The 72,089-nt window shown below is 39.1% G+C and overlaps 1 protein-coding gene across 1 annotated transcript; it reads left to right on the forward strand.

Moving 5' to 3' along the window:
* Positions 1-9,242: 9,242 nt before the first annotated feature.
* Positions 9,243-35,442, forward strand: Slc30a8 (solute carrier family 30 member 8). The gene is made up of 8 exons (XM_051202479.1): positions 9,243-9,289; positions 9,950-10,146; positions 18,560-18,706; positions 24,970-25,123; positions 28,951-29,101; positions 31,620-31,725; positions 33,431-33,565; positions 34,989-35,442. The coding sequence occupies exons 1-8, from the start codon at positions 9,243-9,245 to the stop codon at positions 35,132-35,134; spliced, it is 1,083 nt and encodes a 360-aa protein (XP_051058436.1). The 3' UTR covers positions 35,135-35,442.
* Positions 35,443-72,089: the final 36,647 nt, after the last annotated feature.

Raw genomic sequence — 72,089 nt, forward strand, 5'->3', positions numbered from 1 at the left:
TTCATGTCTCATGGAAACTTATTATTTTCTGTAAATGAAATATGAAACTACATGTAAGTAGGATGCTGGGTTGAGCTAATGAGATGGCTTAGCAGGTAAAGGTACATGTCCCCGAGGCTGCAATCTGAATTTGATCCCTGGGGTCCAGATGACAAAGGCTAACTTCCACTGTTGTTTTTTGACTTCTATACGTGTGTTATAGCTTAGATGTCACCCTACTCAACAAATAAAATATTATGAAACTTTGTATTTATGGTTTTGCACAAGGATTAGCTATCATTTGTAAAATCCTAATAAGAAATTGGAGCCAAAAACATCCAGAACCAGGAAGCCAATGCTGTTATGTCTGTGATGTTTTGTGGCTGACAGAATATTTATTCTCAGAGGTAACTGTTGTAAATTGCATCTTGCCCTTTCAGTTACAGTGAGCTTATGATAGAGAGTGGGTGGAGAGGACAACCTGTAATTCAGGATAGTTGGGAAGCTGGTTGCCAGGGAAACTGTGACGGGCAGCAGAATGCCCACCAAAACCAACTGTCAACAAGAGGGGATTTTCTGCTCTGATCTGAGTTGCTTTTCTAATTTATTCCCTGTGTCTCCTGTGGTATCCAATTAGGACTATTTATCCTCAATGGGCAGTTCATGCCCAAGTCACCCACAGTAGCTAGGAGAGGGTACAAAACTTTTCAAAAGCCATTGTGCTGACTAAATATTTGGAGGGAAGATGATGGTGCAATTAAAACGGGTTTATAAAGTTGTAATAAATATGAGAACATTTTAAATATTTTAAAACGAGGCATTTAAAATTTTTAAATACTATTTCTGTGTGTACACAGTGTATATGCATGGATACATGTGCAGACTTGTATACCCATGGTCACACATGCAAAGGCTGGAGAAAGATGTAAGGTGTTTTCTTCTAGAGCCAATGATTATATTGACCCTTATACTCACTATTGAAGGTGGGCTGGCTGAACCTAGAGCTCCCAAGATCCACCTGTCTCTGTCCACCAGTGCTAAATTACAGGGGCTCAACCCACTGGCTTTGACTCAAGTCCTCTGGCTTGCACAGCAAGCACTCTTGACCACCGAGCTGTCTCTTCAGCCACACATAAAGGCAACCCTTGATCATAACTTAGCTGCACCTAAATTGATGGTCACAAAACTTACTTTTGTTTCTAACATGGATGATTTATTTCCTATAATCCACTGTTCTCTGTTCTTACGCTATTTACATGAGACACTTTTGTGTTCAGTAATTATCATTAAGAATAACACTTAGAAATCCATAAATATTTGATGAAAATGATATATAATTTCTCAATACTTTAAAAATATGGACATTTAATTTTTAATTTTAAATATATTATCTATGTTCATACATATTTTATAGCTATGCATATTTAATAAGATCCCAACATTTGAAATTTCAGTACAGAGCCTATGACCAGGGTAATTTCTTTTAGTTCAATTTATAATTGAATCAATCCGCATTTTCCTTTCTTATTTTGTTTGATTCCCTGTTCTCTCATTTCTCCTCTCTGCTTCACCTTATCCTAAACCAACATTACCTACTGCCCCTCTCCCTAGTCCTGAACACTTACAAATATATTCATGTATTTATGTCTAAACTAAACTAATAACAAAGCTTATGGTACAGTCTCAGACTCGTGGGTTGCTCTTCTCTGTTGATTTCTACAGCCCAACATTCCCCTGTCTGTACTTTTATGTTGTCTGTCCTTTCTTTCCTCTTGTCCTTAGTGAGTTCCAGCCTAATTTGTGTTTGCTTCCCTGTCTTTTCAACATTCATCCTTCTAGATTTGATTTCTCTCCTCTGTGCCAGAAACTGTTCACAAATGATCCATGCAACAGAATGTCACCCAGATGGATTAGTAGTTGTTTTCTGGTTTTGTCTAATTTGTCTCTACAGAATAACTTGATATTTTTCTCAGGTAACGTAGGATTTGTGAGAAGGAAATACTTTAGTTTTTATTCTGCTGACATTAGCTTCCAAGACCTATGCCTTCTCTAACAAGGACAGATTGCCTCTCTAGAGCTATTCCTTTGACTCTTCACTGTCAGAGCAAAGTTAAGAGTCAGATAATAGTGTTCTATGAAGAACCCTTAGAATTTATATTTCAAATGAGAATATTTGAAGCCTTGTTGTTTGCTGGATGTGTGGCTCTACACTGATGTGATAGACCTCGGACAAAGGTGGCTTCCTTCTCCTGGTTGACTCGCAGTGCCACTGACATACTATTCTCCTTGTAAAAGATAAATTGATCCTCTTAGGGCATTGAGAATTATCTCTGCTTGAGAAGATGGCATACTCCCATGACACTAGGCTGAGAGGTTATTCTAGAGCTAAACCTCTCTGAGTTTTCAGCAGACAGAATAAAAAAGGAGATGGCAACAAAGGCTCAGTGGTTTGGGGCTCTTCCTTCTCTACTCTGCCCCACAGACAGACAAAGCTCTTGTTCTTTCTCCTCTGTGGAAAGGAAGGTAGTTTAGTAATGGGTCAATCATTGGAATTTGATGACTGGAAGTTCTTTTGGGAATAACTCAGAAGGACCCATTCCTGATCAATTGTGATTGATGTGTCCCATGCTGCTTGGGCTGGGTCTTCCACACTCAGCTGAGGAAGCTTCAGCTAAGGAAGATGCAGTTTACTGTGAGGGGTGTTATTTACCCAGCAGGGGACTTGTTAAGGGCTCTCAAGGATGCCATATCCAGGGTCAGTTTAGATCATAGATTTCCTCCCCACTTCAGGACTGAAATCCCAAAATGGTCCTAGGAGAGTTAAAATCCCTACAGCGGTTTTGAGGTGGTGTCTGAACTAAATCCCAGGAGAAATGTTTGTGGGGGAGAAACCAAACAAAGAGAAGAGAAAATGACAGAAGGGCAGTTGTTTGCAGCTCACTCAGGTGTGTTGTGAAGGTCATAGCCCCATATCAGCATTACCACCCCTGAGCAAACACACACACACACACACACACACACACACACACACACACACACTTTTTATGCTTCCACCTTCAAGTTTCCCAGCAAAGCAGTTTCTGTAGGTGATAGAATGTAGCCAGGTGGTCTCGCAAGAAGACTTGTTTTCACAGACCCACCAACAACACTGATGGAGGAGGCCTGTTAATGCAATGTTGGACGCCATTTTATTATTATTATTATTATTTTCTTGAGAAATTGTGTGATTATAGGCTTCCTATTGCTTTTTTCCTTCCAAAACTGAGCAACAGGCCAAACATCAGCAACAGCAGTAACTGCTTTTATCTTAGCTGCCATGGAATTTCTTGAGAAAACTTACCTTGTGAATGACCAAGCCACCAAGATGTACACCTTCACTCTAGACAGGTAATAAGAAACTTACGTATGTATTGCCATTTTTCTGTGGCTCGAGTACACAGCAAGGTAACATATATTTTTGCTTTAGAATAGTAAACTTTTGCTTTGCAAAATGGGATCATTTTGAAGCATCTTTGAAGAGGTTGGTTAATTTGTGTGATTCAGATTCTGAATAGTCTATATAGTTGGTATGATTCCTTGAACATGATAAGTTCATAAAAGAAACATCCATTAAGACATTTTTCTTCTGCAGTTTTTATTACAGAAATCTTGCAAGGGTAATCTAATTTACTGTTGCTTTCTTCAAATTTTCTTACTTTTAAATTAGAGAATAAACTGTCAAAATTATATTTAGGAAAAAATAATACTTTTCAAAGATGGCTCAAAACCAGGGTTATATTCATCTCAAGATTAACTAATGAATGGATTATTTTATATCAGTAGGTATACCTGTAATAAATGTAGCTGAATTTAATGTTTTCTATAGTTCCAGTTTCTTTCAATGTCTTTGATGGTGTCATCTGTAATATGTTCTTTGATTTTCATTTTAAACAATTATTGATTGAACACATTTATCTTTTGTGCTGTTTATATTATTGAAAAGAAAATATTTCTAGTCCTAGATGTGTGCTTATTTAGAACTAAAAGGCTAATATGAATTGTGTATAAGAATGATTATAGGAGAGAGAGAAAGGGAGAGAGAGAGAGAGAGAGAGAGAGAGAGAGAGAGAGAGAGAGAACATAAAAGAGGGAGCCATTATTGGTTTGAAGAGAAAACTGAACCTAAAGAAAGGTCTAGAGACCGACAAAACTGCTGCTAACTAACAGTTTGAGCAAAGGCTATCATAAATGCCCTTCCTTGATAGTGAGATCAACAACTAACTTATCCACCATCATGGAGCCCTCATTTAGTACCTGTTGGAAACAGAAGCAAACACCCATACCTAAACACTGAGTCGAACTAGAATCCAGATGCAGAGGGAGAGGACAAGACCAGGCTGCAGAAACACATAGAGACAGCTTACCTGAACAAAGAGGAGCTAATGGACCTCCAGACTGATAGCTGGGAATCCAGCATGGGACTGACTCAGGCCCCCCTGAATATGGGTCTCAGCCAGAAGGACTGAGCAGTCTAAGAGACCTCAGACAGTGGAACCAGGATGTATCCCTGGTGCACAAAAGGACCTTGTAGACACATCCCCCATGGAGGGATTACTGCCTTAACCTAGAGACTAGGAGACTAGTCCCTACTTCACATGACCTGTCAGATTTACATGACCTCACCTGGATGGCATTGCCTTACATGTGGAATTGGGGTGGGGGGATGGGAGGCGAGGGTGGTCAGGGTGCATGTGAAGGGGCAGAGAGAGTAAGAGAGAAAGAGGGAGGGAGGGAGGAAGAGGGAACTGGGATCGACATGTAAAATAAAAAAATGAAAAAAAAAAAAGAATGATTACAGGATAAGTATAGAACAATGTTGTGGGTGTTTAATGAGATTTTAAAAGAAAACATTAGGAGGAGCTATGGTTTACCTGGGTTTGAGGATGAGAACAAATAATTCCAGAAATGATAGGATAAGGACTCAACAAAACAAACATAGAATCACAATTGATTTAAAGGAAATCTGTGTAGAAATTAAGGAAATGGGAGGTGTGGATGTAGCTTACTGATAGAGCGTGTGTCTAGCAAAAGGCCCTGGGTTAAATTCCAACTGCCTCCCCTCCCCCCCAAAAAAAAGAGTGAGGGGAAATTTGATCATAATGAGGTAATTGCAAAGTAAAGAAACATGTATGTAAGAAAGAGAGCTTGGCATATATGGGGAGATCACACCAATGAGGAGTTAATTAGATAAGGGAAAACTTGTAATAGACTCAGGTAGAGCAGATTTTAAGAGAAAATGTGCTTATTAATAATTTAATGTAACATTTTCTTTTATTTTGTAGAACCAAATTAATTTAAAAACAAAGTTACGTTTGATCACATCAAACATATTAAAACTGCAAAGAGTAGTTTCTCTAAAGATTATTTATAACTTGGCTTTACAAGAAAGACAGCCATTGTCACATAGTAAAATAATTATTTTTTCTTAGAAAATTTGAGATGTCAAGTATTGATCTCATAGTTATTAAAAACAAAGCCCCATATGAGGTCAGGTAAAAACGTTGGACAACATGTTGTCAGCACTAGGAATATGTCTATAGTTTTGAAATAGCAATAATTCCTATATAAAATAGTTATTAGAATTCTGTAATACCAATAGCCAATAGGGCATGCCTTTGTAAGGCAGATGGCTGAATGGAAAGTTGAGAGGGTCCGTGCCCTTAGTTGGTCAGTTTCATGTCTTTCCTTCTCCTGAACCCACACTCTGTGTAGCCTCAGAACCTAATTTAATTGCTCCAGAGATAATCTGTATCGTGCAGATTTCTTAGTCCTTCCCCACCTCTTCCAACCCCCATAGTCATGCATTTTCTTTCATTCTCGAGCTTTGCCCCTTAACCGTCTTTCTCGTCGCCCTCTCTGAGGGTTCCTTTTTACCCTCCACAAGCTTCCTATTTGCTATTTGCTGTTGAGACACTGAATCTTGGAGGACACCTCATTGGTTTGCAATGAGCTATTCCCACAGTTGGTGGCCTCTTGCACAATATTCTATGAGTGAAAACACAGGTATGACTTTGTTTTGGTTTGCTCAGGAGCCCGTTCCCTTCCGGTGTCTAGATTAGGAGCTCCAAAGTTGAATTGGATAAGCCAAATCACCAAATAAGAAGTAAATAAAAAGAAAGAAAAGAAAAAAATTAAGAAAGAAAGAAAAGAAAAACCTACAAAAAAAAAAAAATCCACGTAGGATCAGTATCTAGCATCATGACAGTGAATATTCTAAATATTTTGGTTGTCAACAAAATCACAAGACACAAAGAAACAAGAAAACATTTGTAAATAGTAAAAAAAAAAAATCCGTTAAAAGGGTCTAAGTGTTGGCCTTAAAATTCAAGCATTTTAATAGCAGCTACTATAATATATCAAAAGAACAAGATGTAATTATGTTTAAAGAATTGAGAAACTGAGTGGCAATCCACAAATAGTGGATACTAATAAAGAAATAGAAATGGTAACATCAAAATGTAACTTCTAGGGTGGAAAGGCATAATAAATAAAATAAAAAATAACAGACCCAGACCCTTGATGTTGACCTTATCTGAAAGTTGTCTCTAAGCCTGGATGCCTGATTTACCTGTAGGGTGACCCTTGGCACGGTTTCCTGTTAGAAGCCTTCCCCATGCTATGCATATGGTAACGAAGACTTACACTAAGAACTTTGCTATAAGACTCTGGTGCTACATACAAAGACTTAATGATAGGAGCCTGCCACTGAATGCAAATTAGTGTCTGTCCCCAGGCTCCCCAGTCCTATATATCCCTATACTCTGGAATAAAGTTGAGCTTATTCACGGAAGTCACATACATCTGCAGCCATCTGAACCCTGTTCTCAGCTTCTTCTCCCTCCACTCTCATGAGCCAGTGGCAAATGATCCCAAGGAAAGAAAGACAACTAGACTCAGTGAAGTATACAGAGGAGCAAGCAGCAGGGTCAGGTGGTGGATGCCTTTAATGCCAGCACTGTATGTCTTGTATTCCCTTCTTGTTCAGCTTTCTCCTTTTCATTACCGATCTGCATAAGTATGGTCACTAATGAGCAACACAGCCAATATTAGGCTGTCTGGAAATCTTCTGTACCAAAGACATCAATCCATAACTCTTCAGTTTAGCTTCAGGCAGATTTTTTGGACAAGGGCAAAAAGCAGCCCAGTCCATTGTTTGTCACAAGAATTTGACTAGGTCACATACTAATGCTTTTCTCTACTGAAACCTCTTAGGGTGGGCCCCTACAGTGCAAATCGCCCTCAGTACTACTCTCCTCCATGCATCCCCTAGTATAGCCCATTAAGCCTCCTTTAAAGCATTCAACTGCTTTCCTAATCCAAAGTCACAATGTCTACCTTTTGCAAAAAAGAAGTAAGGTCAGGCCTATCTCAGCAATATCCCAGTTCCTGGTACTTAATTCATAAGGTGTCACATACTCTGCTTTAAAAAGTTAACACAAAGTCAATAAGAAAACACGTGGTTATCCCCATAATATCTATGCCACTATTACACTAGAGAGCATATTTGTCTATTTATCTAGATAACACACACACACACACACACACACACACACACACACACACACACTACAGACAGAAAGAAGACAAAAGTAGAAGGATGAAGAAGGGCTTTAGGAGAGAGAGGTAAAAAAGGATAATGTAGGGTAAAACAATTGAAGTTCATTACATGCATGTGTAAGACATCTTATGAATAAAAACATGGACAAAGGTAAATACATAGTTAAATTCACAGCATGTGATGCCACTATAAATACACAGATGGATCAACTGGATGGGTCAATTGCCTTTCAACAAGGTTTATTTCAATAAGTGTTTTGGGGACAACTAAATATTCACATGCAGAACAATTAATTTGTATATATATTTCTGACACTATACTAAAAAATCTTCACAAAAATGGATTATAGGCATTAAAGTAGGTGCTAAAATTATGCAATTATAAATATTCTAAAAAGAAAACAAGCATAAACCTATGACTTCTTGATAAAATACATAAAGTATAAATATTAAAACTGTATAAATTAAAAAAAAACAAAAGAAAATATTTTTTGTTCTTTAAGCAATAGTATAGAAACAATGCCCACACTGCACTGAGTTGTTGCTCAGTGTGTGTGTGAGTATGTGTGTGTAGAATTTGTTTGATTTTTAACCCTAGCAGGCAGCAGCATGGTTGGGTTTCGATAGCTAAATGTAATGAGGTCTAAGATAATAGTCTTCGGGTTACAGTAGATGGGTCTCATTTGACAAAACTGGCTTACCCCCCAGATGCTTGGGTCAGTTTTGAGATGGGATATGACATTAGTTTTCTCATTTCTGGGACAAACAACTGCCAAAAGCAACTTAAGGGAGGAAAGATTTGGCTGTGGTCATGGTTTCAAGAGATCTCAGTCTATCGTGACATGGCAAAGTAGCTCCTTTGTGATGGGAGTATACACCTAGACCGCTCATATCTTAGCTTAGCAGGAAGTACAGAGAAAGATGAAAATCAAGGAGGAGTTATACAATTCATGGGCTGGTCCTGGAGCCCACGTCTGCAGCCACATCCCATACTTTAAACTCCAAAACAGTTATAGAGGCTGGAGATCAAGAATTGAAACACACGAGTTCATGGGGGTCTTTCAGACTTAAACCATGGCAGGTAACTTTTCTACTTGAGTATTAAAACCCATGAACATGGCCTGATAACCTCTGACAACCTTTCCAAGCCAGGAAGAAACTGTCCAAATAGGTTCCTCTAGGCGTTTTCAGTAGCAGAACAATTCTCATGTATTACCTTTCCAATATAATTAATATTTTCTGTATATACAACTCAAAACATTATAATAAATATGACTTTTATTGTATAAAAATATATATTTACATGTTGCAACACTATTCAATAAGATATCAATAATTGGTTTGGGGATACGTGTACCAGTGATTCTTCTCTGCTCTGTGCCTTTTTTGTAACGCTTGCTTTTCAATAGTGATGCGCATGCATTATTTTTTCAGAAAAATTCAAATATGACAATAATTAGAGTGATCCTAATACTTATTAGCCAAACCAAAATCATCAGAGTTTTAATTCCAGATGGTGATAATCCAAATGAAATAAGTCCCCAAATAGAAACTAGCTTAAATTTTTAACTTTCAGAACTAGAAATGAAAAGTTGTTAATTCTGAGAACCTAATTAGAGTTTTTGAATAAGTTTATTGAGTTAAAAAATCCTATTAGTTCAAGGTCCATGGACAGCGTCATCTGCACCAGTAAATTAGGTGCACTGATGTTGAGGTAACAGCTAGTCTGTGGCATGGGAAAAACAGCGGGGTTTTGCCTCATCTGTTTCTGTCTATTTGACCTCAGAAAATCACGTTACCTTTCTTAAACTTACTTATCCCAGTCAAGAAACTATGCATTTGAGTTTAATTTTATTAATACTTTTTCCATCTATGATCCCATGGAAATCCCCAAATTAAGCTTTGTGTTGGAGCAGGAGCGATAGTTACTGTTTTGGAATGCACAAGTAGGATCTAGATTTCATCTTAACTGTGGGTATTTGGTAGAGGTAATGGTGATCAGGTGTCTGAGGGTCCCCGTGGATGCTCAATACTGAACGAGTACTGTGATCTCCTGGCATATATTTGCTCTATCTTACAATCTACCCTGATGATGGTGGTGGTGGGTTCTGTCCATACCCAGAATCTTGTAATAATGGAACAATAAGAAAGACTTGCCGTTAAGTGTTTCTATTTATTTCCTTCTGCTGCCCTAGCTCAACAAAAGTAGTGATGGGTAGCAGTTGTGAATTCAGAAGGAAATGTAAAGCGATCTCTGAATTATAACTCTGTTGCTAGTTTGCAAGTGTCCTAAGAGCCACATTGAGAGTGAGTGTGGCTGTCAGGGGTGTGTGTGTTTGCAACCGTGAAACCATGTCCAAATCGTTCTTAACAGAGAACTCCGACAGAAACCTCTGAATAAAGATCAGTGTCCTGGAGACAGGCCAGAGCAGCCCGAGGCAGGAGGCATTTATCACTGCCACAGCAGCTTCAAGGCCACAGAGAACAGGGCAAGCAAGCAGGTGCCTGCCAAGAGGAGACTCTGTGCTGCGTCAGCAATATGCTTCGTCTTCATGGTGGCGGAGGTGGTTGGTAAGCACTGCCCAGGAAATCTCTGACAAGAGTCTGCATCATACAGGGGAGGACAACTAAGTTGTTCTTTAAAAGAAGTAGTTAATGTTTTTGGCATGTGTAGAATGACAGTAGGCACAGAGTAGTCAAGTTGAAAAATGGGGGAAAAATAAAATCCATTATTATGTCACATTCAAATGATTACCTCTAATAACACTGTGGGGTGTTTCCTATAGTTTGTCTTCTGTGCATAGCTCATGGGGTTTTTCTTTTCTTTTACATCATTGGGACCATGCTGAATGCTCTTGTCAGTCCTATCAATTACTATTTAAAGTATTTTTATGCCTAAACAATACATTCCTCTGTAAAACACATAAGCATTTCTCTATTGTGAGACATTTGGGGAGATTTTTATCCTGGTTCTGGACTATACAATGAAGAAAATCTTAATAAATTTCTGCCTACCCTACTAGTTAGTCCCTAATGGATTCAAAATGGAAATAATAGAAATAATTGGTTGAAAGACATGAATTTTCTCTTACTTCTTGTACCATTCTGTCAAGCCTATATCCACACACTTGAAATGATTCATCAGTCTGGAAGTTCCTCATGAAAAAGATTTTCTATCCAACTCTTTACAACTCTTTGTTGGGACTGGAGAGATAGTTCAGAGTTAAGAGTACCTGCTGCTTTTCAAAGGATCTGATTTCAGTTTCCAGAAGCTGTGTTGGACAACTCACAACTACCTGTAATTACAGCTGTCTGACATCCTGTTCTGGCCTACACACACACACACACACACACACACACACACCCCACACTCACGAGCATCGTTGTTGATGTAAGTATGAGTGCTTTAGTATTTGCTTTCATTATTAGAATATTTCACACGCTTATTATTGGAATGTGTTTATTCCTGCTGTGCCTCACTTCCTTCCCTCCCCCATTGTCTTCTTAGTTGAGAACTTTGCAAATATTTTAAATTGATCTCTGAGAGCTCCTTATATATTGGGATGCTAAGTCTGGGCTATATCGTGTATAACTAAGATTTTAGTTTGTTGCTTGCCTTTTGCAACTTGAGAAGCTTTAAATTTTCTACAGGCAATGTAGGTCTCAAATAGAGGTGTCTTTGAAACACTCAGTCTGAGCTGATTTTTTTTTTTTTTTTTTAAACTTGGTAATTTTCACTCGTGAGAGAATAAACGCTTTCTCATGCATTTTTCTCAGTTTTTGTAAGTAACTTCTACATCAATGTAAAATTAGATCTTTTTGCATGCTACAAGGACTAAAGTCCCCTTTCTAAGCAGCTAAAAAGTTTCCAGTATAATGACATAATTATTTTTCCATTGATATTCAATATATTCTTGTCAGGAATTAACCTTGTAAAAGTAGTAAAGTGTGTTTCTAAGGTTATTCATTGATCTGAGTTCCTATTCTCTGTCAGTAACTTAATTAATTGTAGATTTAAATATTATAGTATCTGCTTTCTCCTCTATTTAGCAGAAATGTATAAAGGTTCCTTATTTCTGTTTTATAAAATTAAACACAATATCAATTCTGTTCTCACCCAATCTAATTATGATTTTATTGGCATGTGAGTTAATAGAAAAACATAAATATTTATTAATGATTAAAATCGAGCTGTAGTTTTCTGTTTTGGTGTTTTCCTAAGTTTTTTTTTCAGTCACAACTGAGCATGCTCATATGGGAACATTTTGTAACCATCTCTTCCTTTTCAGAGAGCATTCTGGGTATCTGGCAATAGAGAACTTTTCCTTTCTCTTTTGAAATTAATTTTAGTTTTTTTTCTCATTTCTTGGTAAAATCAAAATTTCCATGTAAGTACTTTCTTCTCTCTCTCTCTCTCTCTCTCTCTCTCTCTCTCTCTCTCTCTCTAATGAAACCAATCAACCAATCATCTAGTGGAAAATTTCAAAATTCTTGTCATACAATGGGATATGATGGCTTTTTATTTGAATTACTAGTTTTTGAAATTCAGTGTTGTCTTATTTTCCTCCAAATATGTAAAAGAACACTGTCGGTTACCTATACATGGGATCACTATTACCTTTGCAGTCTGGTTACTTCTGCTGCCTTTCTCATTGTTACCATTATCATAGGGATTTCATTTTCATCCAGTTACCCAAAGGGAAGCCCAAATAAGTAGGAAACAGGAGACTCAGGAGACTAGAGGAAAATTGGCTCTACCTAGCTCCTTTGTGCATAGTATTTTCCAGCTACCAAAATAAGCTGTGTTTCTCCTAGATGTGGAGTCTTCTTGTACAGTTTTGAAAAATCAGGTAAAGCCTTAGATCTATTAAATCCAAAACAACAACAGATTTGATATACAGCATTTTAGTCAACTTATAAAGAGAATCATTATCACACAGTTTCTATACCAAATGTGCTGTAGGCAATAGGCAGTTCCTTTTAAACTCCACCAACATCTCACAAGAATGCAAGTACACAGGCACACACAGAGATAGCATACATACATGTATTCATATTCATGTGCATACAATATAGTCCTACAGTTTATTTAGATGTATAAGTAGATGAACTATTCTACATATAAGAAATTTCCCTCCTTCCTTTCCTATTGGGATGCTTACTATTCCTTTGTCTTGTTGATTTGCTCTGGTTAAGGCTTCCAGAGCATGCATGCCAAATGGAAGTTGCTTGGTTTGTTCCTGATCTCTGAGGAAAGGATTTCTTTCCCCTTTTCCACCTTGTGTGGCATGAACCTGTGTCACTTGTAGCCTTCATTTTGTTCAGCTGCACTTCTACTATTCCTAGTGTGCTATTTGCCATTTTGCTTCAAAATGTTTCATGTGAGGCAGGCATGGGCAGCTACCCACACGGAGTCCTCCTTTCCCTCTTATTTTTATGTATCCATCGGTGCCAGTTCTACTCTCAGAAGGGATTTCATCAGTAAAAGCAGATAATGGATACTGACTGATACTTGCCAGAGTTTTGAGCTGTATTGATAGCAAGCTGATTATTCTAAACATGGCTGTTATCATGCTATATCCATCTTCAAAATTCTTCAGCGTGTTTGTTTTGTTTGAAATGTTGTTGAACGTGGGATTAAACTGCCAAGAGCAAATGCAACTTGAAGGGACTAGTTTAGAAACCATTTCTATGCTAGACCCCACTCTGCTCTCCCAAAAGTGAAGTTTCTCATACCCAGGACAAAAGAAAGGACAATTCTTTCCTTGGTTTTTAAGACAGTCCACCATTGGTCTGCCATATAAATTATTAATACTTGAACTCTCACCACATCCTTACAGAATTATTGAGTTCTAACTCAGAGAGATTATTCGTTCTCTGCAAAATAATCCTTATGCTTTAGGGTCCGGGTAGCTTTTGTCTTTCTCTTTAAATAGGAGAGTCTTCTCTTTGTTCCAGTCATTCCATTCTTGTCAAGGCTCTCTCTAGTCATCACCCAAGAGCCCACTCCACAGCACACCTATCCCCTAAAGTCAGGTAAAGAAACATTGTTCTCAAGACATCTTAGGAGAATCTGGGGGGTCCTTCTTCAGGATATGGACCCCAGCGAGCCCTAGAAGGGAGCATTGAGAGGTTCCCAAGTGAAAGAGAAAGTCTTTGTTGATAGAAGGCCGAAAGTGATGCAGTTATGTCTTAAATTAAAAATTTATAAATCAATACGTAAAACAAACAAAAGCACAACCGGACAGCTCACTATTTCTTCCTGTGGTTTGACAGGTGGCAACTATCAGGCCCTACCTTCAGATGCTTTGTGCTACATCGAAACAGGACAGGACAGGGGATGATGCTCCTGGAGATGAAGACACAACAGTGTAGAAGAGACTGACACTTTGGCTCAGCTTGCTTTCACTGTGCACCATGGCTGCAAGCCTGGCTCTCCTGTCCTGAGCACCTGATACTCACAGTCTCTGGTCTTTACTTAAAGAGGCTGGATAAAACTTACTGCAGAAATATCAATGTGGAACGATGCAGTGCCGGAGCTTCCAGGGCCCCACCTATATTCTAGCTGCCTTCAATAATCTGCCTTAGTAATAGCTTTTGATCCTTAGACTTAGGACATGTCTGCTCAATTATCCCCATATTCGCTTTCCTTTACACAAGCCAATAACTTAAAATCTTTCTGTTGTTTAAATTAATTTAGATTAAGCTTTTATGACTTAGACCTGAAAGAGAATTCCTAAAGCAGATTTTGTCAAGGATGCAGCTAGAATGGTAATCGAGAACTCATCTGGGGAAACAGGTCCTTTTGGAGAGCTTGCGTTGTATGTAACTGGTATTTTGGCAGAGGAGAGAATGAGGCCATTGAGCTGCGTTTAGGGAGATCACTGCCACAGTGTTCCCAGAAGAGTGGTAGAAGAACTGAGGAATGAAGGAGATAGGTACAACGTGCCCACTCTTGGGCCTTTGGAGCCGTCAAACAGGGGCTGCTTTTGGCAGCTCGTAAAGTTTCTTCTTTGTGGATGACCATAAAGGGGGGTTATACTGCAGCTATGAGCATACATCTCTGTTTGGAAAGATGGAATGCAGATATAGAGAACTCCAGAAAATAAGCGCAAGTATGTCATTCATTGTGGTAAGCAATTGATAGTAGGCAGAGAAGGGGCATCTGAGATACCACATTCAAGGTTACATAATGATGGGAGAGATGATATGCTTGGCATTGACACAGAGCTGAAGCAGGCTGAAGAAGACATGGATCTGCGAGTGTGAGCCTTCTGTCTTACTAAGAGAAAGATGTAGCTGTGATGTGTGACAGCCACATGCTTGATTATTAGTTTTTTATTTGCTTTGTCTGTAGTTACCATAGTGACTCAGGTCACAGATATTTTTGATTTAAAACCTTTATCCTTTGAGAGAACTTTATACATGAACACAAAATCTATATCACCCAGGCCCCTCTATCCAACTTTCCCTGTGCCTGACATTCCAATTCAGGTGACAAATATTTCTTTTCCTTCCATCCTTCCTTCCTTCCTTTCTTCCTTCCTTCCTTCTTTTCTTTCTCCCTCTCTTTTTTTTTTTTTTGACAGAATTTTTCTGTGTAGCTTTGGAGTCTTTACTGAGACTTGTTCTGTAGACCAGACCAGCCTCAAGCTCACAGAGATCCATCTGCCTCTGCCCCCTGAATGCCAGGAATAAAAGTGTGCACCACCACCGGCTGGCTCTCGGATATTTCTTGAGATTTCTGCTGTTAGGAAAATTTTAAAACAGGGCCATGAAAACTGTGGTATGTTTTCAGTACTTGCTAAATAATAAATCAAGGTTTAGACACATCATATTAAATAATACAGTATAAAGCATACATTGGTGTAGCCCAGTAGGCTGTCTTGGCTACTTTTCAATTGCCATTCAAGGATACCATGGCCAAGGTAATTTGTAGAAGAATGAGTTTACTTGAGGCTGACACTTTCAGAGTGTTTTAATCCATAATCGTCACAGCAAAGAGCATGGTAGCAGGCAAGCAGATGCTGGGGCAGTAGTTGAGAGCTCACATCTTCAGATACAAGTATGAGAGTGGAGAAAGCTTACCAGGAATGGTGTAGGCTTTTGAAACCACAAGCCCACCTTGAATGACACACCTCTTCCAACAAAGCCACAACTCCTAATGCTTCCCCAACAGTTCCACCATCTGGGGATCAAGTATTTAACTTGGGAATCTATGAGGGACAGTCTCATTCAAACCCCCACTAACGCTAAGACCATCAGCTGAACAGTTATTTTCTCAGCACTACCAATGGACCTCTTCTTCCATGGAAAATGCCACAGGAACTTAAGCTGTTTAGATGTGAGGGGGTCTGTGCCTAGCAGATGTAGGCCCAGTGTTCTGCTCTTGCCTTCGCTGCATGGGGCTCATGTGATCTGTTTCCAGGGCTAAGGCCTCTCTGTGCCTCTGTTGTCCTGAACTAAGCTCATTCTGCATACATCTTGCCATGGCCAGAAATAGAACTGACAACACTCTGTGTCACACGTTCACCATAGCTCCCCTCAGTGGTTACTGTTGTGTGGGGATTTTAAAAGTTAGCATGCAAAGTATTAAGTTCCGTTATGGTATTGGGAATCATTTTTGTTGTTGAGTTGACTCTTCTCGCCCCTCTTCCCCTTCCTGTTCCTGTTCCCCACTTAGACCCTTCTACCTCTGTATTGTCCATTCAACTTCCTTGTGTGGTATTGCCCTCGTCCCTTTCCTCAGTAATTCTTTTATACTCATCTCATTTTCTTCTTTCTAGTTTCATAGCTTGTGTACATTTATACCCATTTTTATAGACAGACAGACAGTCACGCACACACACACACACACACACACACACACACACTAAAGCTAGGTTCCACATATGAGAAAGATCATGTGATATTTGTCTTTGTGCGTTTACATCATGTTCCAGATCCATGTGTATTAACCACCTGCTTCACTTCCCTCCAAATCATCCTCTGTACTGCTGCCAAAGATCTCTCTCAAACTCAAATCTAAACATGCCTCAACCTTGCCTGAAAATCCTAAGTAGATTTCCTCAGCCTATAGACCAACTTTCAGCTTCCCTTGTCTGTCATGGAGTACCTCTTCAGTTGTCTCTAGTCCACCATTGCAGCCTCATTTCCCATAGTCCTCTGATTTGTGGCACCTCCTATTTTTACAGAAACGTGGGACATTCTTTTATTTCTTTTTCCATGTTCCTGTTTATTCATGAAACCCCAGCATTTTCTTGTTAATTCTCAGTACTTCTTTGAAGAGTTCCCGAATACCCAGGTGTCTCTGTCTCCATCCCAGTAGCAAGTCTTCAGTTGTGTTAGGAGAACATTGAGGAAAAAAGATTGTAATTTGTTTTTCTTTGTGTACTTTGCCCAAGCTACCACACACAGCAGGGGCTCAATAAATGCTGGCTGGATAGCTGAAGTAATGGTCAATAATGCCCCGTGCTTTCAGAAGCAAATGCACATGCTTCCTTTTGCAAACAGCTTGCTTTCTAGCATTCAGCTGTGCCCACAGTTTTCTGGATAGTTCTTATTACTGGCTGTGATGGCTGGAAAATGATTGTGGGGTCCCAGGTCTCCAAATGAACAGCTTCTTCTAAAGCAAGCCTCCTTCCTTCTTAGTTGCCTCATGACTGGCTGAGCCTGCGAAGGAATTCCTCTAAGACTTTCTTCCTCTGACTTAGTGGGCAATTTCAGCTTGGCGAGTAGAATCCTCATCATTCATGGCTGAATTGCCGCATGCTGCTTATCTGCATGTAGTCATTCTCCAGGCAAGAAATAATGCATTATTAACACAGCTTTATTATCACGACCAAGTACAGCGGATAGTCGGAACATTAGAGGATAATTGGAAGGACAGCTGATTTGTTAGCAAAATGTTGCCTTTTGGCTAATGAATCATTCTGATTTTTGCACCGACAGCTCAGTAACAAGCTTGAAGACTACTTTGCTTCAGACCATTAAACTTTGACAAACCAGTTATTAAGTACAGCTCGAGCCACCAGTCTGTGGGGATTATTGCAATTACGAGCCATCCATGTAATTTTTTTTAATCATTAGGCGAGACAAGGTGAGTCTGATGATGGAGGGGCTGATGACTGACAGTCTCTGCCTCTTTGTAGTACACGAGGCAATAAACAGCTGCAGGAAGGATTCATCAGTCAGCACACGCTCTTTTCCGGCAAGAGGTAGTCAGAGTAATAAAGGTTATTGCTCTCAAACACCAAGCCCTGTTGGGGAAGGAAAGGACACAATTTTCCTTTCATTTCTCTTCTGGAGGCTGGAGGTCTTTTCAAAGGACAAACAGGGAAGAAACAACAGGGATGTCACAAACGCCCAGAAAAGCAAGGTGGGCTCACATGCCTGTGGGTTTCTATCCTACACTTTGACACAATGTTTTTGCAATTAGTGTGTCCAAGGCACCAAGCCCCAATTTTTCCTTTCTGCTCTGCTCTCCTGTTATTTCTAGCATGAATCTCCAGTGCAGTCAGATAGCATAATTCAGCAAAACAAAGGGAAGGAGTAAAGAATATAGTAAAATTACAAATAGATAACATGTCTGTGGGCTGATATAACACTGTTTTCCTGAAAGAAGTTCAAGTCTACAGCCTGGATTATGAGATCCAGTGAATCTAGCCAACACCTCTGCAGCCGTATGTACCTGTAGGCTTATTCCTGAGCCTTTCCGCCTACCTAATTGAGGCACTGTCTCTATGCGACTCATAACTCCTATCTCTGTGTTTCCACAGCCTCAGAAATGGCTCCCTTAACATTCAGTTTTATTTGCTTCTAGGGTCTCAGTTATTTTTCAAGTTGGGGGAAAGGGGTAGATTAATTTGACCTGGATAACTTTTGCTTTCCTTCCCAAGTTGTGTGAATCAACAATGATTATTGTGCATATGAGTCGAATTGCATTCTGGACCTTCAGCCCTGTGTGATACTGTTCGTCTCACAGGTGGACATGTTGCTGGGAGTCTTGCTGTCCTGACAGATGCTGCTCACCTCTTAATTGACCTGACCAGTTTCCTGCTCAGCCTCTTCTCTTTATGGTTGTCATCTCGGCCTCCCTCCAAGCAGCTGACCTTTGGGTGGTACCGAGCAGGTAACGGTGTATGATTGTGCAATCATGAATGCATAGCAATGCAAAGTCCAACCAAGGGTTTTTTTTTTTTTTTTAAGTGCAAGGTAAAGAGCAAACCCTTGTTCAAAAATTCCCTCAGGGCCACTGGTTTGCTGCTGTGGGAATGTGTGCTCTCAACATGAATTCAGCTGACAGTGAGATTAAAGGAAGTACCTCCTCTCCTGTGGGACAAGAGTATGTGTTTCATGTTAGCAGCTATGCTATCCCCAGGGTCTCTGTGTAGCAACAACTAGAAAATATCATTTCATTTATTCTGCATCCTTGAGAGAGATGATGAAGGGAAAGCATCTGCAACGTTATAAACCAATGCCCCAGAGTCCAAGACAGTGGCAGTAGTGAAGGATTTCTCCTCAGGGAGTCAGGCATGAGATACTGGCTGTTCCAGTCACATACAGCATCTCGTCATTGCTATGGCTGGAATGCTGCTTTTGGATCTCCTGTTGGAATTTAATGATTATTGACATGGTGCTGAGATGGGACTCAATTAAGTCACGAGGGCTGTGCACTACTTAGTGGTTCAAGGTTGTTATCATGGGAGTGGAATCCTGATAAGAAAGATGGAGTCAGCATAATTTCTTCTTCTTGTCTCGCACACACTTTCTTGCTTTACTATCATGTTACGATGTGGTGTAGAAATGTTTGCCAGCTTCAAGAACCTTGGTCTGGTACTTCCCAGCATCCAGAACTGCAAGCAAAAACCAAACCAAAACAAAAAGTCCCTTTCATTATAAATTACCTAGTCTGTAGTATTTTGTTATAGCAGCAGAAAATACACAAGGACATCCATTCAGTGAATGCCTGGCTCAGCTGAATACTTGTTCACTTAATCACCAACAACAATAAAGTGGAAGAAAATGCTGACAGTGAGGAAGAAGAGGAGAAATAAAACCCACTCCTTGTTTGCTTCCCAGAGCTGCTGCTTGCACTGAGTGACTGCCTGCCCTTGCCCAGGAAGAGGCTGGCCTCCGGGCACTATAGAGTGTTCTCTTTACAGCACCCTCTCCCATCCACACACGTTGCAGCTCTTTGCCCCCCTGTCTGCTGGAGGAGTTTATATAATAGTGGCAGGAGTTTCAGTTGCAATGTTTTGTACCAGTCTTAGAAATACACAGCTGTAGCTCTGTGATTTCACACTGGCTGAAAAGTCAAGTCAAATGCATAGGTAGTCCTCACAGCCAACCTTCACAGTGAAAGATATCAGTAAGGTTTTCATACTAAGCAGTTTACCATTGCAGGTGTTCTGGATTGGCTTCCCTTCAACATTCAGAGAGAAAGAAACAGCATTAAAAAGTTGGAGAGATAGTGAGAGAGAGACATTTAGAGAACTCTTGGACCTGGCTTTGTTCACTTAGAAGCCATGTGAGGTTGTTGAGTTCTCAGCATTTGTCAGCATAAATTTTTTGCACATGCTCAACACTTTCTGGTATTATTAGAACAATTTTGTTTCTGTGGAATGTTTTCTTCTTAAGAGACAGTTGACTCAGGATTTTACATCATTGTTGAGAGCAGTGCTTCTCAGCCTGTGGTTCTTCACACTTTGTGGGGATTGAACAACCCTTTCACAGGGATCACATAACAAATATCCTGCAAAACAGATATTTACATTACAGTAGAGAATTTACAGCTATGCAGCACCAATGAAAATAATATGAGGAACTATATTAAAGAGTCACATCATTAGGAAGGTTGAGAGCCACTGGCTTGGACTATATCCTCTTGACCATGGAAATCTATGAGCCTTAATATTCTAAAAGCCAAAGATTGTTCAATAAAACTCTCTGCTATTAGGCAAAACATTTCAAAATACAGAGTATGATATAAACATTGAGAACTTTAAATGTGACTAGTATTACATGACAGCAATATTTTTAATTTTATCTAATTTCTAGTTAAATGGCTGTACAGGTAGTTACCATGTAAAGTACTACCTAGAAACATGGGTCGGCCTTGAGAATCCAGAGCCCAGGCTGTCCAATCTGCTGGCCTCATCTATTTCTTTTCGAACTAGTTGGTTTTGGATCCCTACCTAATGTTTCAATTTGCCTGTTGATCCTTGAGCTTGCCATGAGGGCTTTATTGACACAACTCTTGTCTCACTACACATTTCTAAACAAAGGCTTCAGATGGGACACATTCAACTTGAATACCTTGATTTAGATCCCCCAGTGGATAGGAACCATACTACTCATCATCTGTAAATTCCATCTCTGTTTCTGTCTAAGCAGACTTTTTTTTGGTGGGGGGGGGCTGATTCTCATTAATTTCAGCAAAGGGAGCTTTAAACAATCTAACTAATTAAATAGTAATTCTTGAGAGTTTGTTTAATGGTGTGTGTTTCCATGAGCTGCTTTAACAGCACGGTTCCAACTGGATGGCTCAGAGAGACATTTACCATCTTAGAGGTCTATAGAAACAGAAGTATGAGACAAAGGCATGAATGAAGTTGTTTTTTTCTGAGGTCTGCCAGTGAAAACCTGTTTCATAACTCAGACCTGCTGGTGGTGTGCTGCCAATCTTTTTTGGCTTAAATATCTTTGCTTTGAACTTTAACATTGGCTTGCACTCTTCTGTATACATGACTATTTCCACACTTCCCCTTAGAATAAGTAAAACAGTCATATTTGATTATAGGAACACCCTAAATCAAAATAATTGTATCTTAACTAGTCAGGTGCAAAGACCCCATTTCCAAATAAGGTTATAATATGAGTTTCAGATGAATAAAATTTTTATATACAAATTCTTGAGGGACACATTTCAAGCAAAAACACATGCCAACTTGTATCCATATGCTATTTTAAAGATCTACCTGCCAGAAAAAGAAGCTCTTACCTATCAAAAACCAGTTAGGCAGTCATTGGTATACCATATAGGACTGATACTTGAAGTCAAGTCCTTAATATCTGCTCCAGCACTTCTCATAGTGCGAAAATGTTCCATGGATGGGCCATCAGATGTTTTGAGTGTTGCATGGGCAATGGTCACATATGCATTCTATTATGCATGAAGCACAAAGTGGTACATCGAACTTGTAATTTTATAGATAATTTATTTAGGAAGAAGCTAAGCATAAAGTGAGTTATTGACAAATTCAGAAACCCTACATTTTCATGGAAATTAAACAATGTGCAATTGCACCATTCCTAGATCAAGGAAGAAATAAAGAAATTAAAGAGTTCCTAGAATTCAATGAGAATGAAGACACAACATGCCCAAATTTATGGGACACTTTGAAAGCAGTATTAAGAGGAAAGTTCATAGTACTAAGTGCCCATATGAAGAAACTGGAGAATAGTCACATAAGAGAATTAACGGCATGCCTGAAAACGCTAGAACAAAAAGAAGTAAACTCACCCAGGAAAAGTAGACACCATGAAATAATCAAATTGAGGGCTGAAATCAATAAAGTAGAAACAAAGAAAACAATACAAAGGATCAATGTAACAAAGAGTTGGTTCTTCAAGAAAATCAGCAAGATAGACAAACCTTTATCCAAACAAACCAAAAGACAGAGAGAAAATGCAAATTAACAAAATCAGAAATGAAAAGGGGAACATAACAACAGACACTGAGGAAATTCATAGAATCTTCAGGTCATACTTTGAAAATCTGTACTCCAAAAAATTAAAAAAAAAATAATGGAAATGGACAATTTTCTGGACAGATATCACTTACCAAAATTAAATTAAGAACAGATAAGCAATATAAATAGAGCTATAACCCCTAATGAAATAGAAGCATTCATCAAAATTCTCCCAACCACAAAAAAAAAAAAAAAAAAAGCACCCAGGGCCAGATGGTTTCAGTGCAGTACTCAACCAGAAATTCAAAGAACAGCTAATGTCAATACTCCTCAAAGTGTTCCTCACAATAGAAGCAGAAGGATCATTGCCAAACTCTTTTGCTACAATTACCTTGATACCCAAACCATACAAAGACATAACTAAGAAAGAGAACTGTAGACCAATATCTTTCATGAACATTGATGAAAAATACTCAATAAAATACTGGCAAATCGAATCCAAGAACACATCAATGAAATCACCATGACCAAGTAGGTTTCATCCCAGGGATTCAGGGATGGTTCAACATATGAAAGTCCATCAATGCAATCCACAATATAAACAAACTGAAAAAGAAAAACCTCATGATCATCTCACTAGATGCTGAAAAAGCCTTTGACAAAATCCAGCATCTCTTCATGATAAAGGTCTTGGAGAGATGAGGGATAACAGGAACATACCTAAACACAATAAAATCAATATACAGTAAACCATCAGCCAACATCAAACTGAATGGAGAGAAGATTAAGGCAATTCCTCTAAAATCAGGAACAAGACAAGGCTACCCTCTCCATATCTCTTCAATATTGTTCTTGAAGTACTAGCTAGAGCAATAAGACAACAAAAGGAGATCAAGGGATTACAAATTGGAAAAGAAGAAGTCAAACTTTCACTCTTTGCAGATGATATGACAACATGACAGTTTACATAAGTGATTTGAAAAACTCTACCAGGGAACTCCTACAGCTGATAAACACCTTCAGGAAAATAGCCGGATACAAGATTAACCAAAAAAAAAAAAAAAAAAAAAAAAAAATCCAGTAGCACTACTATATACAGATGATAAAGGGGCTGAGGAAGAAATCAGAGAAACATCAACCTTTACAATAGCTACAAACAATATAAAGTATCTTGGGGCCTGGGCCCTGTTCCAAATGATATGACAGATTTTGAAGACTCACCATGGAAGGCATCACCCTCCCTGGAGAGCAGAAAGGGGATGGAATGAGGGTTGGTGAGGGGAACAGGGAAGGACATGAGGGTGTGGGAACTGGGATTGACATGTAAAAGAAGCTTGTTTCAAATTTAAATTAAGAAATTATTATAAAATGTGAGTTAATGTAAGAAGAACAACAGATAAGTGGCACATGAATGTAGCAAAATAGTGAAGACTATGTATAAATGATAAAGCCAGGGAAGCAATAGCCACTTAGTGAATAATAATACACAATTCTGCTTTAACAGGAGTTAATATGAAGGAATAATGTAAAGGGATGCCACAGTTGGTGTTAACTGTCATCTTGACACAGCCTAGAGTCACCTGAGAAGGGACTCCCAACTGAGGGACTGTCTGGAGCAGATTGATTGTGGGCATGTCCCTGGTGGATATTCTTGATTGCTATGGGAGGGCCCTGCCTAACACCGGCAGCACCATTCCCTAGGCTGGTTGTCTTGTGCTGTATTAGAAAACAGCTAAACATAAGCTACCAAGCAGTGTCCCTCCATTGTTTCTAGCTCAAGCTCTTTCTTGTGCTCTGGACTTGACTTCCCTCAGGATAAACTGTGACCTGGGAGTTTTGGCAAATAAACCCATTCCTCCCCTCAGCTGATGTTTGTTAGAACAGCAGAATGGTACCAGGGCAGACAGCAGAGAATAGCATAATGGAGTTTTCCTGACCAGTGGCTCACAGGGTATTCCTAGACCCTTGTGGGTTTTAAAAATCTATCTACAAGGCAGAGTGAAAGAACAGGGTGAGTATTAAGAAATATTCATGTGAGCCAAAGTCCTTTCTTAAACAAGCACATTGAGATCTCTCTTATGTTCAAATATTAATGCAAATGTTTCCATTTGATGTTCTTCCTCCTTGCAGTTGCTCTTAAAAAGCAGCTGGAGTGCAGAGAAGCCCTTGAGTTCGCCTCTGTGTTTACAATATGTCCGGTTGGCAAATGAAACCCATTTTCGTAAAGTACACTCCGAAGCCTTCCATTTTTACTAGCTTATTCCTCTAAAGATACCAGTGCCGGCAAGTTGTAAATGTTTTATGGAGAAATTAAGAGTTTCTAAACACATTTTACTCGTCATATCTCATTATTTCATTCCCTAATAAGTTTCCATCATTTTAGCACCTGTATAAATTAAAATCCCCAAGGAGAACAGGGAGGGCAGGCAGCAATTAATTTGTTCTAAAAATTTGCTGAAGATTACTCCGTAATAGGAAGCATAATGAATTTTGATGTTCGTGTTTTATGGATGCAATGCTAAAGGGCCTCGTCTCAGTTCTCAAATCCATTCATACTTCTGCTTCATGAATCACTGTAAGAAAGAAAACAGTATGAAGCCATTTTCATAGGCAGGAGGATCAGAGAGTCTATGACTCTTGCATGGGGAGTGGGGGGTGTGAAGGTGATACTCATGTTGCTTTCTGTGAATTTGACTCCTAGAGATCCTTGGTGCCCTGCTGTCTGTCCTTTGCATCTGGGTAGTGACTGGTGTGCTGGTTTACCTTGCCTGTGAGCGTCTATTGTATCCTGATTACGAGATCCAAGCAAGCATCATGATCACTGTTTCAGGCTGTGCAGTGGCAGCCAACATTGTGTAAGTCGTCCCATGCTGAGTGTCTATTTAGCTTATCTTCAGTCCTTCAGTATTTGAATGTCACTAAAACTGAACATGGTATTTGTCACTGTAGATTAAGGAATTTTGTAACATTGGTTTCTACTAGCTACCATATTTGAGAGCTTCCAATATGCAAGACAATGGAAAAGGATCTTGTGATATACATATCAAATTGGATTTTGAAGTCTTCCAACTCCACAGAACATGAAAAGGAAATTCAGCTATGTTGAATAGGTAGTGAAGAATTATGATATGAATCTAGATCCGTGCATTTGGAATAGTTTCCATCCACTCTAATTTCTTGTGTGTGTTAATGACCCCCATGGGATGTGGCTTCCAAATGATTCAAATGTTGTTAGGTAAGTAGATTATGAATCTCAGACTGCTGAGTTGACAGAGACCTTAGAAATTCTTTACTGTAGTGTGGATTCAGTGTTTGAGGTCTCTTTAGCGGTCTCTTTGTAAAGAGGTCATTGTATATTTCAACTAAAGCAAAAATGGAGGTTTTTCTTCCATCAAACTGTGTTTCATCTTTATAACATGCTACTACATGAAAAGCTGTTAGGGAAAAAGAAACCCATCCCACAAAGTGCGTTCTGAAAGTATTCAGCCTTTCAAACCTACTTTATACTTCTCACCTCCAGAAATGTAAGATAAAGAATTCATGTTATTTTAAACTTCTACAACATTGTGGTAATTTATTAATTTAGTAAAATGAAAATCATATACAAACTGAGTTGTCCCTGATGCAAAATATAAAATGTCTTGAAACCTGAAACTTCAGAATATGTTTCAGGCTCAAAATTCTGTACCTTAGAGCATTTTGACCATTTTGAATCATCAAATTAGGGATATTTAGCTAGTAAATTTTATGTAAAAGTTCACATCTTTTTGTCTCCCAGCACAAACTGATACACACACACACACACACACACACACACACACACACACACATATATATATATATATAATATTTATGGTTGTGAGCCTAGCCTTTAATGGTTGAGCTATCCCTCCAGCCCAGTATTTATGTATATTATGTATATTATAAGGTAGATTTGACCTCAAAGACTTGACAGTGGCCAGAGAAATAAAAGTGGTATAGCATTTTTTTAAAAAAAGAGATGGCATAATAGAATCTTTGTGATCGGTAGCTATACTAACTTGTATTGTTTACAAATATTCCCTCATGTTGTCGTAAGAGTCTTACATTTTGATACCTCCATTTTCACCTTGTAGCTTATCCCCAAAATATCTGAGCCAAAGTTAAGGATAGTATTTGATGATTTGATGTCACTGGCTAGATCCTATCAGTTATGAGTTAATTTGAAACCATGCTTCATTTTGAAAGAAATAATGCAGATAGATGAAAGTGAAAGTATCTTCTCTAGGAGCTAAAACTCAGAACAAATGTCCTGCTCCCTGGGGTTAAATAATACCTTCTTTGCATTCGGAGAAGAGTATGTCCTGAAGGCAGTAGGAAGAATGAAAGTATTAATTATTTCCAAAGAGTTGTATGTCATGTAGGTTGTGTCAGTCCTATGCAAAGATGGTGGATCAACCTAGCTAACTACTATATTAAGTCTTGGAACTTAAGGGTGGATCTTGTTCTTTACAATGGATACCATGCAGATTTTCTTTTTATTGCAACTACTTTCAAACATTGACCTAACCATTGCAAGCACTTATCATACTTAGAAACACAACCTACTTGGTTGCTCTGCCTTCCCTGAGCAAGCGAGCAGGTGGTTATTTATGGACAAAGAGGCAGAGTAACTAGAACGTTTCCTCCAGGAACTGAATATGTAAGTTTCAAGGGCTGCTAGATACTGTGTTATTGGGATATATACAGATATCAAAACTGAAATTTGGGGGTAAATATGCTCATTGGGAATCCCAAGCCAGGACAGAAAGTTCCAATAGCAACTTTGAAGAGTGTTTGATAAAAGACAGATTCCCTAAAGCAAAGTTTTTCTGCATAATTTGTGAATTCAATCCAGTTGCTGCTTGTATCTAAAGCAGACTCTCTTCTGGTAGCAACTATTGTGGCTATTTAAAGTAGATATGAACATAAATTTGCGTGTGTGTGTGTGTGTGTGTGTGTGTGTGTGTGAGAGAGAGAGAGAGAGAGAGAGAGAGAGAGAGAGAGGGAGAGATGGAGAGAGGGAAAGAGATAGAGAGAGAGGGAGAGAGGGCGGGAGGGAGGCAGAGAGGGAGAGGGAAGGAGAGAGATTCCTTCTATCTCTGCCTCAATGTATGAGAGGGAGATATCATACCCAGTTTATGGTACAAATATTTAACAGTACATCAATATGTATTCCCCCATCATCTTAAAATAACACAAGTAAAACACTGCATGACAACATGATGAACATAAATAAAAGATCTAGAAGATCTATTGACTGCCAGCCCATCAGGCCATCTGGGGCGTGTGGAATGGTAACTCATAGTTGACAGTGAATTTCTATCCAAATACTGACAATCTGCAAACTGCATCGTGGAATGATCAAATCTTGGTGGGTATCTGTGATTCTTCTTTTGGTGATGGCCTGAGATTTAACAGATACTTTGCCCATACATGATGTTTCCTTCAGTCATGCTGGAACTTTGCAATATGTTGGAATATGTGTGTATATAGACAAGTTCTATGTAGATCAGGTGATTTCAGTCTCTGTATGAATAGTTATATATGCAGAAACAGTATTCTCTTTATTGGCCATTAGAAAATTATTTAGAATTCAAATAATCACTCAAATGAACCAAATTAAATACAATGAAAAATTAAAGATTCTAATTTTGGAAGCAGAATAGATAGCTCAGTCATATGCTTGCATCACAAGCATGAGAACCTGAATTTGACACCCCCCCCAGAAGCCACCAAAAAGTAATAGGCATAGTGGTTTGTAATCTCCGTGCTGGAGGAACAAAGACAGGGGTTTTCTGGTCAGCTTGCCTAGCCAATTCAGTGATTCTCAAGCTAATGGGACCCTGTCTCAAAAACAGGGTAGATAGCTCCTGATTCGAGGTTGTTCTCCAGTAACCACATACAAGTGCTGGCATACACATGAGCACATAAACATATAGACGTTTAGATTGATAAATTGCCTCCAAGAGCCATAGACTGTATTATAAAACACCAGAATGATATGTGAGAAACCTTTTGAGTGTTGGTCAAGGGAGACCAAGAGATTGCTCAAAAATATTAGCTACTGCTATCCTTTCTTGCCTCCCAGAACTTGAAGGTAAGAACTTATTGCTGAAGACGCCACCTACTTTGTACGAAGGAGGAAATGAGCTGGAATTGACCTGAGGCCTCTTTATTGTGGACTAACTCTCATAGAATTTGAAGGTTCTATGCAAGCTGTCAACGGAGATAAAAACCAATTGTCTGAGCCAGCTATAAAACCTGGGAACCGCAATGACAAGTTCAGCAAGATATACTCAGGGTTGCAATAGTGACTCTTAAATGTTGGGGGCAACCAACAGTTATCTAATTGGACGAAGGTTTGGTTTTCATGAAAGCAATAATGCTTTTCAGCTTTCCTGTGGAACAGAATAGTATTATGTTGGTGAATTCTCCAGAAAAATGGAGGTGAATTTTTGAACTATTTCTTTTCTAGAGTTTTAAAAAGTTCTAAGGTATACTTAGAATTAAATATAAGTCCAACATGGAGCACCTTAAAGCACTGATGCTTTAACTACCTGACAGTGTGAATAATGAATGCTACTGATGACTCCTCCATTATACTGCATAGGCTTTTAAAGGCTTATTGCATGTGTGTTAGAAACATTGTCATATCTTTCAGACTCACTGCAATTTTGCACCAACGGCACCTTGGCCACAACCACAAGGATGAACAAGCTAACGCTAGTGTCAGAGCAGCCTTTGTGCATGCCCTTGGGGATGTATTTCAGAGCATCAGTGTGCTAATTAGTGCTCTCATCATCTACTTTAAGGTATGTTTAAGTAATCATAGTAATTATAAGACTCAAATACTACCAATATTAGCAGCCTGTGCTTACCTGCACAAACCACTTTGTAATGTTAAAACTAACAAATACTGAAGCCTTAATATCCCCCCAGATTCCAAAGAGCTGTCTTTATCTGTTGGGCTTTGAGTCTTTCAAGAAAGTTCCTTTTGATATGGTGTTAAGATGGAAATCATGAAACCATGAACAACACATTGGGTTATTAAGCTGTAAGCAATGGATGAGATCTCTGATTTATACTAATTATCTGAAATGTATGGAATGAACTCAGAGATAGAAATCAAGGTAGAAATAAGGGCAAATTTTGGTATCTGTGGGTATTGTGCTAAAATAAATGTGTCTGATTAAGTATTTTTCCTGTTCTTATCATGTCCAAGAGTCATAATTCTTAAAGATTTGTTTATGTTTATTTTATAAATTGAATTCTCTGGAGCCTAATGTGAATGCTGGGAAGTGAACTCAGGTTGTCTGTAAGAGCAACACTCTCTCCTAACCATTGAGCCATCTCTCCAGCCCTGAGAATCACATTTCTTGGGAGAATGGACAATTTACTGAGTTTTGAACTTATGCCTACTGCTTGGCTGGGAAAGGGTAGAATGCTTGATTCGTGGAGCTACTTACATTGTCTTCAGTGTGGGAGGGCCTTCTTTTCCCCCAAAGGAGAGCTGTGGGGCAAAATGAGTAGGGAAGGATCTCCCACCCTAAACATGTGAGTGCTCACCAACAGAGTTGGGTGTTGGGACAGAGAGAGTGGGGCAAAATATACCATTCACCTCTATTTTTTTTCTATCATGATATCATGATTTTTCAAATTGGAGAGAATACTGTTTTTTCCCCCAAGTGTGAAGATATATAAGTAAAGGTAAAACATAAAAGAATTCTGAACTCAGATGGAAAAAAATGCACCTTGAAAACTTCAAGTTAGTTAATAAATTACAACTTTCAAAGTGAAATGAAAGGTTCAAGTCAAAGGCAAAGACAGTTTAATATCATAAAGATTGAAAGTTTGAGTTAGCTAGAAGGGTTGCAGAGAATATCAACGAACAGAGGCCTTCTAAACCCAATAGGACCCCTGTACATGTGAACTCACATAGACCGTGGCAGCATGCATACATGCTCTGCTGATCTAGGCCTGATGTGTGGTCCTAGTACTGAGAGGGGACATTGACTTAAGCCTCCATCCCTAACCCAGAAGCTATTCCCAGTGGATAACCACTCACAAATAAAAAGTTAGTCTTTTCCAGTGGAACCGAGTCATAGTTAAGGGCAGGCCCCATGCCCAGCAGTAGATGTCAAAAACAAATTAAAATCAGTGGCATTTTTGGAGGCTCTTTGTCTCATAACACTTTGTCAGAGCATTAAAAAAATCTTACAGGTCCTTTGCATATGTATTATGACTTCTGGTTTTGTGTTTTCATGGGAATTTTGTATGTGTATATATGCTTATCTATCTTCGTATCTATGTGTTTCTTGCTCTTTTTCTTTGACTTTCTTCTGTTTTTGTCTTATTCTGTTTTTATTTTATCTGTTATTGTTATTACTATTATTATTATTATTATTTTATTATTATTATTATTATTGTAGATTCCTGCATGTACCCGAATGGAGATGGGGGGGAAGAAAGAGTGTGGATTTGGGTGGGTGGAGAAGTGGAAAGGAACTGAACTGAGAGGATCTAGGGGAGGAGAAATGATAATCAGAATATATTATATTGAACAATCTATTCCAAAAAAAAAAAATAACTTGCAACACAGTCTTAAAAGACCACTAGCTTTCAGCAATCCCAAAGCTAAGAATATCATCAGATACCATCTGATACTATAGCAGGATTCTTCCAGCTTTGTTGTAACTGCCTACCCATGGCCCCCACAACATAGTTGGTAAATAGTTTTATTTATAACTTCTCTCTCTCTCTCTCTCTCTCTCTCTATATATATATATATATATATATATGTGTGTGTGTGTGTGTGTGTGTGTGTGTGTGTAATGTGTAATATATGTATATATTATAGGGGGAGAGAGAGAGGGGTGGGAACAAGAATCAAGCCTCATGTCTGAGTTTGGAATTTAATGGCTGAAATAAATTACATTCTCCTTCCCTCCCTCACTGTAATTAAAGTTGAAAATCATTGGCTAGTATAATCATCTTTTCACACATTTCCATGACTACAGGGTTCTCATTTAATTTAATTTAAGAAACTTTCAATCAGGTATTTTTAGAGAATACTTAGGAATATGTTTCAGTTTGATTCCTAAGTTGTGGGAAGCACATTTCCAGAAGCCTCCATTCCTTAGTCACTGGAAAGTCTAAACCTCTATGACCAAGTTCCAGGAACAGCATTCTGCCTTTGATTTGAATGCTAAGGGTCAGGAAAGTAAATGGATAGTGGAGAATGAAGAGCTTGGAGAGGTTTGATGATTGTATTAATCAGGTTTCTTGTTAGAAAGTTTGAACTTGGCTAACCAAAGCTGCCATGTTTTCCAGCCAGACTACAAAATTGCTGATCCAGTGTGTACATTTATCTTTTCCATCCTGGTTTTGGTCAGTACCATCATGATCTTAAAAGACTTCTCCATCTTACTCATGGAAGGTAGGAGTGCTTTCACAGTTATTCTTGGGACTGATGCTTCTATCCCCTTTGCAAGGCATGTTCTGGGTACATTTGTATTACAGGGCAAACTTAGAGTGATAAGGATTTTTAATATTTGATTTTTGCTCATATGGAACAAATAGAAATTATATACACATATATATTACATATATATGTTAAATTATGTCTTACAATGTAAAGATGTTCATAAACACTAAATAATACATTAGGGGGAAATATTGCAATAACTATAAATATGTCCTCAAGTATACTGGAAAATGTCTAAGAAATACAAGAGGAGTCTTCCCTTATGCAGTATTATAACTGAACACTTAGGTCTCATGTATCTCAAGCACAAGGACACGGGGATGACTTTTATTTGATCAGTAAGTGCTTGTTGAACCCTGATAAATCATGTCCTTAAAATTAGACTCACAAGGATGAGCAAAGCCATGACTGACACTCTCCTAATGGAGGGAGATACCCTTGAGTGAAAGGAGAGATTATCCAAACCATGGAAAAGAATAGAACAGCAAGTGTTACAAAAAAAGGAGGTGTGGAATTTTCACATGGCTGGGGAAGAGGGGCCAGTGGGGTAGCTGGGGAAAGGATGCTTCAGGCTTGTTCTTAGCCCGAAGTAGGATCTTTTGCTTATTAACCTCATTGCCCAAAGCCAGTGTGACCTTGTGTAGTCTGTTTTGCCTGGCTCCATGGGCCTTCTGTCAATCAGAAATGGATGACAGTAGTAACTCTCACGGTCAAGAAAACAGGCCATGATCAAAGCTTACTGGGCGTGTGTCCTTCCTCTGTTCTATAGTTTGGTGATTTCCTTTTCATTTGGCACAGTTGAAGTACTGCTATTTTCTCAGCTTCCCAGGCTGCATCTCTGCAGTTAGATGTAACATACATGCTGAGACTACTTCAGTCCCAAAGAAGAGGTAATTAGTCAGGTATAGTTGCAGATGCCTGTAAGCTCAGCAATCAGGAGGTACAGGCAGAAGCACCGTTACAAGTTTGAGGCTAGCCTGAACTATATAAATTAAATTGAAAATAAAATTAATACCAATCTGATTGTCTGGTGGTTTTCCAATCTTCCCATGATTCATTTAGGAAGAACAGTGACTGAAATTATGATAGTCTGTGACCCAAATGTTGAATGCTGATTGGGAAGCTAAAACAATAAGAAATTTGTAAATCAAATGATCAGATATCATTGCAATGTTTTCTTCTTAGCACAGTTTCTGACAACCAACATTACATAGCATTATAATTTACAAAGAACAGGTCCCTACATCATTCATGGTCTATGCATTGCTCTTATTGGCCATATTATATTATTCATCAGAGAAGAATCACAATTATAGTCATAATGCAAATCCAAAGTTTATGATACCAGACCCCATGTTGTTTCATTACACTTTGCAGAGCACGTTCAAAGATATTTGGGAATAGTACTGTTAGTATAATAATATTTTAAGGATGATTACCATAGTTAGACATTGCCTAGTAAATTCTGCATTTAGTCATGGACTTGAGATTGGTGACAAACCCTTTGACAGAGTCAGATTTTTAAACATTTGCAGCGCAGAACCCAAGAGGGACTGAATGCAAGTTGGTGTTCTGGTGAGGACTGTGTAGGCGGCTTAGCCTTTGTAGTGAGCTCATTTAGATAAGTAACAAGAAGGTCATACTTTTCCTGTGTCAGGTGTTCCAAAAGGCCTGAGTTACAACAGCGTGAAAGAGCTCATCCTCAAAGTCGATGGCGTGATGTCTGTGCACAATCTGCACATCTGGTCGCTTACAGTGAACCAAGTGATTCTCTCTGTTCATGTGGCTACAGGTCAGTGAGTTTTGTAAACACCCCAGGCAAGGTTCACTCTGTACTCTGAAAGCACAGTCATTTCTCTTCCTTTTAGAGCTGCCCTTGTTGTCTATTGTCTGTCAAAACAACTGTAAAATGTGTTGCTCTACCCAGCGCCTCTGAAAACCAACCCACTTATCAATGTTGTCATAGCAACAACGATCCCAGTGGCATCCTCTGGGCTCATTGCATAGTATAGAGAGACAGTACAAACAGCTAAAACATCTCTCCTACCTCAAGCCCTTGGCCTCAAGAAAAGATGACTTTAACTGTTTGTTTGGGCACCCATTGAGTCTAAATAATAGGAATGAATTCGACAACAACAAAAAAATCTCAATGGAGTATCTCCTGTGTAAAAGGTAGTTTTCTGACCCTGAAGATGAAAGAAGGGAAATGGTAGCTCAGCTTTGAAATTCCAGCAAGCTAATAGAAGTGTTGAAAGATGGTCAGATATCCTGTGGTCATGCAACACTCTTCATAGGACAGGACAGACTGAAGCCTGCTTTTTCCAAGTAGAAGAGGATTATGCTCATGATAAGTTTTCAGATTGGGGGAAATGGGAGGTAGGAGGTTTTTCCTCCTCTTAAAAGAAAGCTCAGGCCAGGGTTAGTATGTTAGGTTGTTTAAAAAAAAAAAAAAAGACTAAAGAAGTGACTTAGAGGCAAGGGACAGGAATATTGGTGACAGTCATCTGAAGGCTGTATTTTGTCTCCAAGGGTCTCAGATATGACTTCAGGAAATTTACAGGATCTTTTGTGCAAATATTTCACGCCAAGTGGAAGACTATAGTAAAAAATCAGGTTACCATGGAGGGGACTTGGCAGCCTACTGATACTATTTAAGACAGGGAAAAGCATGGCGGTGAGAGTGGATGCTCAGGGGAGGGTCTGTGGGAAGCTCTGACTGCTTCCTTGCTCCTGCCACTTGTCTTGATATAAATTCGAATTAAATCCGAGGGCTGCAAAAGGGAGATTCCTGGGGGCTGGTGAGCATGGCCCAATAGGTCACAATAGCTCAGCCTGGTCCTGCTTCTTCCCAAGTCTTGTTTCTCTTTCTTATGCATACCAGCCTAGAGGTAACTGGGTAGGAAGAAACCCATAGCAAGGGGTACTTTACTGTGCTCAAGTTCCTGTGTCTTGTCTGTGAGAAGAGAACGAATGTCTCAGCCCTCATCCCACCCTTCAGGCACCAAACACTTGAAGCTGAAAGCAATCAGCTCCTTCTCTCTCTCTCTGTCTCTTTCTCTATCTCTCTCTGTCTCTCTGTCTCTCTCTCACACTCACGCATGCACGTGCGCGCGCGCACACACACACACACACACAGAGAGAGAGAGAGAGAGAGAGAGAGAGAGAGAGAGAGAGCATTATCCCTGTTAATCTTCCTGTGATTCTTTTACCCACAGCTGCCAGCAAGGACAGCCAGTCTGTGAGGACAGGGATTGCTTGTGCCCTCAGCAGGAGCTTTGACCTGTACTCCCTCACCATTCAGATAGAGTCTGAAGCAGACCAGGACCCCAGCTGCCTTTTGTGTGAAGATCCACAGGACTAGCTGGGTCACACTGCCAGCTTCTGTGTTTCAGAGGCCATGACAAGCTGCTGCAAAGTTTCTGTAACACACAATTAAGCAATCCGCGGCATAGGTAGGAACGAGTTATGACAGTGTAAAGTGTGTGTTCTTCCTTCTTATTTATCTCCATCCGGAATAATGAAGATGCACAAGACTCATCAGTTTCTTGGATTATATCATAATTAGTAGTTGTGTCCAATTATGGGAATGCACATATTCATTACTCCTAACTGGGGGAAGAAACAGCAGATGTTTGCAACCACAGGTAATAAATGGTTCACTTCCCTACAGTAATTGGTAGAGTTGAATTTAGGAATGCCTGTCCGGGAATCCTCAACATGAGAAACAAATATTCGAAGAGACTCTTGAGGCATTAGACCTTACCTCTTCCACCACCCTCAATGAAACATTCATTATTTGTGAAATAGTGGAATTCCCTTTTTTAATCTCACATGTAACTTACAGTGCTATGTAAGTTACTGAATTATATTTTACATTATTACAGTGCTTTATGTGTAAGCAACTGAATTATATCTTAATTCCCTGTGCAAAGGGTATGGAAAGGGAAAAGTTCTGAAATTGCTAACTTTTGGTTGCTTTCATAAAATGTAATTTAATAACCCAAGAAAATGAGGAGCCATGGAACAGCATGTTTCTTAACCAGGCCACATGGAAAGGAATTCAAAGAATTAAGATAAATGTCAAATTTTGCACAATATTTATGGATCACTGTTGTTCAGTTGCTGTACTGCATTTTCTAACAGCATAACTTTTAGAATTTCGACTTAACACTATTTTAATTTAATTAATTTAAGTAATTTTAAAAATGTTACTTATTCACTCATTCAAGAGGTAATTTTTGAAGATAGGCTTGGGGTGGGGACTGGGGCATAGCTTTGTTTTTCATTTCTATAACAATAACAGTAGGTAATTAAAAAAAATTTATGTGGCTCCTGACTCTGCAGGCTGGGAAACTATACTTGAGTGGTGGCTTCCTGGGGTGGTAATAGATGTTTGTATAGTCTCCAGGCAGGGCAGAGCATGGCAGGACCCGAGAACCAAGTATCCTGGATTAATTCTTTGTTCTTCCCCCATAGAAAGTCACAGTCCCCCTGAATTAAGTGTCCCATCTCTGTGTTCTCACTGGACATTAACTCTCAACGGTTCCACCCCCAAAACCATAACCAGATTAGGATTCTACCGTCTTATGATTCCACCAGGGACATTAAATTTCAGTGTTAGTTTTAGTGGAGTTGTTCAAACTGTTATCAGTGAATGGAGCTGATGCAACGCTCATCCTCGTAGAGCTCTGTATCTTTTCTTTGGTGGTGGAGGAAGACTAGAGATGAAGACAACTGGGAAATGCTGGAAGACCTAGCAAGTGATGTGAGACTGGTGATGGGGAGACGGGAACAAAAAGCATGTGCTAGCTGGGCAGAATGTGGGAGGAGCCAGTTCTACAAGAATCAAATCTGTGAGTGAAGAACTTGGTGCATTTGGGGAACTTAAAGAAGGCCCGTGTTGCCGATGGTGCACTAAACAGGTGAATTAAAGACCATGAAAAACATGAAGCTGGAGAGAGAAGCCAAGTCACTAATCAGGATCTACCCTATCCTTAAGCTTTCCCACGCTTTCTCTTTGAATATGTTTTCATGTACTCTCTCCTCCCCAGCCCCACTCTCTTATTTTGACTAAGTAATCTGTCTCAACAGTTGGTCGTTACTGCAGAGGTGTGCACAGATTATTAGGGTGCATTCTTCATAAGCATAAAATTCGGAGTTTAAAAGCACAGCTCTGGCAGTGGTTCCCTGATGCATCCTATCCGTGACTGAACGTGCTCTGCTCTTCACAGACAGCACTGAGCTTGACTCTCAATAACAGTCTGGCTAAGGGAAGAGAAACAATCAAATTGAAAAGGTTGTGAATTTGATAAAAGATGGATCTGGGTTACGGCATTAAAAGGAGGGCTGTGGGAGAGAGGGGCTGCAGTGGCATGGGGAAGGGAGAGGGCTACAGTGGCATGGATGGGAGACAGGGACTGCTGTGGCATGGGCGGGGAGAGGGGCTGCTGTGGCATAGTGGAATTTGGGATGTCAGTGAGGCTGAGCATGAGAGAACTAGAGAACAATGGCTCCCATCTTTTCTTGCTTTCTTCCACATCTCTAACCTTGAACTCGTCCTCTAACCTTGAACTCATCCTCTTCCTCTCAACTTCAGATTCCTCATTGGAAAATGAAGTTTCTATTGTTTTGAAAACATTTATATCTGAGCTTCATGGACTAATTATATGCATGGAACATATAATTTCTGTGGTAAGTAGTCTAACCCACAGTTTCTGAACCTCAGCATGGTTAGAAATATTAAATGTGAGGTTCTACCAACTACTACAAAACATGTTTTTGACAAGGAATTAAAATATTTTTATCTTCTCCACCTTTGAAACATTTTATGCAAATGTTTTAATTCCCTACCCCCTCAATCTGGTAAAAATCTTTATAGACGAATACCCTGCTGCGATCTCTGATTAAAATGGCAGATCCCTCTACCCTCCATTTCGTTTGTGCTAAGTTTTTATAGGGACAGACTGTGAGATCAGATGCCAGCCACAGTTGCCACCTGCATTAGAATTAAAAATTAAATTCCCTACGTGCTGGTGCCTCTGCTTTAGTGAGCAGGGCACCCTCTTGATCAAGAGTAAAGTTTGCCTTGTTGAGAGACCTTGATTGGAATGGTGGTCTTTTTCTTTGCAAACTCAAATGTATTTCTAACAGTACTATTCTTATTTGGTGCTGAATCATTCTTTGTTGTGGGAAACACTGTCCTGTGCTTGGCAGTGTATTTAGTAGCAGCCCTAGGACCTACTTGTATTTGTTAACTATGGATGTAACACACACACACACACACACACACACACACACACACACACACAAACAGCACTGGCAGATGACAGATTTACAGATCATCAGGACGAAGTGGAGGTTGTGGAGATTTGGAGTTTGAATGGCTGCCTTTGAACAAGAACCCAGAGTCATAAGGGAACGTGAAGGTGCCCTTCATGTTGGGGTTATTATCTCTGTTGTTGTTTGCTCATCTATGGTGGTGAGGAATGAAGCACAGAACTCAACAAAACCCACCTGTGGTTGGGAGGCACTTGCTGAAAAGGGACAAATGATGTGGCCAGGCAACAGATGACATAGCTATGCCATTCAGGGTCCTTTGAGTTGTCTAAGTATCTGCCTGAGTGCCAGTGTTTGTAACTGCTGGTTGACAGTGGGCAGGGTCAGCATAAAGCCAGAATATCAACAATTTCTGTCTACTGATTTTCTAGATTCTTAATTAAGGAGACAATACATTTAATACAATTCATCTGAAACTGGAACATACCCTAGGCTAACCAGTTATTTTCCAAAGTTACAGTTTATCAAAGCTAGAGAAACTCAGGCTCATATCTCCTCTCTATTCCCCTTGGTGATCTATAAACTAGGCAGAGTATATCTCTGTGAGCCAGCCCCAGGCAAGATTCATGCCTTTTCTTTCCAATGTTGGTAAGCACAGAGTGGAGTATGTATGGACTGGTCCTCTGTAGACGTGCCCATCCATCTCTCTCTCTCATTTATCATTTGCATAGGGAGAGTGAATAAGCTGTCCTCAAGACTTAAGTTTAAGCCACAGAAAAATGGATGGCTTATTTCATATTCTAGCACCCAAAACATTTCATCAAGTTATAAGATACAGACTTAAATATTGATTAAGTACCATTTTGATTTCTATTCTGTTATTTATAGGTCTTCTCCCAGGACCTCCTCAGGGAAGAAGGACTATTAACAAGACAGGTCTCTATCATTCCAAGTTCTTGACTGTATAATATCTTATAATTCTAGACATTGGAGCTTATCTTTAGTAAGGAGAGGAAACATGTCCCATTTCAATATGCTAATTATGAAGGTGTAAATGTGCAGAAAGTTATTAAAAAATTGGTCACAGTCTTTAAAATAGGACATTTTTCTTTCTAGTCTGAATTTGGACATGTGTATAAATATACAAAATCCTTTTTAAGTAATTACTCCTTTTACATCTTAACAATAAATCCCTTCTAGCTTTAAATTTGAACCTGTTCATTAACAGGCCATTAATTCATGAAAATGTGAAAGAAATGCTATTCAAGAAAAGAGTATTTGCATATATGAGAGTGGATCCAGAGACCTCCAAGAAGAGTACACAGAAGCTTGGAAGTTGAATTCTTCAGGGTGTTGAAACAATAATTAAACTTAAAAGGAGAAATGGGGATGCACTGACTTCTTCAATTTCACATGTACTCTCCGAGCACTTGCTTTGCAGCAGGCATTGTGCTTGACAATTGGGTTATGAAGAAGAATTAGACATAGCATATGTGATAACCCACACTTTCTCTGGTAATTCAATTAAAATAAAAGTGTACAGGTGGATGTCTAGGAAATCACAAGTCAGTAGACATGGTTTATAACCCCTGCCTCTGCATTTATGTAAATTACCTGGAGATACTGCTAAAGAAGAGGTACAGCCAGGTGCTGGTGGTACATGTCTTTAATCCCAGCACTCTGGAGGCAGAGGCAGGCAGATCTCTGTGAGTTTGTGGCCAGCCTGGTCTACAAAGCGAGCTCCAGGACAGGCTTCAAAGCAATACAGAGAAACCTTGTCTCTCTCACACACACACACAAACACAAACACAACAAACAAACAAACAAAAAGGCACAGACTGGAAGCCACAGATATATACTTAGATAGTGACAGCAGATTCTCACATTATAGGACGAAGTAAGGCACGGAAGATTGTATGGTGAGATTTGCTAAGTGAGCATCATCACAATTTATGCCATCATGGTAACAGCCATGCTGGACTTTTATAAAGGGTTCCAAGCAGCTAAGAACAGGCTGTTATAGACAAAGGCACAAAAGGGACAAACACATGTGTGTTCTTTCTCTTAGTCTTCTATTTAAAAAGCAGTGAGCATGTGGGAAAGGACTCTTTCAACTCTGTGATTCGTAGCATTGTATAATTTCACAACTTTATGGTTATTAGTGTATAGAGAATATCAGTTCAGTCTTAGATGATCTATCTATCTTTCCATCTATCTATCTATCTATCTATCTATCTATCTATCTATCTATCTATCTATCATTGCCAACCTCCAGTAGAATGCTAGACAACCAAAAGGTATTAATGATTGTTAGGCCAATGCCTCTAAGGCTAGAGGTGGGCTTTGCCCCTGCTTTTTCATTTATATTTGTATTTTTTCTGGAATTTTGAAAGCTAAGAACACATTGACTTTGACAGAGGAGGTCATATCTCTTCAAATCTGCCAGCTCCACTGACATACTGCTTAGCATTCTGCTGACATCTGGCCCTGCTCCATGGAGACAAATCTATGTGTTCCCCTCTTCAATGAGCACATCCAAGCAACTTCTTAGCTTTCTTCTGTTTCTAGCCACGTCTGGCTTCCCCAGTGGCCTGGATCATGCCAACTTGCTTCCCATGTGTCAAGAGCTATGGAATGTCTCTTTATTTTCATATTCTGTACAGCTCAGAATGGTAATGATGAAACGATAAGGCAAAGACCCTGGTTCTAGTGCAATTTCAAGCATGGTAAGATTTCGTTTTATGTAAAAATGCACCATGTGCAAGGCAGTCATAGAGGTGAGAGGGTGATATGTTTACTGAAGGAATTGTCTCATGGATTCTAGTTAACCCTCTAAAATATTTATGTCTTTGGAAATTCCACATTTTTAAATCAGTACACCCCCAACGATCTAGATGGTAAATTTCAAGATAACCTATAATGTTGATTTTAAAGATCTTAAGATGAAAACCCAGATGTTGCCAAGCATGTTTCCATGTCATCTCTGAGTTCTAACGTTTTGACTCACCTTTTGCCCATTCCCTAGAATAGTCAGAATTCTGAGCTATTGAAGGGTATGGAACAGTATAGGTTTCTATCCTTCGCGGCATTTTATTCGCCCAGTTCTCCTAACATCACTTCTCTCAAAGCAACATGCCTTATTCTTCTGAGAACTGAAATCAGATCAACTTCATCATCATCTTCATCCTTAATATGCCTCTCTACCATCCGGTACAGAGTTGACACTCAGCTAGGGCTCTATGGTGATGCTAAGGCTCATAAAAGAAATGTAAGTGTTCCATATGTTTGGTTGCAGATGGAAAATGGGAATTCTGAAGGACATGACTGAGAGAAAGCTTCTGCATGGAACATTGATCTGGAAACTAGATTACCTAAGTTTGGATCTTAGCTCTTTATCTTATTAGCCCTGTAACCTCTCAAGCTGGTTACTTAAGAACTCTGACCCTCCATTTTCTGTGTGGCCAAACCTTCCTATCTAGGTGTCTGAGTAGCTAAAACATTGGGGCAATTAGCAGAGTTAGATTTGTGTGAAGTGTTTGGTCATCATTCAAGTCATTTAGCTATTATTTATTATATATGAAGGTTAGAATTGGGAATGGATACATACATACATACATATCTATATGTACATATTGCACAGCTTTAAATCATCCAGCTCTTTAGAAGCACTTAAGGCATCACCATATATACCACCATAGACAGGAGAATGGTTAGTGAAAATTAAACAGACAGAGTAATGGAGACTTGCTGAGGTAAAGGTGTTTCCTAAGAGGATGTGTTCTGCTAAGGAAGTGTTCTGCTGAGGAAGTCATGGACTAATCAAATCAGTCCAATCTCCTCATGTCCACCTCTGAAAATTTCCACTCTCATCTTTGAAGTAGAAGCTAAATTCATCTCTCAGCAAACATTTATTAGCAAAATTGCAACTGTCCAGTTCCAGAAGGAGAGTCACCCCATCTCTCTGCTCCAACTTATCCCTTAGAAAACATTTTCTACGAATGTTTACTTATTTATATGTGTAGTGTGTGTGTGTGTGTGTGTGTGTGTGTGTGTGTGTGTGTGTGTGTGTGCATCTCTACAATATGTGCTTGCCCTAGCATGCTTTTTGGAGTTTAAGCAAGGACACTGTGCATCCTGCTCCATTGTTTGAGACAGATTATCTCAGTGAGCCTGGCCCTGGACTGGCATTCAGCAAACTCCAGAGATCATACTTTCTCTGCCCTCTACACTGAGGGGTTGGTTTTAAGGCCAGACAGCCATACACATCTTGCTTTTTTACATTGATGCTGGGGTTTGAAATCAGAGTCTCATGCTTGTACTGTCTGCCACTGAACCATCTCTCTTGGTCTCTGTTTCAATTCATTCTCACCAAGTATGTTCCCATCCAGTCTCTAGCCAGTTGCAAAATTAGATCATTTGATGTTCTCATAACAATAAAAACCTTTATAGCACTCTGGTGCCAAAAAAAATCTGTTGTCAGTGACATGTATTTTATAGAGCCTTGGTCACTCTCCAGCTCCATGCTCACCCAATGAGACATGATCCAAAGGGGTTCATAGAGAAAAGCCTTGATTTCCACGTTAAGCTCTAAAAAATGCTTCCGGACATTATCTTCTCAGTTCATGTCCCTGCTCCCCCAGTTTTGGATCACAGGGCAATCTGTTTAAAAGACTAATTACAGACATCATTAAAGGCACCAAACAAATGTTGTCTGTGAATACCCACTTCCCAAGTTTTACAAGTCTTCTTTGCTTGACAGTGATGAGGCCACTTAACAGGCCACTGCAGGCGGATGTTTTAAAGGAAAAAAAAAACATTGACCATATGTGGTTTAGTTTCTTAACTTTCAAATTTCACACTTAACACTTGTCACTCTGTTAATGGGCACCTGTTTAAATTCTATTTTAAAATGTTAATATATGGTGTTTAGAATAAAATCAGGAAGAAGATCGTTCAGGTTAATTTGTTTATTTATTTATTTTTTTCAATAACTAACATAATGGTGGAAATGCTTTCCATTACAGCAAAGAAGCCCGTTTTGAAAATTTCTTTCCAGCTCTAATTTGTATTTGTAGAAAGAGCCCTATTTGGTACACGGGTTGGCTTAGGGAAATTGATATTGATCTAAGAGTAGGGGTCATTTTTAAATTCATCCTGGTGGAAGATATGAAAATCCAGTTGGAGAGAAAGATGTGGGTCAGAGGTACTATGGTAATGCCTGACAATTGTTAGAAGCAACTTTAACTGAAAAAAACTGGGTAGAGACTAGAGATGTCTAAGCATACCCATGTTAGGAGCATAGGCAAGCCCTGGAGATGATATACCAATACAATTGTCCTATATATACTTTCTTTAAATGCAAAAAAAAAAATGATTGCTAATGATATAATTGTCCTATTTACAGCCATTAAAATGATATGACTACTGCTCACAGTGTAATAGTACCATCAAATATTGTTTCCCTAGATTTGTACTGCCTGGGTATGATTGGAGATATTGCAGAGAAAGGGTGTCAGTTATGCTGAAGATGTTAAATCACAGCAAGTTAGTCTGCGCAATGGAGTCAGGGTGTCATTTGAATTTGGTCCATGTTTGAAGGTTAATCTCATCTTAAACAGGGACAGTAAATTAATTGCCTATTTTTCTGCACTCTCCCATGTTTTAAAGCATGAAGAGGATATTTGAGAGATCTGAAGAACAAGCTCCTGCTGCCCTACTTCCCCTTAAAATTGCCTGTGGCATGGCAAAATTTCACAGTGGGAAACTGAGTACAACATATTGGCATTTTCTTAGAGCAAGCAGCATTTTGACAGAGTGACCTTGAAAGATAAGGTCTCTTTTTGTGTGGTGGGGGTGTCATAGAATTCAGCCTCTTGAGTCAGTTTGCATGGGAAAGGGTAGTTCATATTTCTAAGCTGTCCTTGCTCATGAACAAGAAGCATTCCTGCCCATACTGAGCCTCCACTCCTTTCCACACAGGAGGCAACTAAGGGTATTTTCAGCATCTCACATTAGATCATCTTTCATATGAGTTATAAACAGAGTTCAGAGGGAGACATTGGAAAATGAGGACATGCAATTATTTTCCCTCCTCTCCTTATTGCTATTATTTTTCAAGTGTCCTAGAATTTGTTACTGATCCTTAAAATGTGGTTGTCATTTACCTGAGTAAAAACATTTGTTCAACAGAGACACATTAATAATGAGGCATTTGAAAAAGAAAATCTAACCCTGTACCCCGAGAGTCTTCATTCCCTCAATTTCTTTGCTCACCCCATCTTTCTAATACAGGTAAACTACAAGCCAAACACAATGGCAGGGGTCACAGGAGTGCTTTAGAAAAATTGATGTTCGTGACCCTCTTGCCTCTGTCTCCTTCAGAAAAGCCTACCTGTGTGCGCTACTACAACTACCAATCTTGAAATTCACAGGCAAATTGATGGCAATTGAAGAAATCATTCTGAGTGAGGTAACCCAGTCACAAAAAGAGGAACATGATATGTACTCAGTCCTAGATTTAGACCTAGAGCAAAGGATCGCCAGCCTACAATTTACACCGCCAGACAAGCTAGGATACAAGGAGGACCCTAAGAGAGTCATACAAGCTCCCCTACAGAAGGGGAAAGGAACAAGATCTCCTGAGCATATTGGGAGCTGGATGGGGCAGTGAATGGAGAGGGAGTTAGGAGAAAGAGAAAGGGAGAAGAGGAGGGGAGAAGAGAACGTGAGGGACCAGGAAGACTGCGTCAGGGGACGAATAGAGCAAGACAAGAGAATAGAGGGAGCCATTACAGGTTTGAAGAGAAAACTGACAATAGAGTAATATCCAGAGACCTACAAGGATGACCCCAACCAACAATCTGAGCAATAGCGGAGAGGCTGCCTTAAATGCCCTTCCCTGTTAATGAGATTGATGACTAACTTATCGGACATAATAGAGCTCTCATCTAGTAGCTGATGGAAACAGAAGCAGACACCCACAGCTGAATACTGAGCCAAACTTTTGGACTCCAGTTGTAGAGAGGGAGGAGTGATGAGAAAAGGGGTCTAGACCAGGCTACAGAAACCCACAGAGACAGATGACCTGAACAAGGGGGAACTCATGGACCCCAGACTGATAGCTGGGAAAGCAGCATTGCACCGACCCCTTGAACCTGAGTCTCAGTTAGAAGGCCTGGGTAGTCTAAGGAACCTCTGACAGTGGAACCAGGATGTATCCCTGGTGGATGAAAGGACTTTGAGAGCACATTCCCCATGGAGGGATACTCCCTTAGCCTAGAGACAGGAGGGACGGCCTAGACCCTACTCCAAATGACTTGACAGATTTTGATGATTGATCCCTCCTGGAAGGCCTCACCATCCCTGTGGAGTGGGTGGGGAATGGGATGAGAGGGAGAGTTGGGGGGGGCAAGGGAGGAGGGGAAGGAGAGGGAACTGGGATTGATATGTAAAATAAGAAAAATAAAAAATTACTCAAAGGAAAAAAATTGATATTCATCTCAAAGATTCCTATTCACAGCCATGATTAGAAACACTGAACTCTAGGGGTCCTCAAAAAAAAAAGCCTATTTGTGTGTTAGACATCACTTCTGAGAAATAAACACACCTGTGTTGATTCACGCCTGTGAAACCTATTACCCAACAGAATAGCTCAGGTGCAATCAAATCATGGGAGCAGCCACATTTCCTGATGTCTTCTTCCTGTGTGCTCCCAATCATGGAAGTGTGTCACTTAATTTTTCTCCTTCAATTACTAAAAGTTGGTGTTTGAATTGTTAGGAGCAAAAGTGGGTGATGATGTGAGGGTTTATTATTGAATGTTGCAAAGGTCAAGGTGTGTGTGTGTGTGTGTGTGTGTGTGTGTGTGTGTGTGGTGTGCACGTGCGCGAAGGTTGCACAAGATGAGAAGATGAGGAGCTTAGTTGGATTATAAGAGGCTTAGTAAACCAACAGTTGAGGAATTAAAGAGATAGCTGTTTCTGGGAATCTGAGCTGAAGTGAAAAAAAAAAAAATAGCACTCTTCATGTTCCCACACAGTCTGGGATATAATAGGGAGGGACTCTGCTCTCCTTTAAATGGCAGCATCAGGTCAGAGGGAAGACAAGTAGAGAAACACTGCTTTTAAGTTCATCTTACACTTTTAAATTATATTACCTTCAAACTGACATTTCACCCGTCTGCCGAGTCCATTGGCCACACTAACCACACGGTCCTAACCTAACCAAATGCGAGTTGGCGGATGCAAGGAAGCTCGTGGTTTATGAGCTAAGAGAGGGGAGAGAATTGTTGAAATATTGTGCATCAGTAAAGAAAGAAAGCCCCGGTTTGGTGCATAGCAGTGGGTTTAATTCTGAAGGAGCATCTGTGCACAACACAGTCTCCACAACTAGAGTTCTGCGGGCAGACAGGGGTTTGGTGGACTCAGTCCAGCACTAACTTTGGATCGATTCCTTGTTATTTTTTTCCTATGAAGTGGGAACTAAGTTCATCAATTGAGTATGTCAGTGAAGGAGAAGACACCGAGAATTTGCAATAGAAGAACAAGAACCAGTCACCTGGAAAAAGCAGCTGGTGAAGAGGCAGTGATGAAACATGGTTGCCTGAGTGTGCTTGTTGCTAAGCTGTTGTCTCTGAACGCCTTACTCCCTCATCTATGCTTGGCTTCAAGATACTGGGGTAGGGCTGTGTTAACCACATTCCTCCTTAGCTGGCTGCTCCTTGCTAGCATGCTCTAGTAGGAGATCTTAAACCAGAAGCCTGGACTGAGGAAAAGAGAGCTTTCTTCTGGCTCAGGTTCCTACTTGGGTCTCTTACAACAGAGCCAGTCCAGCAAAGCATGTTTATCCTGGCAACAGAGTTCTTTCTCAATCCCGCTCTATTCTATTCTGAAGTCACAGGGCCAGTCTCAATCAGTCTTTTCCAGAGAAGAGCACCATCTACCTGCTCTCTCTCTCTCTCTCTCTCTCTCTCTCTCTCTCTCTCTCTCTCTCTGTTCCTGGACTGTAGCTCCATGGCAGCCCTCTGCAGGCAGAGACACCATCACAGAGACACAGTGTCTTCCTAGCCCCTTGGGCTTTAATCCTTGAAGCTCCTAAGCCCTATTAATTCTTTAACCACAGCAATGTTACCCCCTTTCTTCAGTCCTGCCTATGATGTTTCCTCACCATTGCCTTTTAATTCATTATCCTACAGCTCATATTTTATATAAAATATAAAATAGTTGGCGGGGTCTTATCAGAACCTATGTAATACTGGAGTTTTATAAAGACCAGCAAACCAAATTATCTGTCCCCATTTCAATTTTATGCTTGACAAAAGAACTAAAACAGTGTTTTAGTTTAGGGGTGTTATTTTGATTTTTAATATTTTTTTCTTTCCCAAACTATGAATTTCTATTTTGTTTTTCACTTTAGTACTTAGCACAAGATCTTAGCAGAAAGTAGCATTCAATGAATAGCCTTATTTGAAATGTAATAGTCTTGCCTGGGAGACTATTCTGTTATTAATAATTCACTTTAATTCCTTAATGTTTAATTGTAAATTTAAATATCTACAACTGATCTCCAGTCTTACATTTACTTTGCCCTGCATTAGATGTAAATTTTTATTTTGAGCTGCAAGATTTTGGACAGATTCAGAAACAGAGTTTAGTTCCTCAGACTTAAACTGGGACAATGGCGTCTATGCCACAAGTTTGTTATAATCATTAGGTAACTAATGTGGCTGGAACATAGTATAGCCTAAGGACATGATTGCTTTTTTCTGTTTGAAATATATCCCTGCTTATGAATGTGAATGTGTAGGTGACGTGGATAGAATATGTTGAAGTTATATATTATGCAATTAAAAGACTTATGGTCTTATTTGAAGAATTAAATGACAAAAATAATGAAAAAAATAATCACTCATATTATAGAACATCAAAAAGCAGATTGGATGCAAGCAGTACTATAGCCTGCTGTTTCCTCTGAGTGAATTCAATGAACTAGTCACAAAAAGCTGAAAAAGGAGATTAGATTGAACGTAGAACCCTTTTAAGGAATTGATATAAATAAGAGGTGGAGAAGATAGAAATGAAAACACTTAAAAATAGAGTACTGGAGTTATTATACAAATTTTATGGGTGTGTATAGGAAATTTCACTCAGAAATTATACTTATGAAATGCTTAGTGTGGAGCCTTGTATGCTAAGGCATTGTCCTAGATAACGAGATGAGAGCATACACTTTCCCTTCCACAGGGACAGTTAAGTCATGAAATGGAGAATGTGGTGCAGTTGAAGGAAGGAGAAAGGATTTAAAGATAACCCGATAAAATGGACTCAAAGTTCTCTATACCCTGAAAGGGGATGGAAATATAACTGTATATGCCTACTTCCTCCCACACCAATTTTGCACAAAGCCCTATGGTAAGTTTGAGCATCCAGACATTACACTGGCAATTAACAGTCTAGTGAGAGACAGTAGTAGTTTGAATGAGATGTCTCCCATACTTTTGGATATTTGAATACTTGATCTCCAGCTGGTAGCACTGTTTGGCGAGGATTAAATATATTCTTATTAGACAAGGATGTGAAATTGAACGATTTGAGTGTTAAATTCAGATTTTTAAACTCTAGCTTCTAGCTGCAACTGCTATGCCTCTACTCTTCCATCATGGACTCTCATCCTTGTGGAACCATAAGTCCAAATAAATGTTTCCAAAAGTTGCCTTGGACATGGTTTTTTGTCACATCAATAAAAATGTAACAATACAGACACTAATAATAAACAAAAAAAGATGTAAATAAGGCACCTGGGGAATTATCATCTGTAAAAGCCAGAGAAAAGAAAGTGATGATGGCATGTTAGAGCATTGAAAGCAAGGGTTGCCAAAGTGCAGTGATTTGGATACATGGGTCAAAGCCAGTAGACAAAGACTGGCATTGAGATATTATTGTAAGTGAAAAACCTTTCTCTGATGGATGGGACCCCAGCAAGACTGGCTTGCGCTGCAAGTGTTTAAGTTGGTGTTGTTTGAAAAATTATATTTTCAAGTAAATCCATTAAATATTTACCAAGGCCTACCAATCTCTTGTAAAGAAATGCTTCATTAAGTATGTATTATTTAATTGCACATAAAATGGCCAACAAGAAGAGTTGAAAAGTATGATGGATGCCTGGTGATCCTGTTCTCACATCCCTGAGATGTATATCCTCTTGAAAGCTTGCTGGCAATCTGTCATTACCAGCATCTAAATGGGGTTGTGGTCCAGTAAGCCTGACTTGGAGTTCTTTGTTTTTGTTTCATTTTTCCTTTTTAGGCATGACTTTTTGTTCAGGGTCTGCTGGGGCTATCTGTTTTTTGTTTTTTGTTTTTTGTTTTTTTCATGTTGTAACCAAGAAAAAACTGTGGTACTCTAATACTGTGTCTTTGACCACAATGCCTGTATTCTATCTCCATCTACCATGTGGAAAGCACGGGCTTCTGGAGAATCTCAATATTGATTCAGATGTGATATTTATTTCAACCTTGTTGTCTTCTAAACATTTAATTTCTTTTTTTAAAAAAGGAATAGGAGTTAAAAAAATTGAGCCATTTTGAGTGACCCTGGACATGGGAAACACGGATTTAGTTTACCTTAAATTCCGTGTTCCAACATGGAAGCAGGTCCGTAAAGTTTTTATAATTTTAAAGAACAAAGAAAGTCACAAATCAAAGTGATCTTAGAATACATTGATGTTGTGGTGGTTTGAGTAGGTATAGACCCCATAGATTCATGTGTTTGATTACTTGGCCTATTAGGGAGTGGCACTATTAGGAGATGTGGTTTTGTTGGAGTAGATGTGGCCTTATAGGAGGAGGTGTGCCACTGTGGTGGACTTTGAGGTCTCATATGCTCAAGCTGTACCCAGTATGGTACTAGTTGCTTGTATTGCCTGTGGATCAAGATGTATAACTCTTAGCTCCCTCTCTAGTAGCACATCTGCTTGCATGCAGCCATGTTTCTCACCATGATGATAATGGACTAAATCTCTGAAATAGGCTAGCACCAATTAAATGTTTTCCTTTATAAGAGTTTCAATGTTCATGATATCTCTTCATGGCAATAAAAACCCTAACTAAGACAGGTGGATATATCAGAGAGGCAGTTACAGAGAGATGGGGAAAACTTTCCTATAATCCCAAGATGCTGTCTGAACTCTTGGGTTGGTAGAAGCTAGTCATCAGGTAAGTTAATAGATTCCAAAGGTTTTTTTTAATCTATTGATCACCGGATATTAGTTTTGACACACATATGGGGAAGGAATGGCTGTCTGAGGGACCTAAGATACTGTAATTGACTTCTGGACCAGCAACATTCCAATTTCTCCACATTACTGAGATTCTAATCAGCCAACCAGTCTCTGCAGACACAGCTTCTTTTCAGGAGGTTTTGTTCATAGTGCCACTTGTCTGACAAACATCACATAATAAGGAGAATGCAAGGGCCACATATTACTCATATTATTATTAGATTATACTATTATATTAATACTATAAAGTCCTTCATAGATAGGAAAGCTCATTCATTCCTAGAATTTGATGTAGATAAGGTTTAGTAGTAAATGCTATGTAACAGATTGGATTGAAACTAGATTTCTCTTTAGGGGATCATCATCTGTCATTTCTCTCTCTCATCTCATCTCTGTAATTCACTGCATTGCTTCATTTTCACCAGTTGGCATTGCTTGCCTTTGAGCATCTTCTCTTCCTTTCCATTTGTTACTTAAACATTCTATTTACCTTTGAAGGAGCTGCTAAAGATCAACTATTTCTGCATCTCCTCTGGCTTCCAACATCTTCCTTCCTTGACATTTGTAGGCACTTTATCAAATTTATTATTTTGACTCCTTCCACTAGATTTTGAGTTCTTCAAAAACACTGATATCTTTATTTTACTTTGTTAACTAGATTTATATTTCTTACAGAAGAGTGATTTTTTTTTTCTCTTACTCATTTTCTCCTTCCACGGAACCTGTCATGGCTCCTGGACTCTAAGCTATCACTGGAGGATTTTATAGAAATTATACAATATGTCAACTCTTAAAGCATAGACTGGACTTGCTACACTTTGATTAAACTCATAGGCGAGTGGTGTAGCCAGAGCATGTGGGGACATGTGACAGGTAGTACAGCAGGATAGGTGCTAATATAACCAGTTGTGTCAAGGCAAATTCTTCCTCTACAAAACTACATTTGAAATAAGATTCTAGGTATCCATTGTTTTCTTTAATTGCTATGGAGACTAATGCGATTATCATACATGAAAGCCCTTTGTGAACTGTCAACCATCATATAATGAGCAGATGTTATCCTTGTTTTAGCAGTGATGCTGTGCATGACCATATATTGTAAAAACTATACAACCAGTCTACCCATTTCTTTGGGATTATGATGTCCCTTTTCTCATGTAACCACCAACATATTGAAAACATACATTTGATTGTTGGCTTGGCGGAAGAATCAGCCTACTCAGACTATTTTCTATTCATCTATCTGACTGTGAGGAGCTGCTTCCTGAGAACTTCCTGTGACACTGTTTGATCACAGTATTTGGAAGGAAATTTCATGGAGATAAGGGAGAAAATACAAATCCATGGAAGAGGATAAGCAATCATGGCAGTTGTAACCAGAACCATGTCGGCAAAGTCAAGATAATTCCAGCATAAAACATCGGGTCAGGTCTGAACTTTTGTCCTGCATAAAATAGGTCAAATTTGTCACACAGCATTTTAGTAGGATGAGCTTGCTTATCTTACCATAAGAGAGCAGACACAGTTAGACTTCTCCAAATGCTATTTACCTGGGCTGGGGTTATTTAATAAAATAAAGAAAGCAATTACAGATTAGAATATAATCCCAATTAACCTGTGTGGGCAATAGCCTCTGCCTTAATGTTTTTCTATAATTCTGCGCATCTTTGGCCTTTAAGAAGGTAAGAAGTCAAGGACTAAGTGATTTTAGAAGGTGCAGTTGTCTTGAAAAATCCTGCCAACTTTTTTTTTCTTTGTAAAGAAGGAATCTGGCATGAATTCTAAGAGTAGTGTTAGCTGGGTAGCTAAGCCATAAGCTCCACAGTGTGTTGAAGCCTCTAAAAGGAGGAGTTTGGCAGGGGGTGTTTATTCAAATTATGGTTTCTTTATTTAGAAAGCAGTGCCTCTTAGCTTCTAGTGTATCGGTTCAGCTGCCTTAAGTGAGATGAGGCAGAAGAAAATAACGCCTGATGGATGTGGGCTTCTGTACCTCACACCACTCTTCATGAGAGATGAGAATCTTCGACAGGAGGACTCAGATATTATTTAATGTCAAACTGATTAAAGTCCAGCCACACACTCCCAGATTCCCCCAGTGCTAGGGCTGAGATGGTGCATGTGGTCTCTTTGGATGTGCAGTTCTCAGTCCTGTCTGACTAGCTCCAGGCTTTCTACTCCACTGAGGGTAGGAGAGGCTGCCCCTTCTCTTTTTCATTCCCACAGTTCTGCTCCATCTCAGTATTCGGTAAATACCCAATAATCTATACAGCTGTAGCAACTTAACTTTGGCATACCTCTTCAAATGTCTTGGACAAGAGACACAAGATACTGAGCTAGTTGCTGGAGTGAAAGAATAGAGTCCAACCTTCCTTTATGAAAATCTTAATAACAAAATATTAGTGATATATGAAAATCTTAATAACAAAATATTAGTGATACAGAAGCAATAATATCAAAAGACCAACAAGCAAGGTGTCAGGCACTGACTTGATGAATATATCTCTCATTTAGCTCCCACTAAAACATGATGTATGTATAATGACTTCTATATGAAAAATGGGAAACAGAGATTATGACTTACCCAAAGCTAACACATAATGAAAGTAAGAGTCAAGCCTAGGTGTGTATTATTCTACATCATAGGCTCTAAAACTATCCTATGGCTACATGAATAGCATGGCAGGTGGTGGGGAGAGATTTCAATTCCATTACTTGGTGCCATGGGAGCAAAATTCCTCCCTAGTGCAAAGCTACAAGATGATGGCATGGAGGCTAAGGGGAACACATTGATAATAAAGTAATATCAGGTGTTTTTTCCCACATGTCTCCTAACCTAACTGCCCCCCAAGAAATACTGAATTGTGCCTCATTTGAGAAATTCAATTATACTAGTCACATACCATTGACATAATGATAATGATGATGGCCACATAACTTTAGAAGAAAACCTCCCAGCTGTTGAATAATGCAATATTATCAAGGTTCATTAGCTGTAGTAATGAAAATGCAACACACTACACACTATGTTCTGTAACCATCAAACATCCTAAAAAGAACTTTCAGTTTTTTTGGATGTGCCTCACATATTCTACTTAAAAAATAAGAAATTCCAATTTTATACAGCTCATTATTGACTTAAAACTAAAATACTTTTATTTGACAAAGTCAACCATATATATATATATATATATACATATATATATTTAATATATATTAAATTATGAAGGAAAACAAATGGAGTGGAGAAGATAAAGCCTCATACTCATTTCAATCACACTGGGAATGAGTTACAGTCCATTGATTCTATTATATACACAAGGCTTTTGACATTAGATAGAAATGGGAAGGATTAAGAATCACACAGAGCGACCCAGTAAAACTATAATATAGATTCCTTAAAAATAGATTAAAAATTGTACCTCAAAGAAGTTAGAGATCATGTTAGTATCACAGATAAATGATTTGACAAAATTAATAACTTTTCATGAATAAGAATATTCAGCAAACTGTAAGTCTAGGTAAATTCCTCAAACTACTGAATGTCATGTGTGTAAAACCCAAGTTACCATTGAGTTTCTCTTTAAGTACATTGCTTTCTGTTTAAGATTGGGAATAATGCAGTACATAATTTCATCATTTATTAAGCATATTATTGTGTGTTGTAGCCCATAAAAAAGATTTGTGAGCCACAAATCTGATAAGGAACATTTATATACAGTATGTAAAGAGTTCTTGAAATTTAATATTAAAAACATAAAGAGCCCAGTTTTTAAAATATGGACCACAGTTTGAACAGACATTTCTCTAAACATATAATAAGCATGTGAAAAATGTTCAACATCATTACTTGTATTAGCTGGGGTTTCGATTGCTTTAATAAAAAAAAATCATGAACATAAGAAAACTTGGGGAGGAAAGGGTTTATTTAGCTTACAGTTCTACATCACAAGATACTATCCAAGGGAATCAGGGAAGAACCTGGATGGAAGAACTTACACAGAGGCCATGGGGAGTCCTGACTCTGGCTTACTCCTCATGGCTTGCACGTCCTGTGTTCTTATAGCAATGGAGACTACTAGTCCAGGTGCAGCGCTGCACTGCCCAAGTGAGCTGGGACCTCCCACATAAACCTTCCATCAAGAAAATGTAGCATAGGCTTGCACAGGAAATTCAGTTAGGGACATTTCCTCAATTGAGGTTTCCTCTTCCAAAATGACTCTAACTTGTGTTTTAATGTTACTTTAACATAAAAACTAGCCAAGAGGCACATTATTCATGGGTGAATTAAAAATTAAAACTGTGAGCTACCAACCCAGATACATTAAGATGGCTATAACTGAAAAGTCAAAGGGAGGGGTTGATGAGCATGTAAAGACATGTAAACTTTATTATGTTGCTCCTGGGAATGCAAGATGATGTGGCCACATTGGAAAACAGTTTGGTAATTCCTCAAAATGTTAAAGTTTCTGTACTGTGTGACTTAATAGTTTGACTCCTAAATATACATACATGTTTACCTCCAAAAGTAATGAAACCTCTCTCATACACAAAATGTAAGCATAAGTGTTGATAGAATGTTCATAGAACATGGGCAAAATAGTCCGCACCAGAAATGTACTATCAGACACATTTTTCATTATTATAACATTCTATTAATTCTTTGAGCATTTTGTACATGTATAATATGTATTTGGTCATCTTCCCATACCCTCTCTCCACACTACTCAACTTTCTATCATTTTTCTTTCTTTCTTTTTACAAAATAACACACTGAGAACACTTTGTGCTACCCATATCATATAGGAACCTAGATGAGTACTAGATCTATTCATGGTCAACTTACCAGGATCACACTTCTGTAGAAAACATATTCTTCCTACAATAGCAGTCATAAATTTATTACACACACCTTTTGTTGATGTGATCAATACCTACGAGAAATGGTTTAAGGGACTGTCATGGCTAGAATAAGAATGGCCCCCCCATAGACTCATATTTGAATGCTTCAGAGTGGCATTAGGAGGTGTGACCTTGTTGGAGGAAGTATGTCACACTGGGGGTGGGCTTTGGGGTTTTAAATGCTCAAGCCAGGCCCTGTGTCACTCTCTCTTTCTACTGCCTGGATCTAGATGTGGGACTCTCAGCTCCTCCTTCAGCTCCATTGAATGTCTGCATGCTGCCCTGCTCCCTATCATGATGATAATGGACCAAACCTGTGAGACTGTAAGCCAGCTCCAATTAAAGATTTTGCTTTATAAGAGTTTCCATGGTCATGGTGTCTCTGTGCAGCAATAGTAACCCTAACTAAGGCAGGTAGTAAATATTTACATTTGATTCGTGGTGTCAGAAAAAAGTGGGCTGGCTTTGTTGCTATGCATCTGTAACAAGATAGGAGAACAACAGAGCAAAATTATTCACCTGAGGCATCAAGGAGTCAGATGCAGCAAAGAGCTAGGGATCAAATACAACCTACAAAGATGGACCCCCTGCGACTTACTTCCTTCAGCTAGGTCCTACCTCTAAAATGTCCACTGCAATGCCACACACCCAAAGCTTCAGCCCATGAGCCTATGGGGGTGGGCAATACATGTTAAAATAGTAAAAATGAATGAATGCATCCAGTTCTGGAATATTATTCCTCAATGATAATAAAAAACTGCCACATGCGTAGATGATGCTTGAAAAAATAATCCTAAGTAAAATGACTTCGTCACAAAGAGTCCAGAGCACGATTCCACTTAAACCAAAGGGCAAGAAAAGGCAACTCTGTGGAAAAGGAAACTCGCTTAGTATTTTTTCCAGCCGTAGCTGGAAAGTTGTGTGGAAAAAATGGGAAGTGAGTATTAAGGTGTTTTAAGTCTTACTTCAGATGGTTAAAATTCTATGAAATTAAACAGTGGTAGATTTTATGGTTAAAACTAACGATACGGTTAAAACTAACAATAGAATTAAACCGCAGAGGGTTCTGAACACTGAAGAAGCTTTGTAACTAGGCATGAGATAGCCAAACTGACCAGATTACAGGAAGGGTAGGGTGTTGCCTAAAGCAACTAAGCCAGTCTCAGGAGTATTTGCAAGTATTATTGCCCTTTCTGCTAGTCAACTTCTCAATTTTTGGGGGTGGTTGCAAGCACATGGAGACATACAGACATAGACACAGACACAGAGAGACACATAAACACACAGAGAGAGGCGGGGTAGAGAGTAAATGATTAACAGCTTGCAAAGCTTTTACTGCTCTCCCCTTGTTTCTCACACTCTGAAATTGAGTGCAGCTATGTGTTAGGCAGAATTTCAAGAAAGGCTTCTCTGCATGAGGTTGCTTGTCACCATTCTGCTGCTAGTGAGGTGTGGGTGGTCCAAGGGAAGCAAATCTGAGAATGTTTCCACGCTTCTTAAAGGTTGACTGTAGTTGCCGAATGATTTAAAACCACCCAATGGGGCCAAGATCTGGGTGTGACCTTGTGCATCTCATGTTAAAATTATTTGATTGTGAGATCAGAACCAGAACACAGGATGTCTGGGTCAGTGAGAGGAGAGAACTTTCACTAAGTAAAGGTTTTATTAATCCAAGGCTTGCCATATGGAGGAAATGTGAGGAAGGCATATGACAGCTTAATGGAATGCGATGAAATATGGACTGCTTCCCATTTTGGAAGAGCCTCTTAAGTGCAAAATGTCCGTAGGTGCTGAAAGTACTTCTGGTGATGATGTGCACATTTGTCATAAGGCCTCTGCCTGCTGTTGTGGACCAATGGCAGATAGATGCCCAGTGATTTTTTGTTTCACTCTTAGTCTACTTTTGCGTGTTGACAGCCAACCAAAGCAATATGAATGGCACATACTTCCCAGGCCACTCTCCTCTGAAACACAGAGGTGCTCACAGAGGAGAGTTCAGGGAAAAGTTCATCTGGGTACAAGGGCCAGGCTGCCTGCATGGGAACCCAACAAAGTGTTTTCCTGGCTGTCTGACATCACCTACTGAGTTTCTAAGGCAGAATGTTTTCCTCTGTACAGCAGGTGATCTGATGGGTTATACCATTGGTGTATGGACGGGGCTGGTGAGAATCCCTGGATTTTTACTGGTATATTGCACCCCATATCTAAAACCCTTCCCATGACTTCCCAAAGTTCCAGGACAGTCTTAAATTAGGAGTAGAGTTGACAATGCCCCCCTCATGATCTGCCTGCCTGCCTCTTTTTCCTTTCCATCTGTTTTCATCATAGTGACTTTCTCAGTCATCAGAGTCCCCCATCATGAACTTTGCATATATAATTTTCTGTCTGTAATTGTTTTACTTTCTTCTTTATAGAGCAAGTCCTTAATTCCAGTTTAAGTCTTGGGCTAAGTGATATTTGGTCAGGGTTGGTTTCAGTCTCCTGTATTGTGTCCTTATAATAACCTAAACTTTTGTGTAGTGTTAGTTACACAATTAAATATCTACTTAGGTTTCTTAAAAATGTCTGACCTGTACTGATGATACATCATAACACTGTAGAAATATTGACTGAATAAGTAGATGAATGAATGAATCAATATAAACCTATCTTGCTGTTATTAGGAACATATGTTACATAAAAATGAGTCCCAGTTTATCAATGTGGGGCTGATGTTACATGCCTTTGGATGCTATGAGAAGGTGATATTAGCATATGTTTTATATGTTCCAATATGTGCTTTAAAAACCCATATAATAAGAGTTCATCATTCTCCAAGACAGAAGCCAATGGTTTAAACATACCGATTTTAACAAAAAATCTATATGACTATGTTTAAAATAACAAAAGTGTGCATATTCTGTATTCTACACAGCTCCCTGGCCTGGTGATCCACAGATATTGACTAGAGTAAGCACGTACAAGGACAAATGACCCACCTAGGAGATGATACACAAGATCAGTGTTACAAATAATTATCTGAGAGCTGATAATGTCTGGGGTTATGAGTGCAGCACCTGACTTGTCTGTGCTACATCACATAAAAGCCGTTTTGTCTTCTCCTGGATGTCATCTGTCACTTTGGTTTGCTCTTTTCCCCTACCACTGTCAAAGTGGTTTCTGCTCAAAATCAGCCTGACTCTAGTGTGTCCCTGTGTGAGTGTGTCCCTGTGTGAGTGTGTCCCTGTGTGAGTGTGTCCCTGTGTGAGTGTGTGTCTGTGTGAGTGTGTCAGTGTGTGTCTGTGTGAGAGTGTTCCTGTGTGGGTGTGTCCCTATGTCAGAGTGTCCCTTTTCCAGGGTGCCTTTTCAGATGCCTCATGAAGCTTTAGGCTAGAGATGTCTTCCTCCTATATTACTGTTTTAGCACAAGCTACCTGCTGTTGGCCTCTTGTAAGGCATGGCTTAAATGTCTTCATGGTCCAGGGGCTTTTATTCATTATCCTGTCTTTTATTCAGTATATAATTTAGCATGAGTTTAGTTGTTCTAGGAACAACATACAGAGGGAACTAAGAACATGGGTTTTGGAGTAGAAGAGATCTGGGTTTTACTATAACTTTGCCAAAAATCTGTGATATCAATAACTCTGAATAGTTTCCTCAGCTTCTAGAAGAGTACCTAACAGGCTGTCAAATTTTTAGGGAAGCAATGAGTGCATAGTAATTAACATAGTGACTAATCCAGTCACTGTCAATAAATGTAGCTTTACTGTTACTATTAGTATGGCTATTGCTAGGATTACTAATGCTGTTACTTTATTATCAGGGTATGAAGAGATGATTGAATGTTGCCAGTCCATGTGACTTAATACGGGTGTTCAGACACATTGGCACTTTGCAATTACTGAAAATACCTAAGCAGACTGTTTTTTGTGTAGTTGGGAAGGTTTTGAACAGTTCTGAATCCTCACGCTGATGCAACTGCTGAGAGTCAAATGATGCTGAAATGAAGAAGGGAAGATGAAAAGTAAGGACAGATAAAAGACCTGCAAATTGAAAGTTATACTTGAGGATCACATGAAAGTCCGTGCTATCTGTTTTGCAAATTAGTTTTCTTTGCAGGTTTTCTAAAGGTTCAGTTTTGCTAACTAGCAAACCAGAAGGAGGCAAGAGGTTAGTCAGAGTTTCTTACATCTACTGCATATTCATAATAACTATTCCATAACGCATACATGTCTTGAACCATGTGTAATTTATTATTTAAAAGGGTGTAGCCTTCTTTGGGGCATTAATCTTCAAAATTACTCTTAGTACTAGACAACTTCACTCCCAAGCTATTTTGGGAGATGGAGAACTATGACAGACATACAGGCTTCTCTGCAGGTGGTAGTTTTCTTTGCCGTCATGCTTACGCTATGGATATTCTCTACAGTGATGAGGAAGTAAATAGAGGTTTTGATTCATTGCCAGATGAGCAGCAGTGAAAATATGTAGAATTTGAGGGAGGGATGTCACATGCATGTCTTTCATTTGGGGTGGACCATTTCAGTTGTAATCCCCTCAATGAGGCGTCATTGTGACGATGAAGTGACAGTCTCAGGTCTTCTGGTCCTTATTATCTTAAGTTTTGAGCTCCAGGAAGGTCATGAGTCTCTGTCAACCCATGAGGCTTTCTTTCTTGCCTTCTTTGGACTTGGAATCCACCACCATAATAATTTTTACTCAGTCTTCAATGTAACTTGAACCTTGGTAGAATTTCGGTTGAGTCTTATATTTGCCTCTTTTACAGTGATGCATTTACATTGCTAAATGTGTGTGACATAAGTGTAATAAGTACATATGCATGTATAACTACACCTATTCATATTTTGTGTGGCACATGCATCCATACATGCATACACATCAATTTGTATATTTTTCTCAAATTTTCTGTCTGTGAATCATCAGACTTTTTGTCTCTTTTGTTTTACATTCCAATCCTAGTTCCCCTCCCTACTCTCCTCCCACTCCCCCAGCTCTCCCTCTCTATCTGACCTCCCATCTGCTCCTCAGAGAGAGTAAGGCCTCCCCAAGGAAGTCTACTGAGTCTGTCCTGTCATCTAGTTGAGGCAAGACCAAGGCACCTCTCCACCCCCCGCACCCCCCCAGGTTTAGGCTGAGCAAGGCATCTCTCTGCATAGAATGGGTTCCACTAGGTCAGTTTGTGCATTAGAATTAGATCTTGGACCCACTGCCCGTGGCCTCATATATTGCCAAGCTACAAGGTTGTCAACTATATTAAGGGAGTCTAATTTAGTCTTATGCAGGTTCCCCATTAGACCTGAGTCAGTGATCTCTCATTAGCTCAGCTTATTCTGTGGGTTTCCCCACCATGGTCTTCACTCCTTTGTTCATATGTTTCTTCTTCCTCAATTCAATTGTACTCCAAGAACTTGGCCCATTGGTTAGTTGTGGATTTCTGCATCTGCTTCCACCTGTTTCTGGAATAGAGTTCTAGCTTTTCTGGGGTTGTGGATTGTAGGGTGGGTATCTTTTGCTTTATGCCTAGTATCCACTTATGAGTGGATACTATATTTGTATCTATACTATATTTGTCTTTCTGGATCTGATTTACCTCACTCAGAATGGTTTTCTCTAGTATTGTCCATTTGCCTGCAAATTTTAGGATGCCATTGTATTACTCCATTGTGTACATATACCACATTTTCTTTATCAATTCTTCAGTTGAGGGGCATCTAGGTTGTTTCCAAGACCTGGCTATTATAAATAATGTTGCTATGAGCATAGTTGAGTAAATGTTCTTGTGGTATGAATGTGCCTCCTTTGGGTATTTGCCCAAAAGTGGTATTTCAGGGTCTTGGGGTACGTTGATCCCTGATTTTCTAAGAAATCACCACACTGATTTCCATAGCAGCTGTACAAGTTTGCACTCCCACCAGCAATGGAGGAGTGTTCCCCTTTCTCCACATCCTCTCCAGCATAAGCTGTCATTGGTGTTTTTTTTTTAATCTTAGCCATTCTGATCAGTGTAAGATGGAATCTCAGAGTGGTTTTGATTTGCGTTTCCTTGATGATTACAGATATTGAACATTTCCTTGAGTGTCTTTCTGCCTTTGAAATTGTTCTGTTGCGAATTTTCTGTTTAGATCTGTACCTCATTTTTTAATTGGATTATTTAGTAGTGTGATGTCTAGTTTCTTGAGTTCTTTGTAAATTTTGGAGATCAGCCATCTGATATTTATGTTACCCTACATACATAATTCATAGTCTATAAAGTTATTTTATACATTTTATAATTGAAAATTATACTTGCCAGGTCAGTGATAGAAGGAGTCACTGATATGCTCCTATGCCACAGCACACAAAGGTTGAATTTGTGTGTGTGTGTGTGTGTATCACCTGTCTGTCTATTTGTCCTTTAGCCTGATTATAGTCCTGATACCTCGCATCATAGGTAAGGAGATGCAGCTTAATACTTAATCCCATTCTTCTGGTACTCTGTCTAGGACCTGATGGTGCTGCAGGCTGAGGAAGTACGCAGCTTTTCCAGTGTTTCTCCATGGGAATGATGTGCCCTAGACTACATGTTGGGTTCTCTGTTTCCATTTTCCTTCAGGCTTTCTAGCCCTTTCCAGGCCCCTAAACTATTTATGGCTATTGCAATTAAGCCTTCTCAACCTCAGCGTCCTTCTGTGGTTGGAGCCGTTGAAGTTTTTGTCACACTGCATATGGCTTCTGCTGCCATTGCTCTTTTGACATCAGGCAAAGTCAACAGTTTCTGTCCAGATGGTGGCAGCTTAATCACTGGCACCTAATGTAGCATGATACACCAGTGTTGACCCAATATGCATTACAGGCAATTTCCTGAGGTTTTCCTTTTGACAAGAGAATGAAGCATTTGGGAAAAAATTGCAGTGATATGAAAAATCTCTACATAAGAAAGAATTACCATTTTGATCATATTGCTAGACCTTTATTAGAAGCCAGAAGTGTGAGTGTAGTGAGTTGTTTCTTCTGTGCTGACAATGGTTAAAACTCTGAGTCTTTTCTGTGTTCTGTGAAGTCCCGAGTGGCTGGATTCTGTGGGTCTCTGCACCAGCATCAGTTAGAAGTTGTACTCAGGGTGTCAAAGAGAAAATTCAACAGGGGTTCAGAATAGGAAGGATCAACACTTTCCACATGAGAGTTTCCCAAATGCAAGAAGTCCCGTCGGATGATGACGAAGACCTAGGCTCCTCCTAGGCCTCATCCAGGTTTCCCCTTGGTCACTTCTATGCCATCTTCATCAGAGAGTCCCTTGCTCTAATTCCTGCAAGTGGTTACTGTGGTTCTGGAAAGGGATAGGCTTACTGTCCAAAAATATGCTACTCTTTTCTGGATAAATTCTCTCTACAGAGACTCTTAGCTTGTATCATTGGATATCCTTGTCCAAAAGTATCTTCAACCACTTCAAACCAAATCAAAATACTCGTCAGGAATAAACGAGGGCAGAATGGGCAGTAACCATTGTCTCTAAAAGTGACTGCATCTTGTTGTTTATTTTGTTTTTCAAGATGGGGTTTCTCTGTGTAACAGCCCTGGTTATCCTAGAACTCACTCCATAGACTAGGGTAGACTCAAACTCACAGAACTCTGCCTCCTGAGTGCTGGGATGGCTCGTGCCATCACCACCACCTGGCACAATGACTGTGTCTTTCGTCTCTCTGTCCTTTTCCTTGTTTGCCAGCCACACAGGCTTCCTTCAGCGCAGCAAGCTCTTGTCTCCCTATTGGCATCCTCAAACTCAATGTATTTTGGTTCAGGGCTGGAGCTATAACTCAGCAGTCAATTGCTTGCCTCAACTCTGGAAAAAGTCTCTCCTCCCACCCCACCCCCAAAACTGGCTTCTTCACAGCTAATCCTACACTGTGTAAGGTACCACTCCTCCTCCTATCTCTCAGTGCTTATCACATGATACTTTCTGTGTTTTCTAAATTTTCTGTTCTGCACCACTGTGTTTCTGGCATCAATCTTTTCACGCCAGACAAATGAAAAGTCAGTAAATGAATGCTTAAGTCTGGTATTTTCAATGGCTCTCTGGAATACTGGTAGAACACAGTGGATGGATGCATGTATCAGAGAAAGAATTCAGAACTATGTCTGCTTGGTCATTTCAAGCACACTGGATCTTAATAGAAGGCACTTTGCTGGGTAGTTCACAAAAGGGTGTCTCTATTTTAGGGTGTGGAAGCCATGCTCTACACTAGGCTAAGTGAGTGCTTTGCCATTTCTGCTGAAGCCCCGGTGAATGAAGGTATCGTTATCTTTAAAAACTAGTTTTCACATGGGATTCATCCAGGAAGTCTGGCGTCCAGATTGTTTACTGTTTCCCTTGAGTGACTCCACCTCTCATGACCAGCATATGGGAGTATCCAGTCTGTATTGGATTTATTAACAAAGCTTTTTTGGATCAGGGATCAGAGGTAGGCTGTTTTTTGTTTGTTTGTTTTGTTTTGTTTTTTGTTTGGGTTTATTTTGTTGCTGTTCAGAGGCATAGTCTCTTCCTGATTTACATTAGTTATCTCCCTGTATTTTTCTAGAAAATATAAAGTTTTACCTAAGTATTGTTTAATTGGATTTTTGTCAGACTACTGGCAATTGAAAACAACTTGGTCATTATGTAGGGATCTGGTAAAAGATTTCAAGTGAAACATAGTGTCTATAGTTGGGAATACTGTGTTATATACTTGATCTTAAGTGTCCATGCCTCTTCCTCACAATCAGGCTGTGTGATGTGTTAAATGTGTTTACTGCCTCAGCTGTATGTCTATGCCCATCAAAACATCATATTATCTACCGCGTGCGTATGTGCACGCACATACATACATACATACATACATACATACATACATATGTATGTATATTTCCTTGCTTGTTAAGTATACCTCAATAAAGTTGAGGATAAAAAAATGGACCAAATCTCATCAGCTGACTGCCTGTTTCCCTCGGCAGTTCAGACATCTCTCCCTCTTGCATACTTGGCATTTTTTCTGTCTCATTTTGAAGGTTCTGAATGCTATCCTGTTCCCACTCTGGGAATTTCACAGTACCTCTTGTTTACTTTTGTTGTTATGATTATTACTGTTTGCTTATTGGTTTATCTGTCAACCATGCCTTTGGCCTGGATTACCACCAGAACATATATATATTTAAAACTTTTCCCCACTTGATTGTGTTTATTTATCTTTTCAATTATATTGGAAGTAACATTATCTCCACTACAAAATGTTTTATATCCCACAGCTCTGCAAGTCTTTTTATTTTCTGAGACTTATTTCTGTCTTCTTTTCTAGAATTTTCTCAAAAATTTTATGTTCATTCAACGATTGTTTACTGCAAATTTTATCACATGTTTATTGTTCTAAGAGATACAGTAAGTAGTAAGCAAACAGAGAAAGCAAAATGTGATATGACACCTCAGAATTAACCTGATGACTGGGAGAAAACCAGAGAAAGATAAGGACTAGCCAAGACATGATGTGTTCTGGTGACACAATGTCAATGACGTTTTACCAAGGAGATGAGAGCTTAGATCAGTGGTTCTCAACCTGTGGGTTGTGATCCCTTTGACAATTCTTTATCTTCAAAAACATTCACATTATGATTTCTAACAGTAGCAACAGTTGTGAATTCTTAACAGAAATAGTTTTATGGTTGTTGGTGGTCAACACAAAATAAGGAACTGTGTTAGAATCACAGCATTAGGAAGGTTGAGAATGAGAAGCACTGGCTTAGATGAACATTGTGTGGATAATGAACAAGTACCAATTTCTAGATAAAGGAGAGTACTGCTTTCTATTTCCTCAGAAAAAGGAGAGTCCAAAGGGACCTGAATGAACAAAGTGAGAGGGAATTATATTAGGGGTGAATTCAGAGAGGTAATGATGCCAGGTGGTATTGGTCATTTGGTCCTGTGATAATGATGTTGGCTTTTACCTTGCAGTAGATGGAAAGCTAGGAAAAAGGTTTGCTCAACAAAGTGGTGTAAATCAAATTAGGTTTCAAACAGAAGGAACTGGCTGATGTTTAAAGAGTGAATTACAAAATGATCATAGATAGAGGGGGGGCTGTAATCTCAGTTGAGTGGTAGTAATAAAAGCAAACTGTTCAGGTTATGAGAGGTGGGGAATCTGAATACATTTTGTAGGTAAAGGTGGATTTCCTGACTGGGTGTGGGGGGGTATTGAGAAAGAAAATAGGTCTTTAAAAACTACTGGTTTAAAAAGGTCTAAACCCAAGGAATGTGTCAGTCACCTCTGACAGAAGCCAAGAAGATATTAGATGAAATAGCAGGTGTAATCTGGTCCCTGCTTGGAGGTGGTGTTCTAAGGTGTCACTGGATATGGAAAGGGAAATATGAACTAAGGGTTGAGCATGTATATATTGTCTGGGAAAACCATAGAGCTCCACTCACACATTAAAGTTAGAAACACATTGATGACACTTTGAGACAGGCTTTTGTTACCTCTTGCTCATAAACCATATCAACATATTAAAATATTAAGTGGGTAAAATTGGATGAAAAATGGAGAACAGGTGTGATTGCAATATTGTTTTTTCCCACTCAAAAACAACATGCATCTCCCATCTATCCAATTCTTTGTAGTGCCTCAATCTTATCTTTATATTTTCTTCACAAAGCTTGTATATCATTTTGTCATATGTATTCCTAAACACTTCATCATTTTTGTCACAGAATAAGAACTCTGTTAGAATCAGTGGTCAGAAAACTGTTTTATAAGGGACCAGATAGCAACTCAACCTCTCCTTCCTTCCCTGTCCCACCCCATTGTGAGCAAGAAAGACCATACTTGGATATTAAAACCCATTTAATATCTAAAAAGCTTCTTTTTAAATGTGTATACATGGTATAAAAGTGTGTGTGTATGTGTGTGTGTGTGTGTGTGTGTGTGTGTGTATGCACATGCACCATATGCATACCTAGTATCTGTATATACCAAGAGATATCAGAACCTTTGGAACTGGAGTTACAGTTGATTGTGAGCTGCCACGTGGCTGCCAGGCTCCTCTGGAAGAGCAGCCAATACTCTAACCACTGAGCAATCTCTCTAGCCCCTAAACAATTCTTTAAGATTAGGCTCTTATATCATCATTTGTCATTGTTTGTCAGTCTATATAAAGAATTCTTTGCTTACCTTTAGTTGCTGATGTACAGGAAATCTCATGGCTTATTATTAATGTCATAGCCGATATCATGGAATTTTTGAATTAGTAAATTAAGTTGATGTTTTAAATTTCTTTTGAGTTGATTTTTAAAAAAATTAGATACAATTTTATCATCTTAAAGCAATGATAACCTTGTATTTTATTTGTAATTTGAATCTATTCAAATCAGAGTCTTCTAAAGTCTGTTGGGAGCTTGTGGGACAGAGGGTAAAAGCACTTACAATTAAGCTGGATGGCCCAAGTTGGGTCCTGAGAACCCACAGGGTAGAAAGAGAATCAAGAGCCTGTAACTGTATCCAGACATCTGCATGTGCCTGTGACATATGCAAAATCCTCACCCCAAAACAAGCAAGCAAATGTAATATAAAAGATAAATGCTAATTTAAAGATGTGGTTGAAAGATTATGTTGTCTTGTTGCTGTCATAAAAGAGATTTACTTAAGAGCATTGTCATTAATCCAGTGTCAGATCTGACATTGAATTGAGCTTTGGATGAAAATATAAACATTATTTTCTAGATTTCTCTTTTAGTAGCTATATGATTCTCCTTTATCAAGAATTTTTATTTTCAGAAATAAATATACAAAATGCATAAGGTGTCTCTCTAAATTTTTATTGTGATCCTTACTTTTTTCACTCTGATCTCTGAAAATATAAATATAACTGGCTATTGATTTGATGAGTGAACCACAGTGTGCAGGATGCCCTTTTCAGAGGTCTGGCCACTTGGTGAGAGGTGCTCATGGGAACAGGAATCCCCCTTCTCTCCTGCTTCTAATGGCTGTGTCATTCCCCAGAACAGTGTTTTTGCACAGGCCTGTTACAATACATGGGTATTAGTTTCTGATGAAGTACTTCAGGTAGAACAAAGAGTTGGAATTTCTAACGAGTTTCTAAGTGGAACTAAACTGGGATCACAGTTTGAGAACCATTGGCCCAGAGGAAGAATTTATTGCCCTAATTTGTACAAAGTGTCATGAGAGGGTAACAACAGATTAGATGGGAATGTGGATATAAAATTGTCAAGAACACAACATGGAAAGGACAGAGGGATGCCCCAATTTGGTAGGCTAGGTGAAAAAAATCTGTTGACTTTAAGGATTAGTTTTAGCAGGAAGGTGAAGCTGACATCCAAGTTTCAAGAAGTAGTCTAAGAATTTTAAGTGAATAACTGAACAATGGGAGACAAGTAACTTGTAGAAATGAAGAAACTAAATATCAAAGGACAAATCATGGACAGACTCTTGAAGAGCATAAAAGAGAGAATGTGCAAGAGAAGTTTTTGCTGTTGTTGTTGTTTGGTTCAATTAAAAAAAGAAAAAGGAATTATCCAGGTACAGAGACAAGTCAGAACGCCACACTTGGTCAGGGTCTTCTATGACAGTCATGGAGGCTGTGGCAATGCACTTGGGACATGTTGCTGTGTTCTATTTCTTAATATGGGAAAACAATAGAAGCAGATAATCTATGGGAAGTGGTATCTTGCAGTCAATGGAGGATCTTGCTTTCCTTGTGCCTTTAGCTGTTAAGTATACCATCAAAAAGATTGTTCTCAAGTTGTATCATATATTACATCATATTAAAAGAATTATATATGAGAAAATGAATTTAGAACTTTCTTATACCCTTGAATGTAGTCTTAACTACCTCTTTGCTGGCCCAAGATGCTACTATGTAGGCCTTCTCCTCTTAGACCCTCCTCTCTGATGTACATTGCCTTTCTTTATTTTCCTGGATTACTGGCAGAGAAGAAATACCATAAATATTTTTGCCTAAGGTCAATCACTTTGGCAGAAATTCAATAATGATCAAGGACAAGTAGGCAGTTCAAGTTCTCAGGGAAGGAAGGTATGATAAGAAGTAAACTTTAAAATGACAGAGTGTGTGGCTTTCATTGGACTTAGCATTGATAAGAATAGAAAATATTGGAAATCACTACAGTTAGAATTAGAATTAGCAGTACTCAATCAAGAGCCAAGCTTTTTAGTCATAATATGAAGCAGGGACAAGGCAGAAAGGGGTGGGAGAGATACTAACATTCAAGGTGGTGGGGCAAGCCACATGTAAACCTACTACTCTATTATATATATATATATATATATACATATATATATACACATGAGTCTCTATATATACATATATACACACATATATATATATACACACACACACACACACACACACACACACATATATATATATATATATATATATATATATATATATATATGAGTTTATAGGGGTTTACCTATACAGTCGTTAATATTCCTTCAAGAAAACATAATTTTGAAAGCTAAAAGAAGTCATTACTTTTGAAAATAAAAAGCCCAGTGCCAAGTGTAACTTAATATTGAGTTTTTGTTAGTGGAGGTATCCCGGAGACCCCTAAAACAATACAACCACTGTTCTTGGCTGTCTACCAGATCTTGGTGAATCTTACTTCTCAAGTGCTGAAGATACTACCCACTTTAGACACAGTACAGGAAGGTGTTGACCAGGAAGATTCCTCTATGCTGCCTAGTTTTCATAGGACCAGTAGGTTCTATATAAGCTTCTGGCTGCAGGGGGGGACGGGAGTGAGGGGAGTTTCATTAACAGTCTTACCCAGCCATGAAATGCAATGACTGGCATGGCAACATATGTTGGTGAATGCAACAGTGGCATTTATATATTGTGGGTAACAACCACTTTCTTATTGTATTTAGTCTAGCCAAGAACCCAAAGTTGGGGAGCTCATGGGCCAGAGGATGCTAAGTAGATATAATATCAAATTGCCTCCTATATTCATATCTCTATACACATATATTAATGCAGCTTTCTGACATTATCAGAGAAGTTTATTTGTTCAGTGAACAATGGTTAACATAGGAACTTGCAATTGGCCAAAGTGCAGAGAGTAAGTGTCAAAGAATAAGCTTAGCCACAAATGGAAAATCTATGTCATCCTCCACCAAGGCTCAGAGACTATCACGGAAGAAGTTGGTAGTGATGGGGAGAGTATAAGACCCAGAAGTTGGGAAGAAATGAAGTGAAAGTGTTTTCTCTGTATATGACAGGGCTACTATGCTCATGAAATCACAGCAGCTGTGAGTGTCTGCACAATATCTGATTAAAATTAAGCCAAAAACCATACTAGCATGGACTTGAAGGGGACTTATGAACTCCCACCCCTAATTGAGAAGCTTTGTACAGTTAATGGGTTTGGAGGTAAGGATATTTGTTCTTTGTTTGTTCATGTGTTTTATTTATTCATTTTAATTTTTTTAGATATGGCCCTGGTAATTGACAACATTCCAGTGGATTGCCCCATTCCCAGGAGTGTATGGACAGCACAAATTGGTTTTATAGGTTTATTTTTTTAAGATGATACAAAGCCAGGAATAAGTAGGGTTGTAGAAGTGACGCTACAATAGTTGGGATGACTATGATAAGAGTACATTGTATGAAATTCTCAATGAATGGTTAAAGTACATTTAAAATGTGAATTAGAAAACTAGGTTGGAGTGGGATATGTATACACATATATATCCTAGACCTTTTTATTACAAGTGCAGTATAAAATGACAACTTGGGCACTATAAAGAATGAATTGTTTGCAATCATTTACTATACTTCAGAATACAGAATATGATCTCCTTCCAAAGTCAAATGAGTTCTGAGCAATGTATATATTATTTGATTTGATTCCTCTAACAATATGTGGAATTGATTGTTTTTATTGTTGCAGAAAAAACACTCGTCCAAGAACAAACTAAGGTCAAGTGAAATTGATAGTATTTCACATCCCCAAAAGACCTACTGTGTTTCTAACACTGGCAAAGTAATATGAGATGAGTAGCTGTTCTCAGTTGGAGACCATTTTGCCTTCATGTTAACACTTGGTGATATCTAGAAATAATTTCAGTTTTCATAACCAAATGTGGCAGGTGAGAATGGGTATGCCCCTGACATCTAAGGAATAAAGACAAAGAATATACTAAGTCAGAACAGTATTTCTCAACCAAGAATTATCTGCAGCTAAATGTTAAAGGTACCCTGATGGAGAATCCCTTGTGTAAACCCTAATACACAGGTGTAAACCCCATATATACGCAAGGAGTATCACAAGCACAAAAGCAGATATGCCTAGTATAACAGAAGTGATATTTATTATGCTGAGGATCATCACAAAAGGTTCACACTCTAAATTCCTAACTATGGCCCTAAGTCAGTGTCTCTAAGCATACTCATCTATGTGATTATCTTAGTTGAAGGTGCAGTCTCTAACAGAAGTCTGATTCTCCTGAGGGAGACTTTCCAGCTGCAGGGCAGATGGAGTCTCCCCAGATTTGCCGAGCAGAGCCTTGCTCCTGGTCTCTGCTCATATACTGTTCAGTGGGTGTCCTGGGGTCTAGGATTGTGTCTGGTCATCTTGAGTGGGTGATGTCACTGGGTTCTGGATACCAGGTACAGCCTTGGTGTAGTGGGGATCCTGACTAAGCTATTTTTACAAGTCTAAAAGGCTGTTTTTACTATGTTTATTACAAGAAGTTAAATCCAAACCCACAGCCAGTGATGTTATTTGGGATTTGAATTCAGGTTCTACTGACCAGGCAGATTCTGCTGTTATAGAAAAGTGTACTGAGTCCTAATTAGCTGTAACATTTTAAAGAAAAACAAACAACAACAACAAACTAGTTAACTTGATTTGTTTCTAATCTAATCCTAAAACTGAACACATTACCATCTGTCCTGTTCTCTGTAATACAGTTGTTGTGGTGTCACATATGAAAGTGTGTCACAAACTGTGATGCCATTTTTAGAAGGAGCATTAGTCAACAAGGTAGCAAGAACATGGGTCCAAAGTCAAAAACCTCAGACATCCCAACCATGCTCAGACACTGAGTTTCCAAATGACTTTGACCAACTTTCTTAAACTCCCTGGGTCTGATGTTGGTGTCCATGTTGGTGTCTGCTCTCTGTTGCTGCCGGAAACCACGTGGCAGCCCCTGCTCTGTGCTGCCACTGGCCATTGTGGGCACAAAAAGCTTCTTTTGCACTGGTTTTGATGACTGCACACTCATAACTGAAAGTGAGAGACATTGAGGGCTTCTGTGACAACTCCCTTCCCCACCTCCCCCAAAAGGGAAACAGCCTAGGCAGGAAGCCATTGAAGAGAATCCTTAAAACTTGTGATAAAGACACTGAGGCCATGGCTCTTCACAGCTGATGGCTTCTGGCAGCGGTGGGGGTGGGAAGGACTCAGTTATCTTTAAGGGATTGGCTGCTGGGAGTTTGACCTTACTCTAGTGAGTATCTAGGCAACACAAATTAGACTTGGCATTATTCATTCATTCGTTTGTTTTTTCATTTATTTTTTATATTTTGGTGGGAGGGAAATGGTGGGAGGGTGGGCCTGGGAAGGATGAGAAGTGAGAAGTGAGTGTGATGAGGTGTATTGTATGAATTTCCCAGATAATGAATAAAGATATTATATTGGGGGGGGGAAACCTCCCTGGGCCTTAATTTTCTCATCTGTAAAAATGGAAGAAAGGATGTTTCCGATGATGGTTGAGATTGTTTTGGAAGAGAATTTGTTATATGCTGAGCAAACTGTGGGCTATTATTCATTAATATTATATATATGTATTTATAAATTCTAATTATGGAGAATTTTTACTTCT

This window comes from Phodopus roborovskii, unplaced genomic scaffold, assembly GCF_943737965.1.
Source record: "Phodopus roborovskii unplaced genomic scaffold, PHOROB, whole genome shotgun sequence".
NCBI lineage: Eukaryota > Metazoa > Chordata > Mammalia > Rodentia > Cricetidae > Phodopus > Phodopus roborovskii.

Bases quoted from the DNA above. Each gene is read 5' to 3' on its own strand.
- Slc30a8 (XM_051202479.1), top strand. From the start codon at position 9,243: ATGGACAGCGTCATCTGCACCAGTAAATTAGGTGCACTGATGTTGAG. The intron at 18,707-24,969 runs GTAACGGTGTAT...TTTGACTCCTAG, and splicing joins CTTTGGGTGGTACCGAGCAG to AGATCCTTGGTGCCCTGCTG. The intron at 25,124-28,950 runs GTAAGTCGTCCC...CATATCTTTCAG, and splicing joins GCAGTGGCAGCCAACATTGT to ACTCACTGCAATTTTGCACC.